At 41.0% G+C, this 72,089-nt stretch overlaps 9 non-coding genes across 9 annotated transcripts; all 9 read right to left on the minus strand.

Moving 5' to 3' along the window:
- Positions 1-2,972: 2,972 nt before the first annotated feature.
- TRNAA-AGC (transfer RNA alanine (anticodon AGC)) lies at positions 2,973-3,045 on the minus strand. Its single transcript has one exon. It is a non-coding gene; the product is annotated as a tRNA-Ala (tRNA).
- Positions 3,046-6,794: 3,749 nt separating this feature from the next.
- TRNAK-CUU (transfer RNA lysine (anticodon CUU)) lies at positions 6,795-6,867 on the minus strand. Its single transcript has one exon. It is a non-coding gene; the product is annotated as a tRNA-Lys (tRNA).
- Positions 6,868-8,280: 1,413 nt separating this feature from the next.
- On the minus strand, positions 8,281-8,353 carry TRNAA-AGC (transfer RNA alanine (anticodon AGC)). The gene has a single exon. It is a non-coding gene; the product is annotated as a tRNA-Ala (tRNA).
- A 10,544-nt stretch (positions 8,354-18,897) lies between these two features.
- On the minus strand, positions 18,898-18,970 carry TRNAA-AGC (transfer RNA alanine (anticodon AGC)). Its single transcript has one exon. It is a non-coding gene; the product is annotated as a tRNA-Ala (tRNA).
- Positions 18,971-25,859: 6,889 nt separating this feature from the next.
- On the minus strand, positions 25,860-25,932 carry TRNAA-AGC (transfer RNA alanine (anticodon AGC)). The gene has a single exon. It is a non-coding gene; the product is annotated as a tRNA-Ala (tRNA).
- A 2,051-nt stretch (positions 25,933-27,983) lies between these two features.
- TRNAA-AGC (transfer RNA alanine (anticodon AGC)) lies at positions 27,984-28,056 on the minus strand. Its single transcript has one exon. It is a non-coding gene; the product is annotated as a tRNA-Ala (tRNA).
- Positions 28,057-32,029: 3,973 nt separating this feature from the next.
- On the minus strand, positions 32,030-32,102 carry TRNAQ-CUG (transfer RNA glutamine (anticodon CUG)). The gene has a single exon. It is a non-coding gene; the product is annotated as a tRNA-Gln (tRNA).
- Positions 32,103-32,251: 149 nt separating this feature from the next.
- TRNAK-CUU (transfer RNA lysine (anticodon CUU)) lies at positions 32,252-32,324 on the minus strand. Its single transcript has one exon. It is a non-coding gene; the product is annotated as a tRNA-Lys (tRNA).
- A 35,544-nt stretch (positions 32,325-67,868) lies between these two features.
- TRNAR-CCU (transfer RNA arginine (anticodon CCU)) lies at positions 67,869-67,941 on the minus strand. The gene has a single exon. It is a non-coding gene; the product is annotated as a tRNA-Arg (tRNA).
- Positions 67,942-72,089: the final 4,148 nt, after the last annotated feature.

Below are 72,089 nucleotides of genomic sequence, written 5' to 3' on the forward strand. Positions count from 1 at the left end.
TTACAGTTCAGGTTGGCCTGTTTACTACTCGAATATGAGTGATATTGCGGTGTGTTCATCTAGACTCATACCCTACCTAATCTTGAAGTTAAATTTCCCACCAATGAGAAACCAAGGGAGATACCATTTTTGATACTTATTGCATGTCTAATGCAAGAATAATCACCAGATTATGAGAGTCCAGCAAAAATTACTAATTTTCGCCCAACGTGGGGCTCGAACCCACGACCCTGTGATTAAGAGTGTCATGCTCTACCAACTGAGCTAGCCGGGCTCCCACTTCAAGATGGTATGCAGACTAATCATTTTTTATGAAGGAAATCCATTCCTGGACAATTTTTGCGAGTTATTGCATGTCTTATGCAAGATGAAGCTCCATATTATGAGAGTCAATGCAATATTCAGGCAAAAATTACTCGTTTTCGCCCAATGTGGGGCTCGAACCCACGACCCTGAGATTTAGAGTCTCATGCTCTACCGACTGAGCTAGCTGGGCTCCCTCCTTAAGACAGTATGCAGACCAATCCCTTTTTGTGAAGAAAATCAAATCCTGGATATTCCTCTACTCTTGTTTTGCAAGGAAAGCCAGATTTATACATCCTTCAGAGGATAGAGTGTCAAACAAAACAAGAGAAAATGAAAATGGAAGTTGTGAGAACTTCATTTTGAGATTGCATAAGAATCCAAATTCCTCTCACGTGCTAAAGAATACATGAACCCTTTTGATTAAACCACTTCAGTTGTTATAATGAGACCATATTTGAAAGCCATCTGTGATTTTTCTGATCTTACTCTGCATTGACCTTGGCAATGACAAGTTAAAAATAAAATGTATGCAAATTTTATAATGGAGAATGCGGGCATCGATCCCGCTACCTCTCGCATGCTAAGCGAGGGATCTACCATTTGAGCTAATTCCCCTGTGTGTTTAATCAGCATAACATGAAAAAAGTAACCTCACTGCCTTCCACACTTTATTTGAAGTCCAATTGCCCATAACAGTGTTCAGTTCACTCCTAACTTATGCCTTACCTCCACTTATGGGATGTTTTACAGTTCAGGTTGGCCTGTTTACTCCTTGAATATGAGTGATATTGCGGTGTTTTCATCTAGACTCATACCCTACCTAATCTTGAAGTTAAATTTCCCACCAATGAGAAACCAAGGGAGATACCATTTTTGATACTTATTGCATGTCTAATGCAAGAAAAATCACCAGATTATGAGAGTAAATGCAATAATCCAGCAAAAATTACTCATTTTCGCCTAACGTGGGGCTCGAACCCACGGCCCTGAGATTAAGAGTCTCATGCTCTACCAACTGAGCTAGCCAGGCTCCCTCTTCAAGATGGTATGCAGACTAATCATTTTTTATGAAGGAAATCCATTCCTGGACAATTTTTGGGAGTTATTGCATGTCTAATGCAAGATTAATCTCCATAATATGAGAGTCAATGCAATATTCAGGCAAAACTTACTCTTTTTTGCGCAACGTGGGGCTCGAACCCACAACGCTGAGATTAAGAGTCTCATGCAGTACCGACTGAGCTAGCTGGGCTCCCTCCTTAAGACCGTATGCAGACCAATCACTTTTTGTGAAGAAAATCAAATCCTGGATATTCCTCTACTCTTGTTTTGCAAGGAAAGCCAGATTTATACATGCTTCAGAGGACAGAGTGTCAAAAAAAATAAGAGAAAATGAAAACGGAAGTTGTGAGAACTTCATTTTGAGATTGCATAAGAATTCAAATTCCTCTCACATGCTAAAGAATACCTGAACCCTTTTGATTAAACCACTTTAGTTGTTATAATGAGACCATATTTGAAAGCCATCTGTGATTTTTCTGTTCTTACTCTGCAATGACCTTGGCAATGACAAGTTAAAAATAAAATGTATGCAAATTTTATAATGGAGAATGCGGGCATCAACCCCACTACCTCTCGCTTGCTAAGCGAGCGCTCTACCATTTGAGCTAATTACCCTGTGTGTTTAATATGCATAACATTAAAAAAGTAACCTCACTGCCTTCCACACTTTATTTGAAGTCCAATTGCCCATAACAGTGTTCAGTTCACTCCTAACTTATGCCTTACCTCCACTTATGGGATGTTTTACAGTTCAGGTTGGCCTGTTTACTACTCGAATATGAGTGATATTGCGGTGTGTTCATCTAGACTCATACCCTACCTAATCTTGAAGTTAAATTTCCCACCAATGAGAAACCAAGGGAGATACCATTTTTGATACTTATTGCATGTCTAATGCAAGAAATATCACCAGATTATGAGAGTAAATGCAATAATCCAGCAAAAATTACTCATTTTCGCCCAACGTGGGGCTCGAACCCACGACCCTGTGATTAAGAATGTCATGCTCTACCAACTGAGCTAGCCGGGCTCCCACTTCAAGATGGTATGCAGACTAATCATTTTTTATGAAGGAAATCCATTCCTGGACAATTTTTGCGAGTTATTGCATGTCTAATGCAAGATGAATCTCCCTATTATGAGAGTCAATGCAATATTTAGGCAAAAATTACTCGTATTTGCCCAACGTGGGGCTCGAACCCACGTCCCTGAGATTAAGAGTCTTATGCTCTACCGACTGAGCTAGCCGGGCTCCCTCTTTAAGACAGTATGCAGACCAATCCCTTTTTGTGAAGAAAATCAAATCCTGGATATTCCTCTACTCTTGTTTTGCAAGGAAAGACAGATTTATACATCCTTCAGAGGACAGAGTGTCAAATAAAACAAGAGAAAATGAAAATGGAAGTTGTGAGAACTTCATTTTGAGATTGCATAAGAATTCAAATTCCTCTCACGTGCTAAAGAATACCTGAACCCTATTGATTAAACCACTTTAGTTGTTATAATGAGACCATATTTAAAAGCCATCTGTGATTTTTCTGTTCTTACTCTGCAATGACCTTGGCAATGACAAGTTAAAAATAAAATGTATGCAAATTTTATAATGGAGAATGCGGGCATCGATCCCGCAACCTCTTGCATGCTAAGCAAGCACTCTACCATTTGAGCTAATTCCCCTGTGTGCTTAATCTGCATAACATGAAAAAAGTAACCTCGCTGCCTTCCACCCTTTATTTGAAGTCCAATTGTCCATAACAGTGTTTAGTTCACTCCTAACTTATGCATTACCTCCTCTTATGGGATGTTTTACAGTTCAGGTTGGCCTGTTTACTCCTTGAATAAAGTGATATTGCGGTGTGTTCATCTAGACTCATACCCTACCTAATCTTGAAGTTAAATTTCCCACCAATGAGAAACCAAGGGAGATACCATTTTTGATACTTCTTGCATGTCTAATGCAAGAATAATCACCAGATTATGAGATTCAATGCAATAATCCAGCAAAAATTACTCATTTTCACCCAACGTGGGGCTCGAACCCACGACCCTGAGATTAAGAGTCTCATGCTCTACCAACTGAGCTAGCAAGGCTCCCTCTTCAAGATGGTATGCAGCCTAATCATTTTTTTATGAAGGAAATCCATTCCTGGACAATTTTTGGAAGTTATTGCATGTCTAATGCAAGATTAATCTCCATATTATGAGAGTCAATGCAATATTCAGGCAAAAATTACTCTTTTTCGCCAAACGTGGGGCTCGAACCCACGACCCTGAGATTAAGAGTCTCATGCTCTACCGACTGAGCTAGCCGGGCTCCCTCTTTAAGACAGTATGCAGACCAATCCTTTTTGTGAAGAAAATCAAATCCTGGATATTCCTCTACTCTTGTTTTGCAAGGAAAGCCAGATTTATACATCCTTCAGAGGACAGAGTGTCAAATAAAACAATAGAAAATGAAAATGGAAGTTGTGGGAACTTCATTTTGAGATTGCATAAGAATTCAAATTCCTCTCACGTGCTAAAAAATACCTGAACCCTTTTGATTAAACCACTTTAGTTGTTATAATGAGACCATATTTAAAAGCCATCTGTGATTTTTCTGTTCTTACTCTGCAATGACCTTGGCAATGACAAGTTAAAAATAAAATGTATGCAAATTTTATAATGGAGAATGCGGGCATCGATCCAGCTACCTCTCGCATGCTAAGCGATGGTTCTACCATTTGAGCTAATTCCCCTGTGTGTTTAACTTGCATAACATGAAAAAAGTAACCTCACTGCCTTCCACACTTTATTTGAAGTCCAATTGCCCATAACAGTGTTCAGTTCACTCCTAACATATGTCTTACCTCCTCTTATGGGATGTTTTACAGTTCAGGTTGGCCTGTTTACTCCTTGAATATGAGTGATATTGCGGTGTGTTCATCTAGACTCATACCCTACCTAATCTTGAAATTAAATTTCCCACCAATGAGAAACCAAGGGAGATACCATTTTTGATAGTTATTGCATGTCTAATGCAAGAATAATCACCAGATTATGAGAGTCAATGCAATAATCCAGCAAAAATTACTCATTTTCACCCAACGTGGGGCTCGAACCCACGACCCTGTGATTAAGAGTGTCATGCTCTACCGACTGAGCTAGCCGTGCTCCCACTTCAAGATGGTATGCAGACTAACCATTTTTTATGAAGGAAATACATTCCTGGACAATTTTTGCGAGTTATTGCATGTCTAATGCAAGATGAAGCTCCATATTATGAGAGTCAATGCAATATTCAGGCAAAAATTACTCGTTTTCGCCCAACGTGCGGCTCGAACCCACGACCCTGAGATTAAGAGTCTCATGCTCTACCGACTGAGCTAGCCGGGCTCCCTCCTTAAGACAGTATGCAGACCAATCCCTTTTTGTGAAGAAAATCAAATCCTGGATATTCCTCTACTCTTGTTTTGCAAGGAAAGCCAGATTTATACATCCTTCAGAGGACAGAGTGTCAAATGAAACAAGAGAAAATGAAAATGGAAGTTGTGAGAACTTCATTTTGAGATTGCATAAGAATTCAAATTCCTCTCACGTGCTAAAGAATACCTGAACCCTTATGATTAAACCACTTTAGTTGTTATAATGAGACCATATTTGAAAGCCATCTGTGATTTTTCTGTTCTTACTCTGCAATGACCTTGGCAATGACAAGTTAAAAATAAAATGTATGCAAATTTTATAATGGAGAATGCGGGCATCGATCCAGCTACCTTTCGCATGCTAAGCGAGCACTCTATCATTTGAGGAAATTCCCCTGTTTATTTAATCTGCATAACATAAGAAAAGTAACCTCACTGCCTTCCACACTTTATTTGAAGTCCAATTGCCCATAACAGTGTTCAGTTCACTCCTAATTTATGCCTTACCTCCATTTATGGGATGTTTTACAGTTCAGGTTGGCCTGTTTACTACTCGAATATGAGTGATATTGCAGTGTGTTCATCTAGACTCATACCCTACCTAATCTTGAAGTTAAATTTCCCACCAATGAGAAACTAAGGGAGATACCATTTTTGATAGTTATTGCATGTCTAATGCAAGAATAATCACCAGATTATGAGAGTCAATGCAATAATCCAGCAAACATTACTCATTTTCGCCCAACGTGGGGTTCGAACCCACGGCCCTGAGATTAAGAGTTTCATGCTCTACCGACTGAGCTAGCCGGTTTCTCTCTTCAAGATGGTATGCAGACTAATCATTTTTTATGAAGGAAATCCATTCCTGGACAATTTTTGGGAGTAATTGCATGTCTAATGCAAGATTAATCTCCATATTATGAGAGTCAATGCAATATTCAGGCAAAAGTTACACTTTTTCGCCCAACGTGGGGCTCAAACCCACAACCCAGAGATTAAGAGTTTCATGCTCTACCGACTGAGCTAGCCGGGTTCCCTCCTTAAGACAGTATGCAGACCAATCCCTTTTTGTGAAGAAAATCAAATCCTGGATATTCCTCTACTCTTGTTTTGCAAGGAAAGCCAGATTTATACATCCTTCAGAGGACAGAGTGTCAAATAAAATAAGAGAAAATGAAAATGGAAGTTGTGAGAACTTCATTTTGAGATTGCATAAGAATTCAAATTCCTCTCACGTGCTAAAGAATACCTGAACCCTTTTGATTAAACCACTTTAGTTGTTATAATGAGACCATATTTGAAAGCCATCTGTGATTTTTCTGTTCTTACTCTGCAATGACCTTGGCAATGACAAGTTAAAAATAAAATGTATGCAAATTTTATAATGGATAATGAGGGCATAGATCCCGCTACCTCTCGCATGCTAAGCGATCACTCTACCATTTGAGCTAATTCCCCTGTGTGTTTAACTTGCATAACATGAAAAAAGTAACCTCACTGCCTTCCACACTTTATTTGAAGTCCAATTGCCCATAACAGTGTTCAGTTCACTCCTAACGTATGCCTTACCTCCTCTTATGGGATGTTTTACAGTTCAGGTTGGCCTGTTTACTCCTTGAATATGAGTGATATTGCGGTGTGTTCATCTAGACTCATACCCTACCTAATCTTGAAGTTAAATTTCCCACCAATGAGAAACCAAGGGAGATACCATTTTTGATAGTTATTGCATGTCTAATGCAAGAATAATCACCATATTATGAGAGTCAATGCAATAATCCAGCAAAAATTACTCATTTTCACCCAACGTGGGGCTCGAACCCACGACCTTGTGATTAAGAGTGTCATGCTCTACCGACTGAGCTAGCCGGGCTCCCACTTCAAGATAATATGCAGACTAACCATTTTCTATGAAGGAAATCCATTCCTGGACAATTTTTGCGAGTTATTGCATGTCTAATGCAAGATGAAGCTCCATATTATGAGAGTCAATGCAATATTCAGGCAAAAATTAATCGTTTTTGCCCAACGTGGGGCTCGAACCCACGACCCTGAGATTAAGAGTCTCATGCTCTACCGACTGAGCTAGCCGGGCTCCCTTCTTAAGACAGTATGCAGACCAATCACTTTTTGTGAAGAAAACAAATCCTAGATATTCCTCTACTCTTGTTTTGCAAGGAAAGCCAGATTTATACATTCTTCAGAGGACAGAGTGTCAAATAAAATAAGAAAAAATAAGAACGGAAGTTGTGAGAACTTCATTTTGAGATTGCATAAGAATTCAAATTCCTCTCACGTGCTAAAGAATACCTGAACCCTTTTGATTAAACGACTTTAGTTGTTATAATGAGACCATATTTGAAAGCCATCTGTGATTTTTCTGTTCTTACTCTGCAATGACCTTGGCAATGACAAGTTAAAAATAAAATGTATGCAAATTTTATAATGGAGGATGCGGGCATCGATCCAACTACCTCTCGCTTGCTAAGCGAGCGCTCTACCATTTGAGCTAATTCCCCTGTGTGTTTAATCTGCATAACATTAAAAGTGTAACCTCACTGCCTTTCACACTTTATTTGAAGTCCAATTGCCCATAACAGTGTTCAGTTCACTCCTAACGTATGCCTTACCTCCACTCATGGGATGTTTTACAGTTCAGGTTGGCCTGTTTACTACTCGAATATGAGTGATATTGCGGTGTGTTCATCTAGACTCATACCCTACCTAATCTCGAAGTTAAATTTCCCACCAATGAGAAACCAAGGGAGATACCATTTTTGATAGGTATTGCATGTCTAATGCAAGAATAATCACCAGATTATGAGAGTCAATGCAATAATCCAGCAAAAATTACTCATTTCTGCCCAACGTGGGGCTCGAACCCACGGCCCTGAGATTAAGAGTCTCATGCTCTACCGACTGAGCTGGCCGGGCTCCCACTTCAAGATGGTATACAGACTAATCATTTTTTATGAAGGAAATCCATTCCTGGACAATTTTTGGGAGTTATTGCATGTCTAATGCAAGATGAATCTCCATATTATGAGAGTCAATGCAATATTTAGGCAAAAATTACTCGTTTTTGCCCAACGTGGGGCTCGAACCCATGTCCCTGAGATTAAGAGTCTCATGCTCTACCGGCTGAGCTAGCCGGGCTCCCTCTTTAAGACAGTATGCAGACCAATCCATTTTTGTGAAGAAAATCAAATTCTGGATATTCCTCTACTCTTGTTTTGCAAGGAAAGACAGATTTATACATCCTTCAGAGGACAGAGTGTCAAATAAAACAAGAGAAAATGAAAATGGAAGTTGTGAGAACTTCATTTTGAGATTGCATAAGAATTCAAATTCCTCTCACGTGCTAAAGAATACCTGAACCCTATTGATTAAACCACTTTAGTTGTTATAATGAGACCATATTTAAAAGCCATCTGTGATTTTTCTGTTCTTACTCTGCAATGACCTTGGCAATGACAAGTTAAAAATAAAATGTATGCACATTTTATAATGGAGAATGCGGGCATCGATCCCGCAACCTCTTGCATGCTAAGCAAGCACTCTACCATTTGAGCTAATTCCCCTGTGTGTTTAATCTGCATAACATGAAAAAAGTAACCTCGCTGCCTTCCACCCTTTATTTGAAGTCCAATTGTCCATAACAGTGTTTAGTTCACTCCTAACTTATGCATTACCTCCTCTTATGGGATGTTTTACAGTTCAGGTTGGCCTGTTTACTCCTTGAATATGAGTGATATTGCGGTGTGTTCATCTAGACTCATACCCTACCTAATCTTGAAGTTAAATTTCCCACCAATGAGAAACCAAGGGAGATACCATTTTTGATACTTATTGCATGTCTAATGCAAGAATAATCACCAGATTATGAGAGTCAATGCAATAATCCAGCAAAAATTACTCATTTTCACCCAACGTGGGGCTCGAACCCACAGCCCTGAATGTAAGAGTCTCATGCTCTACCAACTGAGCTAGCAAGGCTCCCTCTTCAAGATGGTATGCAGACTAATCATTTTTTTATGAAGGAAATCCATTCCTGGACAATTTTTGGAAGTTATTGCATGTCTAATGCAAGATTAATCTCCATATTATGAGAGTCAATGCAATATTCAGGCAAAAATTACTCTTTTTCGCCAAACGTGGGGCTCGAACCCACGACCCTGAGATTAAGAGTCTCATGCTCTACCGACTGAGCTAGCCGGGCTCCCTCTTTAAGACAGTATGCAGACCAATCCCTTTTTGTGAAGAAAATCAAATCCTGGATATTCCTCTACTCTTGTTTTGCAAGGAAAGCCAGGTTTATACATCCTTCAGAGGACAGAGTGTCAAATAAAACAAGGGAAAATGAAAATGGAAGTTGTGGGAACTTCATTTTGAGATTGCATAAGAATTCAAATTCCTCTCACGTGCTAAAAAATACCTGAACCCTTTTGATTAAACCACTTTAGTTGTTATAATGAGACCATATTTGAAAGCCATCTGTGATTTTTCTGTTCTTACTCTGCAATGACCTTGGCAATGACAAGTTAAAAATAAAATGTAGGCAAATTTTATAATGGAGAATGCGGGCATCGATCCTGCTACCTCTCACATGCTAAGCGAGCACTCTATCATTTGAGCAAATTCCCCTGTGTATTTAATCTGCATAACATGAGAAAAGTAACCTCACTGCCTTCCACACTTTTTTGAAGTCCAATTGCCCATATCAGTGTTCAGTTCACTCCTAACATATGTCTTACCTCCTCTTATGGGATGTTTTACAGTTCAGGTTGGCCTGTTTACTCCTTGAATATGAGTGATATTGCGGTGTGTTCATCTAGACTCATACCCTACCTAATCTTGAAGTTAAATTTCCCACCAATGAGAAACCAAGGGAGATACCATTTTTGATAGTTATTGCATGTCTAATGCAAGAATAATCACCAGATTATGAGAGTCAATGCAATAATCTAGCAAAAATTACTCATTTTCACCCAACGTGGGGCTCGAACCCACGACCCTGTGATTAAGAGTGTCATGCTCTACCGACTGAGCTAGCGGTGCTCCCACTTCAAGATGGTATGCAGACTAACCATTTTTTATGAAGGAAATACACTCCTGGACAATTTTTGCGAGTTATTGCATGTCTAATGCAAGATGAAGCTCCATATTATGAGAGTCAATGCAATATTCAGGCAAAAGTTACACTTTTTCGCCCAACGTGGGGCTCAAACCCACAACCCAGAGATTAAGAGTTTCATGCTCTACCGACTGAGCTAGCCGGGTTCCCTCCTTAAGACAGTATGCAGACCAATCCCTTTTTGTGAAGAAAATCAAATCCTGGATATTCCTCTACTCTTGTTTTGCAAGGAAAGCCAGATTTATACATCCTTCAGAGGACAGAGTGTCAAAAAACATAAGAGAAAATGAAAATGGAAGTTGTGAGAACTTCATTTTGAGATTGCATAAGAATTCAAATTCCTCTCACGTGCTAAAGAATACCTGAACCCTTTTGATTAAACCACTTTAGTTGTTATAATGAGACCATATTTGAAAGCCATCTGTGATTTTTCTGTTCTTACTCTGCAATGACCTTGGCAATGACAAGTTAAAAATAAAATGTATGCAAATTTTATAATGGATAATGAGGGTATAGATCCCGCTACCTCTCGCATGCTAAGCGATCACTCTACCATTTGAGCTAATTCCCCTGTGTGTTTAACTTGCATAACATGAAAAAAGTAACCTCACTGCCTTCCACACTTTATTTGAAGTCCAATTGCCCATAACAGTGTTCAGTTCACTCCTAACGTATGCCTTACCTCCTCTTATGGGATGTTTTACAGTTCAGGTTGGCCTGTTTACTCCTTGAATATGAGTGATATTGCGGTGTGTTCATCTAGACTCATACCCTACCTAATCTTGAAGTTAAATTTCCCACCAATGAGAAACCAAGGGAGATACCATTTTTGATAGTTATTGCATGTCTAATGCAAGAATAATCACCATATTATGAGAGTCAATGCAATAATCCAGCAAAAATTACTCATTTTCACCCAACGTGGGGCTCAAACCCACGACCTTGTGATTAAGAGTGTCATGCTCTACCGACTGAGCTAGCCGGGCTCCCACTTCAAGATAATATGCAGACTAACCATTTTCTATGAAGGAAATCCATTCCTGGACAATTTTTGCGAGTTATTGCATGTCTAATGCAAGATGAAGCTCCATATTATGAGAGTCAATGCAATATTCAGGCAAAAATTAATCGTTTTTGCCCAACGTGGGGCTCAAACCCACGACCCTGAGATTAAGAGTCTCATGCTCTACCGACTGAGCTAGCCGGGCTCCCTTCTTAAGACAGTATGCAGACCAATCACTTTTTGTAAAGAAATCAAATCCTAGATATTCCTCTACTCTTGTTTTGCAAGGAAAGCCAGATTTATACATTCTTCAGAGGACAGAGTGTCAAATAAAATAAGAAAAAATAAGAACGGAAGTTGTGAGAACTTCATTTTGAGATTGCATAAGAATTCAAATTCCTCTCACGTGCTAAAGAATACCTGAACCCTTTTGATTAAACGACTTTAGTTGTTATAATGAGACCATATTTGAAAGCCATCTGTGATTTTTCTGTTCTTACTCTGCAATGACCTTGGCAATGACAAGTTAAAAATAAAATGTATGCAAATTTTATAATGGAGAATGCGGGCATCGATCCAACTACCTCTCGCTTGCTAAGCGAGCGCTCTACCATTTAAGCTAATTCCCCTGTGTGTTTAATCTGCATAACATTAAAAGTGTAACCTCACTGCCTTTCACACTTTATTTGAAGTCCAATTGCCCATAACAGTGTTCAGTTCACTCCTAACGTATGCCTTACCTCCACTCATGGGATGTTTTACAGTTCAGGTTGGCCTGTTTACTACTCGAATATGAGTGATATTGCGGTGTGTTCATCTAGACTCATACCCTACCTAATCTTGAAGTTAAATTTCCCACCAATGAGAAACCAAGGGAGATACCATTTTTGATACTTATTGCATGTCTAATGCAAGAATAATCACCAGATTATGAGAGTCAATGCAATAATCCTGCAAAAATTACTCATTTTCACCCAACGTGGGGCTCAAACCCACGACCCTGAGATTAAGAGTCTCATGGTCTACCGACTGAGCTAGCCGGGCTCACACTTCAAGATGGTATACAGACTAATCATTTTTTATGAAGGAAATCCATTCCTGGACAATTTTTGCGAGTTATTGCATGTCTAATGCAATATTAATCTCCATATTATGAGAGTCAATGCAATATTCAGGCAAAAATTACTCGTTTTCTCCCAACGTGGGGCTCGAACCCACGACCCTGAGATTAAAAATCTCATGCTCTACCGACCGAGCTAGCCGGGCTCCCTCCTCAATACAGTATGCAGACCAATCACTTTTTGTGAAGAAAATCAAATCCTGGATATTCCTCTACTCTTGTTTTGCAAGGAAAGACAGATTTATACATCCTTCAGAGGACAGAGTGTCAAATAAAATAAAAGAAAATGAAAATTGCAGTTGTGAGAACTTCATTTTGAGATTGCATAAGAATTCAAATTCCTCTCACGTGCTAAAGAATACCTGAACCCTTTTGATTAAACCACTTTAGTTGTTATAATGAGACCATATTTGAAAGCCATCTGTGATTTTTCTGTTCTTACTCTGCAATGACATTGGCAATGACAAGTTAAAAATAAAATGTATGCAAATTTTATAATGGAGAATGCGGGCATCGATCCCGCTACCTCTCGCACGCTAAGCGAGCACTCTACCATTTGAGCTAATTCCCCTGTGTGTATAATCTGCATAACATGAAAAAAGTAACCTCACTGCCTTCCACACTTTATTTGAAGTCTAATTGCCCATAACAGTGTTCAGTTCACTTCTAACTAATGCCTTACCTCCACTTATGGGATGTTTTATAGTTCAGGTTGGCCTGTTTACTACTCGAATATGAGTGATATTGCGGTGTGTTCATCTAGACTCATACCCTACCTAATCTCGAAGTTAAATTTCCCACCAATGAGAAACCAAGGGAGATACCATTTTTGATAGTTATTGCATGTCTAATGCAAGAATAATCACCAGATTATGAGAGTCAATGCAATAATCCAGCAAAAATTACTCATTTCTGCCCAACGTGGAGCTCGAACCCACGGCCCTGAGATTAAGAGTCTCATGCTCTACCGACTGAGCTGGCCGGGCTCCCACTTCAAGATGGTATACAGACTAATCATTTTTTATGAAGGAAATCCATTCCTGGACAATTTTTGGGAGTTATTGCATGTCTAATGCAAGATGAAGCTCCATATTATGAGAGTCAATGCAATATTCAGGCAAAAATTACTCGTTTTCGCCCAACGTGCGGCTCGAACCCACGACCCTGAGATTAAGAGTCTCATGCTCTACCGACTGAGCTAGCCGGGCTCCCTCCTTAAGACAGTATGCAGACCAATCCCTTTTTGTGAAGAAAATCAAATCCTGGATATTCCTCTACTCTTGTTTTGCAAGGAAAGCCAGATTTATACATCCTTCAAAGGACAGAGTGTCAAATAAAATAAGAGAAAATGAAAACGGAAGTTGTGAGAACTTCATTTTGAGATTGCATAAGAATTCAAATTCCTCTCACGTGCTAAAGAATACCTGAACCCTTTTGATTAAACCACTTTAGTTGTTATAATGAGACCATATTTGAAAGCCATCTGTGATTTTTCTGTTCTTACTCTGCAATGACCTTGGCAATGACAAGTTAAAAATAAAATGTATGCAAATTTTATAATGGAGAATGCGGGCATCGATCCAGCTACCTCTCGCATGCTAAGCGAGCACTCTATCATTTGAGCTAATTCCCCTGTGTGTTTAACTTGCATAACATGAAAAAAGTAACCTCACTGCCTTCCACACTTTATTTAAAGTCCAATTGCCCATAACAGTGTTCAGTTCACTCCTAACGTATGCCTTACCTCCACTCATGGGATGTTTTACAGTTCAGGTTGGCCTGTTTACTACTCGAATATGAGTGATATTGCGGTGTGTTCATCTAGACTCATACCCTACCTAATCTTGAAGTTAAATTTCCCACCAATGAGAAACCAAGGGAGATACCATTTTTGATACTTATTGCATGTCTAATGCAAGAATAATCACCAGATTATGAGAGTCAATGCAATAATCCTGCAAAAATTACTCATTTTCACCCAACGTGGGGCCCAAACCCACGACCCTGAGATTAAGAGTCTCATGCTCTACCGACTGAGCTAGCCGGGCTCACACTTCAAGATGGTATACAGACTAATCATTTTTTATGAAGGAAATCCATTCCTGGACAATTTTTGCGAGTTATTGCATGTCTAATGCAATATTAATCTCCATATTATGAGAGTCAATGCAATATTCAGGCAAAAATTACTCGTTTTCGCCCAACGTGCGGCTCGAACCCACGACCCTGAGATTAAGAGTCTCATGCTCTACCGACTGAGCTAGCCGGGCTCCCTCCTTAAGACAGTATGCAGACCAATCCCTTTTTGTGAATAAAATCAAATCCTGGATATTCCTCTACTCTTGTTTTGCAAGGAAAGACAGATTTATACATCCTTCAGAGGACAGAGTGTCAAATAAAACAAGGGAAAATGAAAATGGAAGTTGTGGGAACTTCATTTTGAGATTGCATAAGAATTCAAATTCCTCTCACATGCTAAAAAATACCTGAACCCTTTTGATTAAACCACTTTAGTTGTTATAATGAGACCATATTTGAAAGCCATCTGTGATTTTTCTGTTCTTACTCTGCAATGACCTTGGCAATGACAAGTTAAAAATAAAATGTAGGCAAATTTTATAATGGAGAATGCGGGCATCGATCCTGCTACCTCTCACATGCTAAGCGAGCACTCTATCATTTGAGCAAATTCCCCTGTGTATTTAATCTGCATAACATGAGAAAAGTAACCTCACTGCCTTCCACACTTTTTTGAAGTCCAATTGCCCATATCAGTGTTCAGTTCACTCCTAACATATGTCTTACCTCCTCTTATGGGATGTTTTACAGTTCAGGTTGGCCTGTTTACTCCTTGAATATGAGTGATATTGCGGTGTGTTCATCTAGACTCATACCCTACCTAATCTTGAAGTTAAATTTCCCACCAATGAGAAACCAAGGGAGATACCATTTTTGATAGTTATTGCATGTCTAATGCAAGAATAATCACCAGATTATGAGAGTCAATGCAATAATCTAGCAAAAATTACTAATTTTCACCCAACGTGGGGCTCGAACCCACGACCCTGTGATCAAGAGTGTCATGCTCTACCGACTGAGCTAGCCGTGCTCCCACTTCAAGATGGTATGCAGACTAACCATTTTTTATGAAGGAAATACATTCCTGGACAATTTTTGCGAGTTATTGCATGTCTAATGCAAGATGAAGCTCCATATTATGAGAGTCAATGCAATATTCAGGCAAAAGTTACACTTTTTCGCCCAACGTGGGGCTCAAACCCACAACCCAGAGATTAAGAGTTTCATGCTCTACCGACTGAGCTAGCCGGGTTCCCTCCTTAAGACAGTATGCAGACCAATCCCTTTTTGTGAAGAAAATCAAATTCTGGATATTCCTCTACTCTTGTTTTGCAAGGAAAGACAGATTTATACATCCTTCAGAGGACAGAGTGTCAAATAAAACAAGAGAAAATGAAAATTGAAGTTGTGAGAACTTCATTTTGAGATTGCATAAGAATTCAAATTCCTCTCACGTGCTAAAAAATACCTGAACCCTTTTGATTAAACCACTTTAGTTGTTATAATGAGACCATATTTGAAAGCCATCTGTGATTTTTCTGTTCTTACTCTGCAATGACCTTGGCAATGACAAGTTAAAAATAAAATGTAGGCAAATTTTATAATGGAGAATGCGGGCATCGATCCTGCTACCTCTCACATGCTAAGCGAGCACTCTATCATTTGAGCAAATTCCCCTGTGTATTTAATCTGCATAACATGAGAAAAGTAACCTCACTGCCTTCCACACTTTTTTGAAGTCCAATTGCCCATATCAGTGTTCAGTTCACTCCTAACATATGTCTTACCTCCTCTTATGGGATGTTTTACAGTTCAGGTTGGCCTGTTTACTCCTTGAATATGAGTGATATTGCGGTGTGTTCATCTAGACTCATACCCTACCTAATCTTGAAGTTAAATTTCCCACCAATGAGAAACCAAGGGAGATAACATTTTTGATAGTTATTGCATGTCTAATGCAAGAATAATCACCAGATTATGAGAGTCAATGCAATAATCCAGCAAAAATTACTCATTTTCACCCAACGTGGGGCTCGAACCCACGACCCTGTGATTAAGAGTGTCATGCTCTACCGACTGAGCTAGCCGTGCTCCCACTTCAAGATGGTATGCAGACTAACCATTTTTTATGAAGGAAATACATTCCTGGACAATTTTTGCGAGTTATTGCATGTCTAATGCAAGATGAAGCTCCATATTATGAGAGTCAATGCAATATTCAGGCAAAAATTACTCGTTTTCGCCCAACGTGCGGCTCGAACCCACGACCCTGAGATTAAGAGTCTCATGCTCTACCGACTGAGCTAGCCGGGCTCCCTCCTTAAGACAGTATGCAGACCAATCCCTTTTTGTGAAGAAAATCAAATCCTGGATATTCCTCTACTCTTGTTTTGCAAGGAAAGCCAGATTTATACATCCTTCAGAGGACAGAGTGTCAAATAAAACAAGAGAAAATGAAAATGGAAGTTGTGAGAACTTCATTTTGAGATTGCATAAGAATTCAAATTCCTCTCACGTGCTAAAGAATACCTGAACCCTTTTGATTAAACCACTTTAGTTGTTATAATGAGACCATATTTGAAAGCCATCTGTGATTTTTCTGTTCTTACTCTGCAATGACCTTGGCAATGACAAGTTAAAAATAAAATGTATGCAAATTTTATAATGGAGAATGCGGGCATCGATCCAGATACCTCTCGCATGCTAAGCGAGCACTCTATCATTTGAGCTAATTCCCCTGTGTGTTTAACTTGCATAACATGAAAAAAGTAACCTCACTGCCTTCCACACTTTATTTGAAGTCCAATTGCCCATAACAGTGTTCAGTTCACTCCTAACGTATGCCTTACCTCCACTCATGGGATGTTTTACAGTTCAGGTTGGCCTGTTTACTACTCGAATATGAGTGATATTGCGGTGTGTTCATCTAGACTCATACCCTACCTAATCTTGAAGTTAAATTTCCCACCAATGAGAAACCAAGGGAGATACCATTTTTGATACTTATTGCATGTCTAATGCAAGAATAATCACCAGATTATGAGAGTCAATGCAATAATCCTGCAAAAATTACTCATTTTCACCCAACGTGGGGCCCAAACCCACGACCCTGAGATTAAGAGTCTCATGCTCTACCGACTGAGCTAGCCGGGCTCACACTTCAAGATGGTATACAGACTAATCATTTTTTATGAAGGAAATCCATTCCTGGACAATTTTTGCGAGTTATTGCATGTCTAATGCAATATTAATCTCCATATTATGAGAGTCAATGCAATATTCAGGCAAAAATTACTCGTTTTCTCCCAACGTGGGGCTCGAACCCACGACCCTGAGATTAAGAATCTCATGCTCTACCGACTGAGCTAGCCGGGCTCCCTCCTCAATACAGTATGCAGACCAATCACTTTTTGTGAAGAAAATCAAATCCTGGATATTCCTCTACTCTTGTTTTGCAAGGAAAGACAGATTTATACATCCTTCAGAGGACAGAGTGTCAAATAAAATAAAAGAAAATGAAAATTGCAGTTGTGAGAACTTCATTTTGAGATTGCATAAGAATTCAAATTCCTCTCACGTGCTAAAGAATACCTGAACCCTTTTGATTAAACCACTTTAGTTGTTATAATGAGACCATATTTGAAAGCCATCTGTGATTTTTCTGTTCTTACTCTGCAATGACATTGGCAATGACAAGTTAAAAATAAAATGTATGCAAATTTTATAATGGAGAATGCGGGCATTGATCCCGGTACCTCTTGCATGCTAAGCGAGCACTCTACCATTTGAGCTAATTCCCCTGTGTGTATAATCTGCATAACATGAAAAAAGTAACCTCACTGCCTTCCACACTTTATTTGAAGTCTAATTGCCCATAACAGTGTTCAGTTCACTTCTAACTAATGCCTTACCTCCACTTATGGGATGTTTTATAGTTCAGGTTGGCCTGTTTACTACTCGAATATGAGTGATATTGCGGTGTGTTCATCTAGACTCATACCCTACCTAATCTCGAAGTTAAATTTCCCACCAATGAGAAACCAAGGGAGATACCATTTTTGATAGTTATTGCATGTCTAATGCAAGAATAATCACCAGATTATGAGAGTCAATGCAATAATCCAGCAAAAATTACTCATTTCTGCCCAACGTGGGGCTCAAACCCACGGCCCTGAGATTAAGAGTCTCATGCTCTACCGACTGAGCTGGCCGGGCTCCCACTTCAAGATGGTATACAGACTAATCATTTTTTATGAAGGAAATCCATTCCTGGACAATTTTTGGGAGTTATTGCATGTCTAATGCAAGATGAATCTCCATATTATGAGAGTCAATGCAATATTTAGGCAAAAATTACTCGTTTTAGCCCAACGTGGGGCTCGAACCCACGTCCCTGAGATTAAGAGTCTCATGCTCTACCGGCTGAGCTAGCCGGGCTCCCTCTTTAAGACAGTATGCAGACCAATCCCTTTTTGTGAAGAAAATCAAATTCTGGATATTCCTCTACTCTTGTTTTGCAAGGAAAGACAGATTTATACATCCTTCAGAGGACAGAGTGTCAAATAAAACAAGAGAAAATGAAAATGGAAGTTGTGAGAACTTCATTTTGAGATTGCATAAGAATTCAAATTCCTCTCACGTGCTAAAGAATACCTGAACCCTATTGATTAAACCACTTTAGTTGTTATAATGAGACCATATTTAAAAGCCATCTGTGATTTTTCTGTTCTTACTCTGCAATGACCTTGGCAATGACAAGTTAAAAATAAAATGTATGCACATTTTATAATGGAGAATGCGGGCATCGATCCCGCAACCTCTTGCATGCTAAGCAAGCACTCTACCATTTGAGCTAATTCCCCTGTGTGTTTAATCTGCATAACATGAAAAAAGTAACCTCGCTGCCTTCCACCCTTTATTTGAAGTCCAATTGTCCATACCAGTGTTTAGTTCACTCCTAACCTATGCATTACCTCCTCTTATGGGATGTTTTACAGTTCAGGTTGGCCTGTTTACTCCTTGAATATGAGTGATATTGCGGTGTGTTCATCTAGACTCATACCCTACCTAATCTTGAAGTTAAATTTCCCACCAATGAGAAACCAAGGGAGATACCATTTTTGATACTTATTGCATGTCTAATGCAAGAATAATCACCAGATTATGAGAGTCAATGCAATAATCCAGCAAAAATTACTCATTTTCACCCAACGTGGGGCTCGAACCCACAGCCCTGAATGTAAGAGTCTCATGCTCTACCAACTGAGCTAGCAAGGCTCCCTCTTCAAGATGGTATGCAGACTAATCATTTTTTTATGAAGGAAATCCATTCCTGGACAATTTTTGGAAGTTATTGCATGTCTAATGCAAGATTAATCTCCATATTATGAGAGTCAATGCAATATTCAGGCAAAAATTACTCTTTTTCGCCAAACGTGGGGCTCGAACCCACGACCCTGAGATTAAGAGTCTCATGCTCTACCGACTGAGCTAGCCGGGCTCCCTCTTTAAGACAGTATGCAGACCAATCCCTTTTTGTGAAGAAAATCAAATCCTGGATATTCCTCTACTCTTGTTTTGCAAGGAAAGCCAGGATTATACATCCTTCAGAGGACAGAGTGTCAAATAAAACAAGGGAAAATGAAAATGGAAGTTGTGGGAGCTTCATTTTGAGATTGCATAAGAATTCAAATTCCTCTCACGTGCTAAAAAATACCTGAACCCTTTTGATTAAACCACTTTAGTTGTTATAATGAGACCATATTTGAAAGCCATCTGTGATTTTTCTGTTCTTACTCTGCAATGACCTTGGCAATGACAAGTTAAAAATAAAATGTAGGCAAATTTTATAATGGAGAATGCTGGCATCGATCCTGCTACCTCTCACATGCTAAGCGAGCACTCTATCATTTGAGCACATTCCCCTGTGTATTTAATCTGCATAACATGAGAAAAGTAACCTCACTGCCTTCCACACTTTTTTGAAGTCCAATTGCCCATATCAGTGTTCAGTTCACTCCTAACATATGTCTTACCTCCTCTTATGGGATGTTTTACAGTTCAGGTTGGCCTGTTTACTCCTTGAATATGAGTGATATTGCGGTGTGTTCATCTAGACTCATACCCTACCTAATCTTGAAGTTAAATTTCCCACCAATGAGAAACCAAGGGAGATACCATTTTTGATAGTTATTGCATGTCTAATGCAAGAATAATCACCAGATTATGAGAGTCAATGCAATAATCCAGCAAAAATTACTCATTTTCACCCAACGTGGGGCTCGAACCCACGACCCTGTGATTAAGAGTGTCATGCTCTACCGACTGAGCTAGCCGTGCTCCCACTTCAAGATGGTATGCAGACTAACCATTTTTTATGAAGGAAATACATTCCTGGACAATTTTTGCGAGTTATTGCATGTCTAATGCAAGATGAAGCTCCATATTATGAGAGTCAATGCAATATTCAGGCAAAAATTACTCGTTTTCGCCCAACGTGCGGCTCGAACCCACGACCCTGAGATTAAGAGTCTCATGCTCTACCGACTGAGCTAGCCGGGCTCCCTCCTTAAGACAGTATGCAGACCAATCCCTTTTTGTGAAGAAAATCAAATCCTGGATATTCCTCTACTCTTGTTTTGCAAGGAAAGCCAGATTTATACATCCTTCAGAGGACAGAGTGTCAAATAAAACAAGAGAAAATGAAAATGGAAGTTGTGAGAACTTCATTTTGAGATTGCATAAGAATTCAAATTCCTCTCACGTGCTAAAGAATACCTGAACCCTTTTGATTAAACCACTTTAGTTGTTATAATGAGACCATATTTGAAAGCCATCTGTGATTTTTCTGTTCTTACTCTGCAATGACCTTGGCAATGACAAGTTAAAAATAAAATGTATGCAAATTTTATAATGGAGAATGCGGGCATCGATCCAGCTACCTCTCGCATGCTAAGCGAGCGCTCTACCATTTGAGCTAATTCCCCTGTGTGTTTAACTTGCATAACATGAAAAAAGTAACCTCACTGCCTTCCACACTTTATTTGAAGTCCAATTGCCCATAACAGTGTTCAGTTCACTCCTAACGTATGCCTTACCTCCACTCATGGGATGTTTTACAGTTCAGGTTGGCCTGTTTACTACTCGAATATGAGTGATATTGCGGTGTGTTCATCTAGACTCATACCCTACCTAATCTTGAAGTTAAATTTCCCACCAATGAGAAACCAAGGGAGATACCATTTTTGATACTTATTGCATGTCTAATGCAAGAATAATCACCAGATTATGAGAGTCAATGCAATAATCCTGCAAAAATTACTCATTTTCACCCAACGTGGGGCCCAAACCCACGACCCTGAGATTAAGAGTCTCATGCTCTACCGACTGAGCTAGCCGGGCTCACACTTCAAGATGGTATACAGACTAATCATTTTTTATGAAGGAAATCCATTCCTGGACAATTTTTGCGAGTTATTGCATGTCTAATGCAATATTAATCTCCATATTATGAGAGTCAATGCAATATTCAGGCAAAAATTACTCGTTTTCTCCCAATGTGGGGCTCGAACCCACGACCCTGAGATTAAGAATCTCATGCTCTACCGACTGAGCTAGCCGGGCTCCCTCCTCAATACAGTATGCAGACCAATCACTTTTTGTGAAGAAAATCAAATCCTGGATATTCCTCTACTCTTGTTTTGCAAGGAAAGACAGATTTATACATCCTTCAGAGGACAGAGTGTCAAATAAAATAAAAGAAAATGAAAATTGCAGTTGTGAGAACTTCATTTTGAGATTGCATAAGAATTCAAATTCCTCTCACGTGCTAAAGAATACCTGAACCCTTTTGATTAAACCACTTTAGTTGTTATAATGAGACCATATTTGAAAGCCATCTGTGATTTTTCTGTTCTTACTCTGCAATGACATTGGCAATGACAAGTTAAAAATAAAATGTATGCAAATTTTATAATGGAGAATGCGGGCATTGATCCCGGTCAATGTTCCCTCTAATTTTTTCCCTCTGTGGGCGGCAGTGTAGGGTCTATGTGCGCTGCAAGGAAGACTATGTGCGCCAGGAACCAGACCGGACGTAGGGGAGCAGCGCCAAATATCACTCTAAACCTTTGCTTAAAAAAGGGAAAAAACTGCATTTCCGCACATACAGCGCCACGTTAAGGGTCTTAAGGCAGGTTTGCAAGTTGGATACATACACCATGACATGAATTGGTTACACAGGCAAGTACACTTCGGGTTTAGAAAAGCACAAGACTCCCAACAACAGTGGTACCATCATAAGATTTTACTGCTGTAGGTATAATGTTACTTGTTGTATTATATATCTCGATGCAGAAACAGAATAAAAGCTATACAAAAGGGGATGATGGACGGAGCATTTGAGCAAATCAAACATGACCCCTAGTCAACTGATCTGGGTTTAATCCATCACCACTCTTTAGTTTACTCCGCTACCCCAGTTCAGACATGGCCATATGCAAATCAGTCTGACCCTGTGCCTCAAGGGAACAGTCCAGCCCGAACTGCCAAGCCATGTCTTTCCTGGACCAGAAACAAGCATCCTGGGACCGGTTTCGGGTTCATAACCCTTATCAACCAGGCTATCTTGAATCCAGTGGCAAAGTGAGCAAGGGACCATCAAAATCCCCATCCCCAACCGAGAGAGGAACGAGAAATTCACACATCTCTGATGAAAAGCACTATTGCACAATCAATGGGGTGAAAAATGCAACACCACAAGACCTCGGAGCTCATGTATTTCTTGTGTCAGGCAAAGAAGGCAACATTTCATAGCCCTGGTCCTCACGAACACATGTACTGTGTACTTGCTGGAGCGAGACTCCTGCACCGCAAATAAAGCACAGTCCGAGTGAGCCATCAAGGAAAAAGCAGGCGTCTCTGATAAGATGCAAGAAAACTAGCACAATGTATTTCAGTTATGCCAAGCAGTAGGTAGAAATTACGGTGCATAACAGGGGTGACCTTCACAGTTAAGTCAGGTAGCAGATCCTGCCCCCCAAAAACAACATACAGTATGTGACAGGTTAGACACAAGTGCAGTGATTCAGAGGTATGTAAGACAGCATTAAACTGTAACACTGGGAGCAGAGTCACAGTTGTATGAGGCATCTTTTACAGTGGCATTTGGTTGCATGAACGGTATGTGATAGGTCAACCACATGTACAGTGCATCGCAGTGACTTTAGACTGGAGGACCTTGAACAGTAAGCGTGTGGCACTGTTTTATCAGTCATAAGGTACAGTGGCTGTCCATTGTATGAGTCAGCTTGCACAGTGTACGGCACAGCTATGTAGATCTACATGCACAGTATCTGTTGTCATTATGTCAGACCACATACACGGTATGAGCTTACAATATACAAGTCAGAAGCAGTATGCATTAAAGGTATGCCTGGATTTTTACCAAAAACACCACGCATCTCATTTGTGTCCGGATCTAGAATTATAGCATGAGCAAAATAAGTAACCAAATATTCACAGTGATAGATGAGCTGAATATGTTACATCCACGTATACGAAAAATAATACGTTGTACTATACCAATGTTTTTCTAACAGTTGGTGAGAACACAGTTGCTAGTCTGAAATATGCCCGACTACAGATTGTTCTGAGCAATAGTTACGTCAAGGCTACTGAAGAAAAGACCCTAACACATAATGTAATACATTATTACACTGGCAACTCAAAATGGTGTATTTGATAAAACCTCTCAAGATAACTATCATCCTCAAACCTTTATCCTCAGGTTCTACCACCTTCTAAACCCAATGCATTTTCTCGTTTCACTCATGTCTCTCTCCCCGCAACCCTAACTTTCTCCAGTCTCTACAATCTTTGTCCCCAGCCCCTGATCTCTAGTGTCACTTGCCCGAGCTCTAACTCTCGCTTGGCATAACCCCACGTTCAGCTTTGTCACCATTCTCCGCTTCTTTCATGCTGCCCGGCATCCCTCTTTCCTTTCATGCCTAGTAACTCTTCTGCCTTGCACACTAATCGCCTCTTCCCCGCCCATGCACTCCGCATATATTTCTCTTTAGCTCTTACCATTACCATTACTTCTCCCAGAGTCTCTTCTATTCCTGGTCATGCTCTCTTTCCTCTGCTCACTCCTACCTAAATGCTGCCTCTTACCTTTCTTTGCCACTGCAATTCCACACCTTCTTCATCTCTCCACTCACCCAATCAGCCAGCCATTCATTTTCACTTTTTAATGCTGTGGGGGTAGAGCACTTTTCCTTGCTTTCACCCTTACAACCCTCGGCACTTTTTCACGCTTTCACCCTCGGCTTCGATACACCCGTTCCGGTTCTGTGTCCCCTGCTTGCTTTGTCTGACTTTCACAAATGAAAGGCAGCAAGTCTACAAGCACGACGTGGTTGTAGACATGCTGCCTTTCATTTGTCAATAGGGCACAACACTGAACAGCAGGGCAGATTTTGTGCCTTTGTTAAACTAATCATGTTAATCGCAGCGCTTGACGGGCGCCGCGATTAACATGATTACTTTCAAAAGGGGACACAATTTTACCGTTTTCGCGCCGCACGCATTTTAAAAGCGGCGGCGCGAAGGTCCTCAGTTGCCAGTGCGCGCTTTGTAATTTACAATGCGCGCTCCAGGCGATAGATGTGTGCGCCCGCGCATCCGCGCAGCTTGGAGGGAACAGTGATCCCGGTACCTCTTGCATGCTAAGCGAGCACTCTACCATTTGAGCTAATTCCCCTGTGTGTATAATCTGCATAACATGAAAAAAGTAACCTCACTGCCTTCCACACTTTATTTGAAGTCTAATTGCCCATAACAGTGTTCAGTTCACTTCTAACTAATGCCTTACCTCCACTTATGGGATGTTTTATAGTTCAGGTTGGCCTGTTTACTACTCGAATATGAGTGATATTGCGGTGTGTTCATCTAGACTCATACCCTACCTAATCTCGAAGTTAAATTTCCCACCAATGAGAAACCAAGGGAGATACCATTTTTGATAGTTATTGCATGTCTAATGCAAGAATAATCACCAGATTATGAGAGTCAATGCAATAATCCAGCAAAAATTACTCATTTCTGCCCAACGTGGGGCTCGAACCCACGGCCCTGAGATTAAGAGTCTCATGCTCTACCGACTGAGCTGGCCGGGCTCCCACTTCAAGATGGTATACAGACTAATCATTTTTTATGAAGGAAATCCATTCCTGGACACTTTTTGGGAGTTATTGCATGTCTAATGCAAGATGAATCTCCATATTATGAGAGTCAATGCAATATTTAGGCAAAAATTACTCGTTTTTGCCCAATGTGGGGCTCGAACCCACGTCCCTGAGATTAAGAGTCTCATGCTCTACCGGCTGAGCTAGCCGGGCTCCCTCTTTAAGACAGTATGCAGACCAATCCCTTTTTGTGAAGAAAATCAAATTCTGGATATTCCTCTACTCTTGTTTTGCAAGGAAAGACAGATTTATACATCCTTCAGAGGACAGAGTGTCAAATAAAACAAGAGAAAATGAAAATGGAAGTTGTGAGAACTTCATTTTGAGATTGCATAAGAATTCAAATTCCTCTCACGTGCTAAAGAATACCTGAACCCTATTGATTAAACCACTTTAGTTGTTATAATGAGACCATATTTAAAAGCCATCTGTGATTTTTCTGTTCTTACTCTGCAATGACCTTGGCAATGACAAGTTAAAAATAAAATGTATGCACATTTTATAATGGAGAATGCGGGCATCGATCCCGCAACCTCTTGCATGCTAAGCAAGCACTCTACCATTTGAGCTAATTCCCCTGTGTGTTTAATCTGCCTAACATGAAAAAAGTAACCTCGCTGCCTTCCACCCTTTATTTGAAGTCCAATTGTCCATAACAGTGTTTAGTTCACTCCTAACTTATGCATTACCTCCTCTTATGGGATGTTTTACAGTTCAGGTTGGCCTGTTTACTCCTTGAATATGAGTGATATTGCGGTGTGTTCATCTAGACTCATACCCTACCTAATCTTGAAGTTAAATTTCCCACCAATGAGAAACCAAGGGAGATACCATTTTTGATACTTATTGCATGTCTAATGCAAGAATAATCACCAGATTATGAGAGTCAATGCAATAATCCAGCAAAAATTACTCATTTTCACCCAACGTGGGGCTCGAACCCACAGCCCTGAATGTAAGAGTCTCATGCTCTACCAACTGAGCTAGCAAGGCTCCCTCTTCAAGATGGTATGCAGACTAATCATTTTTTTATGAAGGAAATCCATTCCTGGACAATTTTTGGAAGTTATTGCATGTCTAATGCAAGATTAATCTCCATATTATGAGAGTCAATGCAATATTCAGGCAAAAATTACTCTTTTTCGCCAAACGTTGGGCTCGAACCCACGACCCTGAGATTAAGAGTCTCATGCTCTACCGACTGAGCTAGCCGGGCTCCCTCTTTAAGACAGTATGCAGACCAATCCCTTTTTGTGAAGAAAATCAAATCCTGGATATTCCTCTACTCTTGTTTTGCAAGGAAAGCCAGGTTTATACATCCTTCAGAGGACAGAGTGTCAAATAAAACAAGGGAAAATGAAAATGGAAGTTGTGGGAACTTCATTTTGAGATTGCATAAGAATTCAAATTCCTCTCACGTGCTTAAAAATACCTGAACCCTTTTGATTAAACCACTTTAGTTGTTATAATGAGACCATATTTGAAAGCCATCTGTGATTTTTCTGTTCTTACTCTGCAATGACCTTGGCAATGACAAGTTAAAAATAAAATGTAGGCAAATTTTATAATGGAGAATGCGGGCATCGATCCTGCTACCTCTCACATGCTAAGCGAGCACTCTATCATTTGAGCAAATTCCCCTGTGTATTTAATCTGCATAACATGAGAAAAGTAACCTCACTGCCTTCCACACTTTTTTGAAGTCCAATTGCCCATATCAGTGTTCAGTTCACTCCTAACATATGTCTTACCTCCTCTTATGGGATGTTTTACAGTTCAGGTTGGCCTGTTTACTCCTTGAATATGAGTGATATTGCGATGTGTTCATCTAGACTCATACCCTACCTAATCATGAAGTTAAATTTCCCACCAATGAGAAACCAAGGGAGATACCATTTTTGATAGTTATTGCATGTCTAATGCAAGAATAATCACCATATTATGAGAGTCAATGCAATAATCCAGCAAAAATTACTCATTTTCACCCAACGTGGGGCTCGAACCCACGACCTTGTGATTAAGAGTGTCATGCTCTACCGACTGAGCTAGCCGGGCTCCCACTTCAAGACAATATGCAGACTAACCATTTTCTATGAAGGAAATCCATTCCTGGACAATTTTTGCGAGGTATTGCATGTCTAATGCAAGATGAAGCTCCATATTATGAGAGTCAATGCAATATTCAGGCAAAAATTAATCGTTTTTGCCCAACATGGGGCTCGAACCCACGACCCTGAGATTAAGAGTCTCATGCTCTACCGACTGAGCTAGCCGGGCTCCCTCTTTAAGACAGTATGCAGACCAATCCCTTTTTGTGAAGAAAATCAAATCCTGGATATTCCTCTACTCTTGTTTTGCAAGGAAAGACAGATTTATACATCCTTCAGAGGACAGAGTGTCAAATAAAACAAGAGAAAATGAAAATGGAAGTTGTGAGAACTTCATTTTGAGATTGCATAAGAATTCAAAATCCTCTCACGTGCTAAAGAATACCTGAACCCTATTGATTAAACCACTTTAGTTGTTATAATGAGACCATATTTAAAAGCCATCTGTGATTTTTCTGTTCTTACTCTGCAATGACCTTGACAATGACAAGTTAAAAATAAAATGTCTGCAAATTTTATAATGGAGAATGCGGGCATCGATCCCGCAACCTCTTGCATGCTAAGCAAGCACTCTACCATTTGAGCTAATTCCCCTGTGTGTTTAATCTGCATAACATGAAAAAAGTAACCTCGCTGCCTTCCACCCTTTATTTGAAGTCCAATTGTCCATAACAGTGTTTAGTTCACTCCTAACTTATGCATTACCTCCTTTTATGGGATGTTTTACAGTTCAGGTTGGCCTGTTTACTACTCGAATATGAGTGATATTGTGGTGTGTTCATCTAGACTCATACCCTACCTAATCTTGAAGTTAAATTTCCCACCAATGAGAAACCAAGGGAGATACCATTTTTGATACTTATTGCATGTCTAATGCAAGAATAATCACCAGATTATGAGAGTCAATGCAATAATCCAGCAAAAATTACTCATTTTCACCCAACGTGGGGCTCGAACCCACGACCCTGAGATTAAGAGTCTCATGCTCTACCAACAGAGCTAGCAAGGCTCCCTCTTCAAGATGGTATGCAGACTAATCATTATTTTATGAAGGAAATCCATTCCTTGACAATTTTTGGAAGTTATTGCATGTCTAATGCAAGATTAATCTCCATATTATGAGAGTCAATGCAATATTCAGGCAAAAATTACTCTTTTTCGCCAAACGTGGGGCTCGAACCCACGACCCTGGAATTAAGAGTCTCATGCTCTACCGACTGATCTAGCCGGGCTCCCTCTTTAAGACAGTATGCAGACCAATCCCTTTTTGTGAAGAAAATCAAATCCTGGATATTCCTCTACTCTTGTTTTGCAAGGAAAGCCAGATTTATACATCCTTCAGAGGACAGAGTGTCAAATAAAACAAGAGAAAATGAAAATGGAAGTTGTGAGAACTTCATTTTGACATGGCATAAGAATTCAAATTCCTCTCACGTGCGAAAGAATACCTGAACCCTATTGATTAAACCACTTTAGTTGTTATAATGAGACCATATTTGAAAGCCATCTGTGATTTTTCTGTTCTTACTCTGCAATGACCTTGGCAATGACAAGTTAAAAAGTAAAATGTATGCAAATTTTATAATGGAGAATGCGGGCATCGATCCCGGTACCTCTCGCATGCTAAGCGAGCACTCTATCATTTGAGCAAATTCACCTGTGTTTTTAATCTGCATAACATGAGAAAAGTAACCTCACTGCCTTCCACTCTTTTTTGAAGTCCAATTGCCCATAACAGTGTTCAGTTCACTCCTAACATATGTCTTACCTCCTCTTATGGGATGTTTTACAGTTCAGGTTGGCCTGTTTACTCCTTGAATATGAGTGATATTGCGGTGTGTTCATCTAGACTCATACCCTACCTAATCTTGAAGTTAAATTTCCCACCAATGAGAAACCAAGGGAGATACCATTTTTGATAGTTATTGCATGTCTAATGCAAGAATAATCACCAGATTATGAGAGTCAATGCAATAATCCAGCAAAAATTACTCATTTTCACCCAACGTGGGGCTCGAACCCACGACCCTGTGATTAAGAGTGTCATGCTCTACCGACTGAGCTAGCCGTGCTCCCACTTCAAGATGGTATGCAGACTAACCATTTTTTATGAAGGAAATACATTCCTGGACAATTTTTGCGAGTTATTGCATGTCTAATGCAAGATGAAGCTCCATATTATGAGAGTCAATGCAATATTCAGGCAAAAATTACTCATTTTCGCCCAACGTGGGGCTCGAACCCACGACCCTGAGATTAAGAGTCTCATGCTCTACCGACTGAGCTAGCCGGGCTCCCACTTCAAGATGGTATGCAGACTAATCATTTTTTATGAAGGAAATCCATTCCTGGACAATTTTTGGGAGTTATTGCATGTCTAATGCAAGAATAATCACCAGATTATGAGAGTCAATGCAATAATCCAGCAAAAATTACTCATTTTCACCCAACATGGGGCTCGAACCCACGGCCCTGAGATTAAGAGTTTCATGCTCTACCGACTGAGCTAGCCGGTTTCTCTCTTCAAGATGGTATGCAGACTAATCATTTTTTATGAAGGAAATCCATTCCTGGACAATTTTTGGGAGTAATTGCATGTCTAATGCAAGATTAATCTCCATATTATGAGAGTCAATGCAATATTCAGGCAAAAGTTACACTTTTTCGCCCAACGTGGGGCTCAAACCCACAACCCTGAGATTAAGAGTTTCATGCTCTACCGACTGAGCTAGCCGGGTTCCCTCCTTAAGACAGTATGCAGACCAATCCCTTTTTGTGAAGAAAATCAAATCCTGGATATTCCTCTACTCTTGTTTTGCAAGGAAAGCCAGATTTATACATCCTTCAGAGGACAGAGTGTCAAATAAAATAAGAGAAAATGAAAATGGAAGTTGTGAGAACTTCATTTTGAGATTGCATAAGAATTCAAATTCCTCTCACGTGCTAAAGAATACCTGAACCCTTTTGATTAAACCACTTTAGTTGTTATAATGAGACCATATTTAAAAGCCATCTGTGATTTTTCTGTTCTTACTCTGCAATGACCTTGGCAATGACAAGTTAAAAATAAAATGTATGCAAATTTTATAATGGAGAATGCGGGCATCGATCCCGCTACCTCTCGCATGCTAAGCGAGCACTCTATCATTTGAGCAAATTCACCTGTGTTTTTAATCTGCATAACATGAAAAAAGTAACCTCACTGCCTTCCACACTTCATTTGAAGTCCAATTGCCCATAACAGTGTTCAGTTCACTCCTAATTTATGCCTTACCTCCACTTATGGGATGTTTTACAGTTCAGGTTGGCCTGTTTACTCCTTGAATATGAGTGATATTGCGGTGTATTCATCTAGACTCATACCCTACCTAATCTTGAAGTTAAATTTCCCACCAATGAGAAACCAAGGGAGATACCATTTTTGATACTTATTGCATGTCTAATGCAAGAATAATCACCAGATTATGAGAGTCAATGCAATAATCCAGCAAAAATTACTCATTTTCACCCAACATGGGGCTCGAACCCACGACCCTGAGATTAAGAGTCTCATGCTCTACCGACTGAGCTAGCCGGGCTCCCCCTTCAAGACGGTATACAGACTAATCATTTTTTATGAAGGAAATCCATTCCTGGACAATTTTTGCGAGTTATTGCATGTCTAATGCAATATTAATCTCCATATTATGAGAGTCAATGCAATATTCAGGCAAAAATTACTCGTTTTCGCCCAACGTGGGGCTCAAACCCACAACCCTGAGATTAAGAGTCTCATGCTCTACCGACTGAGCTAGCCGGGCTCCCTCCTCAATACAGTATGCAGACCAATCACTTTTTGTGAAGAAAATCAAATCCTGTATATTCCTCTACTCTTGTTTTGCAAGGAAAGACAGATTTATACATCCTTCAGAGGACAGAGTGTCAAATAAAATAAAAGAAAATGAAAATTGCAGTTGTGAGAACTTCATTTTGAGATTGCATAAGAATTCAAATTCCTCTCACGTGCTAAAGAATACCTGAACCCTTTTGATTAAACCACTTTAGTTGTTATAATGAGACCATATTTGAAAGCCATCTGTGATTTTTCTGTTCTTACTCTGCAATGACCTTGGCAATGACAAGTTAAAAATAAAATGTATGCAAATTCTATAATGGAGAATGCGGGCATTGATCCCGGTAGCTCTCGCATGCTAAGCGAGCACTCTACCATTTGAGCTAATTCCCCTGTATGTATAATCTGCATAACATGAAAAAAGTAACCTCACTGCCTTCCACACTTTATTTGAAGTACAATTGCCCATAACAGTGTTCAGTTCACTTCTAACTAATGCCTTACCTCCACTTATGGGATGTTTTATAGTTCAGGTTGGGCTGTTTACTACTCGAATATGAGTGATATTGCGGTGTGTTCATCTAGACTCATACCCTACCTAATCTTGAAGTTAAATTTCCCACCAATGAGAAACCAAGGGAGGTACCATTTTTGATAGTTATTGCATGTCTAATGCAAGAATAATCACCAGATTATGAGAGTCAATGCAATAATCCAGCAAAAATTACTCATTTCTGCCCAACGTGGGGCTCAAACCCACGGCCCTGAGATTCAGAGTCTCATGCTCTACCGACTGAGCTGGCCGGGCTCCCACTTCAAGATGGTATACAGACTAATCATTTTTTATGAAGGAAATCCATTCCTGGACAATTTTTGGGAGTTATTGCATGTCTAATGCAAGATGAATCTCCATATTATGAGAGTCAATGCAATATTTAGGCAAAAATTACTCGTTTTTGCCCAACGTGGGGCTCGAACCCACGACCCTGAGATTAAGAGTCTCATGCTCTACCGACTGAGCTAGCCGGGCTCCCTCTTTAAGACAGTATGCAGACCAATCCCTTTTTGTGAAGAAAATCAAATCCTGGATATTCCTCTACTCTTGTTTTGCAAGGAAAGACAGATTTATACATCCTTCAGAGGACAGAGTGTCAAATAAAACAAGAGAAAATGAAAATGGAAGTTGTGAGAACTTCATTTTGAGATTGCATAAGAATTCAAATTCCTCTCACGTGCTAAAGAATACCTGAACCCTATTGATTAAACCACTTTAGTTGTTATAATGAGACCATATTTAAAAGCCATCTGTGATTTTTCTGTTCTTACTCTGCAATGACCTTGGCATTGACAAGTTAAAAATAAAATGTATGCAAATTTTATAATGGAGAATGCGGGCATCGATCCCGCAACCTCTCGCATGCTAAGCAAGCACTCTACCATTTGAGCTAATTCCCCTGTGTGTTTAATCTGCATAACATGAAAAAAGTAACCTCGCTGCCTTCCACACTTTATTTGAAGTCCAATTGTCCATAACAGTGTTTAGTTCACTCCTAATTTATGCATTACCTCCTCTTATGGGATGTTTTACAGTTCAGGTTGGCCTGTTTACTCCTTGAATATGAGTGATATTGCGGTGTGTTCATCTAGACTCATACCCTACCTAATCTTGAAGTTAAATTTCCCACCAATGAGAAACCAAGGGAGATACCATTTTTGATACTTATTGCATGTCTAATGCAAGAATAATCACCAGATTATGAGAGTCAATGCAATAATCCAGCAAAAATTACTCATTTTCACCCAACGTGGGGCTCGAACCCACGGCCCTGAATTTAAGAGTCTCATGCTCTACCAACTGAGCTAGCAAGGCTCCCTCTTCAAGATGGTGTGCAGACTAATCATTTTTTTATGAAGGAAATCCATTCCTGGACAATTTTTGGAAGTTATTGCATGTCTAATGCAAGATTAATCTCCATATTATGAGAGTCAATGCAATATTCAGGCAAAAATTACTCGTTTTCGCCAAACGTGGGGCTCGAACCAACTACCCTGAGATTAAGAGTCTCATGCTCTACCGACTGAGCTAGCCGGGCTCCCTCCTTAATACAGTATGCAGACCAATCACTTTTTGTGAATAAAATCAAATCCTGGATATTCCTCTACTCTTGTTTTGTAAGGAAAGCAAGATTTATACATCCTTCAGATTACAGAGTGTCAAATAAAATAAAAGAAAATGAAAATGGGAGTTGTGAGAACTTCATTTTGAGATTGCATAAGAATTCAAATTCTTCTCACGTGCTAAAGAATACCTGAACCCTTTTGATTAAACCACTTTAGTTGTTATAATGAGACCATAATTGAAAGCCATCTGTGATTTTTCTGTTCTCAATCTGCAATGACCTTGGCAATGACAAGTTAAAAATAAAATGTATGCAAATTTTATACTGGAGAATGCGGGCATCGATCCCGCTACCTCTTGCATGCTAAGCGAGCACTCTACCATTTGAGCTAATTCCCCTGTGTGTTTAATCTGCATAACATGAAAAAAGTAACCTCACTGCCTTCCACACTTTATTTAAAGTCCAATTGCCCATAACAGTGTTCAGTTCACTCCTAATTTATGCCTTACCTCCACTTATGGGATGTTTTACAGTTCAGGTTGGTCTGTTTACTACTCGAATATGAGTGATATCGCAGTGTGTTCATCTAGACTCATACCCTACCTAATCTTGAAGTTAAATTTCCCACCAATGACAAACCAAAGGAGATACCATTTTTGATAGTTATTGCATGTCTAATGCAAGAATAATCACCAGATTATGAGAGTCAATGCAATAATCCAGCAAAAATTACTCATTTTCGCCCAACGTGGGGCTCGAACCCACGGCCCTGAGATTTAGAGTCTCATGCTCTACCGACTGAGCTAGCTGGTTTCTCTCTTCAAGATGGTATGCAGACTAATCATTTTTTATGAAGGAAATCCATTCCTGGACAATTTTTGGGAGTTATTGCATGTCTAATGCAAGATTAATCTCCATATTATGAGAGCCAATGCAATATTCAGGCACAAATTACACTTTTTCGCCCAACGTGGGTCTCAAACCCACGACCCTGAGATTAAGAGTCTCATACTCTACCGAATGAGCTAGCCGGGCTCCCTCCTTAAAACAGTATGCAGACCAATCAGTTTTTGTGAAGAAAATCAAATCCTGGATATTCCTCTACTCTTGTTTTGCAAGGAAAGCCAGATTTATACATCCTTCAGGGGACAGAGTGTCAAATAAAATAAGAGAAAATGAAAATGGAAGTTGTGAGAACTTCTTTTTGAGATTGCAAAAGAATTCAAATTCCTCTCACGTGCTAAAGAATACCTGAACCCTTTTGATTAAACCACTTTAGTTGTTATAATGAGACCATATTTGAAAGCCATCTGTGATTTTTCTGTTCTTACTCTGCAATGACCTTGGCAATAACAAGTTAAAAATAAAATGTATGCAAATTTTATAATGGAGAATGCAGGCATCGATCCCGGTACCTTTCGCATGCTAAGCGAGCGCTCTACCATTTGAGCTAATTCCCCTGTGTGTTTAATCTGCATAACATTAAAAAAGTAACCTCACTGCCTTCCACACTTTATTTGAAGTCCAATTGCCCATAACAATGTTCAGTTCACTCCTAATTTATGCCTTACCTCCACTTATGGGATGTTTTACAGTTCAGGTTGACCTGTTTACTACTCGAATAGGGGTGATATTGCGGTGTGTTCATCTAGACTAATACCCTACCTAATCTTGAAGTTAAATTTCCCACCAATGAGAAACTAAGGGAGATACCATTTTTGATAGTTATTGCATGTCTAATGCAAGAATAATCACCAGATTAATCTCCATATTATGAGAGTCAATGCAATATTCTGGCAAAAATTACTCTTTTTCGCCCAACATGGGGCTCGAACCCATGACCCTGAGATTAAGAGTCTCATGCTCTACCGACTGAGCTAGCCGGGCTCCCACTTCAAGATGGTATGCAGACTAATAATTTTTTATGAAGGAAATCCATTCCTGGACAATTTTTGGAGGTTTTTGGCATGTCTAATGCAAGATTAATCTCCATATTAGGGAAGTCAATGCAATATTCAGGCAAAAATTACTCATTTTCGCCCAACGTGGGGCTCGAACCCACGACCCTGAGATTAAGAGTCTAATGCTCTACCGACTGAGCTAGACGGGCTCCCTCCTTACGACAGTTTGCAGACCAATCACTTTTTGTGAAGAAAATCAAATCCTGGATATTCCTCTACTCTTGTTTTGCAAGGAAAGCCAGATTTATACATCCTTCAGGGGACAGAGTGTCAAATAAAATAAGAGAAAATGAAAATGGAAGTTGTGAGAACTTCATTTTGAGATTGCATAAGAATTCAAATTCCTCTCACGTGCTAAAGAATACCTGAACCCTTTTGATTAAACCACTTTAGCTGTTATAATGAGACCATATTTGAAAGCCATCTGTGATTTTTCTGTTCTTACTCTGCAATGACCTTGGCAATGACAAGTTAAAAATAAAATGTATGCAAATTTTATAATGGAGAATGCAGGCATCGATCCCGGTACCTTTCGCATGCTAAGCGAGCGCTCTACCATTTGAGCTAATTCCCCTGTGTGTTTAACCTGCATAACATTAAAAAAGTAACCTTACTGCCTTCCACACTTTATTTGAAGTCCACTTGCCCATAACAGTCTTCAGTTCACTCCTAATTTATGCCTTACCTCCACTTATGGGATGTTTTACAGTTCAGGTTGGCCTGTTTACTACTCGAATATGAGTGATATTGCAGTGTGTTCATCTAGACTCATACCCTACCTAATCTTGAAGCTAAATTTCCCACCAAGGGAGATACCATTTTTGATACTTATTGCATGCCTAATGCAAGAATAATCACCAGATTATGAGAGTCAATGCAATAATCCAGCAAAATGTACTCATTTTCACCCAACGTGGGGCTCGAGCCCACGACTCTGAGATTAAGAGTGTCATGCTCTACCGACTGAGCTAGCCGGGCTCCCACTTCAAGATGGTATGCAGACTAATCATTTTTTATGAAGGAAATCCATTACTGGACAATTTTTGGGAGTTATTGCATGTCTAATGCAAGATTAATCTCCATATTACGAGAGTTAATGCAATATTCAGGCAAAAATTACTCGTTTTCGCCCAACATGGGGCTCGAACCCACGACCCTGAGATTAAGAGTCTTATGCTCTACCGACTGAGCTAGCCAGGCTCCCTCCTTAAGACAGTATGCAGACCAATCACTTTTTGTGAAGAAAATCAAATCCTGGATATTCCTCTACTCTTGTTTTGCAAGGAAAGACAGATTTATACATCCTTCAGAGGACAGAGTGTCAAAAAAAATAAGAGAAAATAAAAATGGAAGTTGTGAGAACTACATTTTGAGATTGCGTAAGAATTAAAATTCCTCTCAAGTGCTAAAGAATACCTGAACCCTTTTGATTAAACCACTTTAGTTGTTATAATGAGACCATATTTGAAAGCCATCTGTGATTTTTCTGTTCTTACTCTGCAATGACCTTGGCAATGACAAGTTAAACATAAAATGTATGCAAATTTTATAATGGAGAATGCGGGCATCGATCCCGTAACCTCTCGCATGCTAAGCGAGGGTTCTACCATTTGAGCTAATTCCCCTGTGTGTTTAATCTGCATAACATTAAAAAAGTAACCTCACTGCCTTCCACACTTTATTTGAAGTCCAATTGCCCATACCAGTGTTCAGTTCACTCCTAATTTATGCCTTACCTCCACTTATGGGATGTTTTACAGTTCAGGTTGGCCTGTTTACTACTCGATTATGAGTGATATTGCAGTGTGTTCATCTAGACTCATACCCTACCTAATCTTGAAGTTAAATTTCCCACCAATGAGAAACCAAGGGAGATACCATTTTTGATAGTTATTGCATGTCTAATGCAAGAATAATCACCAGATTATGAGAGTCAATGCAATAATCCAGCAAAAATTACTCATTTTTGCCCAACGTGGGGTTCGAACTCACGGCCCTGAGATTAAGAGTCTCATGCTCTACCGACTGAGCTAGCCGGTTTCTCTCTTCAAGATGGTATACAGACTAATCATTTTTTATTATTATTATTATTATTATTTATAAATTTATAAAGCGCCTGGTGACCCGTAGGCATCCCCGCGCTATAGAGTTGTAAGAACCCGGAGGAGGAAGGGCCGGAGAACTATTTGGGGAATAAAAAGGTTTTTAGTTTTTTTCGAAATAGGGCGTGACAGGGTTCCAGACGCAGATTGCGGGGGAGTGCGTTCCAACCTGCAGAGGCTTTGACCGAGAAGCGACGTCCACCGGTCCGAGCCTTCTTAAATTTTGGGACGATGGCCAGATGTTCATCGTCAGAACGCAGTGTTCTTGGGCTTTGTATGGGGCGACTAGGTCTTTCAGGGCGGCTGGGCCGGCACCATTGATGAGTTTATGGCTGGTGCACATGGCTTTAAACTCCACTCGCTGGCGAACCGGAAGCCAGTGCAGAGCCTTGAAGGCCGGTTTGGCAGAGGCTCTGGGAGGAAGGTTCATGATGAGCCTTGCCGCAGCATTTTGTGCACGTTGGAGTTTGGCCAAGGTGAAATCCGGGGCGCCGAGGTAGACGGCGTTGCTGTAGTCAATCCGGGCTAATATGAGCCCTTGAACCAGGAGTTTCCTGGAAAGAGGGGGAAGGAGGGGGAGAATTTTGCGGATTGACCGCAGAAGGCCAAAACATGTTCCAGCGGTCTTGGTTGCCTGGGTCTTCATGGTGAGGGTCGGTTCCAGCCAGACACCTAGCGTTTTGATTTCTGTCTTTGGTGTGGGTATCTCACCAAAGGCGTCCGGCCAAACCGAGGGAGGGATGGAGGACCATTTGTTGCCCAGAAGCATAACCTCGGTTTTTGCACCGTTTAGCTTCAGGGAGGATTCGCACATCCAGGTGTAAATGTCCTGGAGACAGTTCAGCAGGTTGTCTGGGTGTTTATCTAGCTGGGAGAGAGAGACGACAAGTTGGGTGTCGTCAGCGTAGTTTACTATTTTTATCCCGTAGGGGGTCACGACATCTTCCAGGGGGGCCATATAGACATTAAACAGGGTGGGACTAAGCGAAGACCCCTGGGGAACTCCACAGGTGAGTGGTAGGGGGTCTGAGCGAGAGTTGCCGTCCCACACCGGAAATGAACGGCCAGATAGAAAGGAGTCAATCCAAGCATGTGCAGTTCCCACAATTCCTGCCCTGGCCAGGCGATGTAAAAGGACGCGGTGATCAACCGTATCAAAGGCGGCACTGAGGTCCAGGAGGATCACTGCCACTGATCCTCCTGAATCCAGAATGCACCTTGACTCCTCGATGACAGAGAGGAGGGCTGTATCTGTGCCCTGGCCGGGCCGAAAGCCAGTTTGGGATGGACGCAGGATTTTGTTGGTCTCAAGGAATTGGGAGAGTTGCGAATTAACAAGTTTCTCCGCCAACTTGCTGATACAGGGAAGGAGTGATATAGGTCTGTAGTTGGTCATGTCGCCCGGGTTCAGGTGGGGCTTTTTAAGCAAGGCCTTGACGACCGCGTTTTTCCAGTTGGGAGGCACTGCGCCTTGGAGGAGGGAGATGTTAATGAGATCCCTGATGGTAGGGGATATGCTGGGAGACACAGATTTTAAAAGTCTGGTCGGGGCCGGATCAAGGGGTGAGCCACTTTTCATTTTGGCTAACGTGGAGATGACCTCACTGAGGGAGACTGCTCTAAAGGAGGACAGCCGTGGGCTGTGAGTGCAGACCTCAGTATCATCATAATTATGGGAGGTGATGGTAGGGAGAGAGTCCAGTATCCGCGAAATTTTTGAGTCGAAAAAGGAGGCAAGGTCGTTGCTTCTGTCCGGAGGGGCGTGGGAATCAGCGGGTGCCAAGGGAATATTGAGGAGTTCCTTGACAATCAAGTAGGATTCTTTCGCCGAATTAGTGGCATTTTGTATTATTTTGTATTCTTTATGAAGGAAATCCATTCCTGGACAATTTTTGGGAGTTATTGCATGTCTAATGCAAGATTAATCTCCATATTATGAGAGTCAATGCAATATTCAGGCAAAAATTACACTTTTTCGCCGAACGTGGGGCTCAAACCCACGACCCTGAGATTAAGAGTCTCATGCTCTACCGACTGAGCTAGCCGGGCTCCCTCCTTAAAACAGTATGCAGACCAATCCCTTTTTGTGAAGAAAATAAAATCCTGGATATTCCTCTACTCTTGCTTTGCAAGGAAAGCCAGATTGATACATCCTTCAGAGGACAGAGTGTCAAATAAAATAAGAGAAAATGAAAATGGAAGTTGTGAGAACTTCTTTTTGAGATTGCATAAGAATTCAAATTCCTCTCACGTGCTAAAGAATACCTGAACCCTTTTGATTAAACCACTTTAGTTGTTATAATGAGACCATATTTGAAAGACATCTGTGATTTTTCCTGTTCTTACTCTGCAATGACCTTGACAATGACAAGTTAAAAATAAAATGCATGCAAATTTTGTAATGGAGAATGCGGGCATCAATCCCGCTACCTCTCACATGCTAAGCATTCGCTCTACCACTTGAGCCAATTCCCCTGTGTGTTTAATCTGCGTAACATGAAAAAAGTAACCTTACTGCCTTCCACACTTTATTTGAAGTCCAATTGCCCATAACAGTGTTCAGTTAACTCCTAATTTATGCCTTACCTCCACTTATGGAATGTTTTACAGTTCAGGTTGGTCTGTTTACTACTCGAATATGAGTGATATTGCGGTGCGTTCATCTAGACTCATACCCTACCTAATCTTGAAGTTAAATTTCCCACCAATGAGAAACCAAGGGAGATACCATTTTTGATACTTATTGCATGTCTAATGCAAGAATAATCACCAGATTATGAGAGTCAATGCAATAATCCAGCAAAATTTACTCATTTTCACCCAACGTGGGGCTCGAACCCACGACTCTGAGATTAAGAGTGTCATGCTCTACCGACTAAGCTAGCTGAGCTCCCGCTTCAAAATGGTATGCAGACTAATCATTTTTTATGAAGGAAATCCATTCCTGGACAATTTGTGGGAGTTATTGCATGTCTAATGCAAGATTAATCTCCATATTACGAGAGTTAATGCAATATTCAGGCAAAAATTACTTTTTTTCGCCCAACATGGGGCTCGAACCCACGACCCTGAGATTAAGAGTCTCATGCTCTACCGACTGAGCTAGCCGGGCTCCCTCCTTAAGACAGTATGCAGACCAATCACTTTTTGTGAAGAAAATCAAATCCTGGATATTCCTCTACTCTTGTTTTGCAAGGAAAGACAGATTTATACATCCTTCAGAGGACAGAGTGTCAAATAAAATAAGAGAAAATGAAAATGGAAGTTGTGAGAACGACATTTTGAGATTGCGTAAGAATTAAAATTCCTCTCACGTGCTAAAGACTACCTGAACCCTTTTGATTAAACCACTTTAGTTGTTATAATGAGACCATATTTGAAAGCCATCTGTGATTTTTCTGTTCTTACTCTGCAATGACCTTGGCAATGACAAGTTAAACATAAAATGTATGCAAATTTTATAATGGAGAATGCGGGCATCGATCCCGCTACCTCTCGCATGCTAAGCGAGGGTTCTACCATTTGAGCTAATTCCCCTGTGTGTTTAATCTGCATAACATTAAAAAAGTAACCTCACTGCCTTCCACACTTTATTTGAAGTCCAATTGCTCATAACAGTGTTCAGTTCACTCCTAACTTATGCCTTACCTCCACTTATGGGATGTTTTACAGTTCAGGTTGGCCTGTTTACTACTCGAATATGAGTGATATTGCAGTGTGTTCATCTAGACTCATACCCTACCTAATCTTGAAGTTAAATTTCCCACCAATGAGAAACCAAGGGAGATACCATTTTTGATACTTATTGCATGTCTAATGCAAGAATAATCACCAGATTATGAGAGTCAATGCAATAATCCAGCAAAAATTGCTCATTTTCACGCAACGTGGGGCTCGAACCCACGACCCTGAGATTAAGAGTCTCATGCCTTACCGACTGAGCTAGCCGGACTCCCACTGCAAGATGGTATGCAGACTAATCATTTTTTATGAAGGATTTCCATTCCTGGACAATATTTGGGAGTTATTGCATGTCTAATGCAAGATTAATCTCCCTATTATGAGAGTCAATGCAATAATCCTGCAAAAATTGCTGATTTTCGCCCAACGTGGGGCTCGAAACCCACGACTCTGAGATTAAGAGTGTCATGCTCTACCGACTGAGCTAGCTGAGCTCCCACTTCAAGATGGTATGCAGACTAATCATTTTTTATGAAGGAAATCCATTCCTGGACAATTTTTGGGAGTTATTGCATGTCTAATGCAAGATTAATCTCCATATTACGAGAGTTAATGCAATATTCAGGTAAAAATTACGTGTTTTCGCCCAACGTGGGGCTCAAACCCACGACCCTGAGATTAAGAGTCTCATGCTCTACCGACTGAGCTAGCCGGGCTCCCTCCTTAAGACAGTATGCAGACCAATCCCTTTTTGTGAAGCAAATCAAATCCTGGATATTCCTCTACTCTTGCTTTGCAAGGAAAGCCAGATTGATATATCCTTCAGAGGACAGAGTGTCAAATAAAATAAGAGAAAATGAAAATGGAAGTTGTGAGAACTTCTTTTTGAGATTGCATAAGAATTCAAATTCCTCTCACGTGCTAAAGAATACCTGAACCCTTTTGATTAAACCACTTTAGTTGTTATAATGAGACCATATTTGAAAGCCATCTGTGATTTTTCTGTTCTTACTCTGCAATGACCTTGGCAATGACAAGTTAAACATAAAATGTATGCAAATTTTATAATGGAGAATGCGGGCATCGATGCCGCTACCTCTCGCATGCTAAGCAAGCGCTCTACCACTTGAGCCAATTCCCCTGTGTGTTTAATCTGCGTAACATGAAAAAAGTAACCTTACTGCCTTCCACACTTTATTTGAAGTCCAATTGCCCATAACAGTGTTCAGTTAACTCCTAATTTATGCCTTACCTCCACTTATGGAATGTTTTACAGTTCAGGTTGGTCTGTTTACTACTCGAATATGAGTGATATTGCGGTGCGTTCATCTAGACTCATACCCTACCTAATCTTGAAGTTAAATTTCCCACCAATGAGAAACCAAGGGAGATACCATTTTTGATACTTATTGCATGTCTAATGCAAGAATAATCACCAGATTATGAGAGTGAATGCAATAATCCAGCAAAATTACTCATTTTTACCCAACGTGGGGCTCGAACCCACGACTCTGAGATTAAGAGTGTCATGCTCTACCGACTGAGCTAGCTGAGCTCCCACTTCAAAATGGTATGCAGACTAATCATGTTTTATGAAGGAAATCCATTCCTGGACAATTTTTGGGAGTTATTGCATGTCTAATGCAAGATTAATCTCCATATTACGAGAGTTAATGCAATATTCAGGCAAAAATTACTCGTGTTCGCCCAACATGGGGCTCAAACCCACAACCCTGAGATTAAGAGTCTCATGCTCTACCGACTGAGCTAGCCGGGCTCCCTCCTTAATACAGTATGCAGACCAATCCCTTTTTGTGAAGAAAATCAAATCCTGGATATTCCTCTACTCTTGCTTTGCAAGGAAAGCCAGATTGATACATCCTTCAGAGGACAGAGTGTCAAATAAAATAAGAGAAAATGAAAATGGAAGTTGTGAGAACTTCTTTCTGAGATTGCATAAGAATTCAAATTCCTCTCACGTGCTAAAGAATACCTGAACCCTTTTGATTAAACCACTTTAGTTGTTATAAGGAGACCATATTTGAAAGCCATCTGTGATTTTTCTGTTCTTACTCTGCAATGACCTTGACAATGACAAGTTAAAAATAAAATGTATGCAAATTTGATAATGGAGAATGCGGGCATCAATCCCGCTACCTCTCGCATGCTAAGCAAGCGCTCTACCACTTGAGCCAATTCCCCTGTGTGTTTAATCTGCGTAACATGAAAAAAGTAACCTTACTGCCTTCCACACTTTATTTGAAGTCCAATTGCCCATAACAGTGTTCAGTTCACTCCTAACTTATGCCTTACCTCCACTTATGGGATGTATTACAGTTCAGGTTGGTCTGTTTACTACTCGAATATGAGTGATATTGCGGTGCGTTCATCTAGACTCATACCCTACCTAATCTTGAAGTTAAATTTCCTACCAATGAGAAAGCAAGGGAGATACCATTTTTGATACTTATTGCATGTCTAATGCAAGAATAATCACCAGATTATGAGAGTCAATGTAATAATCCAGCAAAAATTACTCATTTTCACCCAACGTGGGGCTCGAACCCAAGACCAAGAGTCTCATGCTCTACCGACTGAGCTAGCCGGGCTCCCACTTCAAGATGGTATGCAGACTAATCGTTTTTTATGAAGGAAAGCCATTCCTGGACAATTTTTGGGAGTTATTGCATGTCTAATGCAAGATTAATCTCCATAATATGAGAGTCAATGCAATATTCAGGCAAAAAAAGTACTCATTTTTGCCCAACGTGGGGCTCGAAACCCACGACTCTGAGATTAAGAGTGTCATGCTCTACCGACTGAGCTAGCTGAGCTCCCACTTCAAGATGGTATGCAGACTAATCATTTTTTATGAAGGAAATCCATTCCTGGACAATTTTTGGGAGTTATTGCATGTCTAATGCAAGATTAATCTCCATATTACGAGAGTTAATGCAATATTCAGGCAAAAATTACTTGTTTTCGCCCAACATGGGGCTCGAACCCACAACCCTGAGATTAAGAGTCTCATGCGCTACCGACTGAGCTAGCCGGGCTCCCTCCTTAGGACAGTATGCAGACCAATTTTTGTGAAGAAAATCAAATCCTGGATATTCCTCTACTCTTGTTTTGCAAGGAAAGACAGATTTATACATCCTTCAGAGGACAGAGTGTCAAATAAAATAAGAGAAAATGAAAATGGAAGTTGTGAGAACTACATTTTGAGATTGCGTAAGAATTAAAATTCCTCTCACGTGCTAAAGAATACCTGAACCCTTTTGATTAAACCACTTTAGTTGTTATAATGAGACCATATTTGAAAGCCATCTGTGATTTTTCTGTTCTTACTCTGCAATGACCTTGGCAATGACAAGTTAAACATAAAATGTATGCAAATTTTATAATGGAGAATGCGGGCATCGATCCCGCTACCTCTCGCATGCTAAGCGAGGGTTCTACCATTTGAGCTAATTCCCCTGTGTGTTTAATCTGCATAACATTAAAAAAGTAACCTCACTGCCTTCCACACTTTATTTGAAGTCCAATTGCTCATAACAGTGTTCAGTTCACTCCTAATTTATGCCTTACCTCCACTTATGGGATGTTTTACAGTTCAGGTTGGCCTGTTTACTACTCGAATATGAGTGATATTGCAGTGTGTTCATCTAGGGCCCGATGTAGGTAAAATTGATTTACCGATTTTAAATTACCGAATTTTACCGATTCGGTAATTTAAAATCGGTAAATCAATGGGTCCGATATGTAGGTATTCCAGATGTGCTGGAATACCGAATCGGATGAATTCGGTATTTACCGATTCGGTAAATACCGAATCGGTAATGCCCATTCATTCCTATGGGCTTTGAAGCCCATAGGAATGAATGGACATTACCGATTCGGTATTTACCGAATCGGTAAATACCGAATTTCTCAAGGGTGCAGGGGGTGTCACTTTGACACCCTCTGGCACCCCCAAAACAGGCACGGGTGCCATGTGGCAGGCATACCTGCCCTAAGGGCAGGTCTGCCTGTCACATGGCATAGGTGTGCATGCACACATGTGCATGCACACCGGAATCGTTATTTTACCATCAAATAGGATTTGATGGTAAAATACCGATTCGTTAAGGCTCCTGGGACTCTGAAGAGTCCCACCTACATATGGGTGGCTCCGAATCGGTAAAACTACCGAATCGGTATTTTACCGATTCGGTAACTTTACCGAATCGGTAAAGTTACCGATTCTGTATTTTACAGAATCGGTAACTTTACCGAATCGGTAAAGTTACCGATTCTGTATTTTACAGAATCGGTAACTTTACCGAATCGGTAAAGTTACCGATTCGGTAAAATAGTGCACCTACATGTCAAATCATGTATACCGATCGGTAACGGCCGAAAATCCCGATTTTCGGCCGTTACCGGCCGACCTACATCGGGCCCCTAGACTCATACCCTACCTAATCTTGAAGTTAAATTTCCCACCAATGAGAAACCAAGGGAGATACCATTTTTGATACTTATTGCATGTCTAATGCAAGAATAATCACCAGATTATGAGAGTCAATGCAATAATCCAGCAAAAATTACTCATTTTCACGCAACGTGGGGCTCGAACCCACAACCCTGAGATTAAGAGTCTCATGCCTTACCGACTGAGCTAGCCGGACTCCCACTGCAAGATGGTATGCAGACTAATCATTTTTTATGAAGGATTTCCATTCCTGGACAATATTTGGGAGTTATTGCATGTCTATTGCAAGATTAATCTCCCTATTATGAGAGTCAATGCAATAATCCTGCAAAAATTGCTGATTTTCACCCAACGTGGGGCTCAAACCCACGACCCTGAGATTAAGAGTCTCATGCTCTACCGACTGAGCTAGCCGGGCTCCCACTTCAAGATGGTATGCAGACTAATCATTTTTTATGAAGGAAATCCATTCCTAGACAATTTTTGGGAGTTTTTGCATGTCTAATGCAAGATTAATCTCCCTATTATGAGAGTCAATGCAATAATCCTGCAAAAATTGCTCTTTTTCACCCAACGTGGGGCTCAAACCCACGACCCTGAGATTAAGAGTCTCATGCTTTACCGACTGAGCTAGTCGGCTCCCACTTCAAGATGGTATGCAGACTAATCGTTTTTTATGAAGGAAATCCATTCCTGGATAATTTTTGGGAGTTATTGCATGTCTAATGCAAGATTAATCTCCATAATATGAGAGTCAATGCAATATTCAGGCAAAAATTACTCATTTTCGCCCAACGTGGGGCTCGAACCCACGACCCTGAGATTAAGAGTTTCATGCTCTACCGACTGAGCTAGCCGGGCTCCCTCCTTAAGACAGTATGCAGACCAATCACTTTTTGTGAAGAAAATCAAATCCTGGATATTCCTCTACTCTTGTTTTGCAAGGAAAGCCGGATTTATACATCCTTCAGAGGACAGAGTGTCAAAAAAAATAAGAGAAAATGAAAATGGAAGTTGTGAGAACTTCATTTTGAGATTGCATAAGAATTCAAATTCCTCTCACATGCTAAATAATACCTGAACCCTTTTGATTAAACCACTTTAGTTGTTATAATGAGACCATATTTGAAAACCATCTGTGAGTTTTTCTGTTCTTACTCTGCAATGACCTTGGCAATGACAAGTTAAAAAGTAAAATGTATGCCAATTTTATAATGGAGAATGCGGGCACCGATCCCGCTACCTATCGCATGCTAAGCGAGCGCTCTACCATTTGAGCTAATTCCGCTGTGTGTTTAATCTGCATGACATGAAAAAAGTAACCTTACTGCCTTCCACACTTTATTTGAAGTCCAATTGCCCATAACAGTGTTCAGTTCACTCCTAATTTATGCCTTACCTCCACTTATGGGATGTTTTACAGTTCAGGTTGGCCTGTTTACTACTCGAATATGAGTGATATTGCGGTGTGTTCATCTAGACTCATACCCTACCTAATCTTGAAGTTAAATTTCCCACCAATGAGAAACCAAGGGAGATACCATTTTTGATACTTATTGCATTTCTAATGCAAGAATAATCACCAGATTATGAGAGTCAATGCAATAATCCTGCAAAAATTACTCATTTTTACCCAACGTGGGGCTCGTACACACGACCCTGAGATTAAGAGTCTCATGCTCTACCGACTGAGCTAGCCGGGCCCCCACTTCAAGATAGTATGCAGACTAATCATTTTTTATGAAGGATTTCCATTCCTGGACAATTTTTGGGAGTTATTGCATGTCTAATGCAAGATTCATCTCCAAATTATGAGAGTCAATGCAATATTCAGGCAAAAGTTTCTCATGTTCACCCAACGTGGGGCTCAAACCCACAACCCTGAGATTAAGACTCTCATGCTCTACCGACTGAGTTAGCCGGGCTCCCTCCTTAAGACAGTATGCAGACCAATCACTTTTTGTGAAAAAAATCAAATCCTGGATATTCCTCTACTCTTGTTTTGCAAGGAAAGCCAGATTTATACATCCTTCATAGGACAGAGAGTCAAATAAAATAAGAGAAAATGAAAATGGAAGTTGTGAGAACTTCATTTTGAGATTGCATGAGAATTCAAATTCCTCTCATAAGCTAAAGAATACCTGAAGCCTTTTGATTAAACCACTTTAGTTGTTATAATGAGACCATATCTGAAAGCCATCTGCGATTTTTCTGTTCTTACTCTGCAATGACTTTGGCAATGACAAGTTAAACATAAAATGTATGCAAATGTTATAATGGAGAATGCGGGCATCGATCCCGCTACCTCTCGCATGCTAAGCGAGAGCTCTACCATTTGAGCTAATTCCCCTTTGTGTTTAATCTGCATAACATCAAAAAAGTAACCTCACTGCCTTCCACACTTTATTTGAAGTCCAATTGCCCATAACAGTGTTCAGTTCACTCCTAACTTATGCCTTACCTCCACTTATTGGATGTTTTACAGTTCAGGTTGGCCTGTTTACTACTCGAATATGAGTGATATTGCGGTGTGTTCATCTAGACTCATACCCTACCTAATCTTGAAGTTAAATTTCCCACCAATGAGAAACCAAGGGAGATACCATTTTTGATACTTAATGCATGTCTAATGCAAGAATAATCACCAGATTATGAGAGTCAATGCAATAGTCCTGCAAAAATTGCTCATTTTCACCCAACATGGGGCTCAAACCCACGACCCTGAGATTAAGAGTCTCATGCTCTACCGACTGAGCTAGCCGGGCTCCCACTTCAAGATGGTATGCAGACTAATGATTTTTTATGAAGGAAATCCATTCCTGGACAATTTTTGGGAGTATTTGCATGTCTAATGCAAGATTAATCTCCCTATTATGAGAGTAGATGCAATATTCAGGCAAAAATTACACTTTTTCGCCCAACGTGGGGCTCAAACCCACGACCCTGAGATTAAGAGTCTCATGCTCTACCGACTGAGCTAGCCGGGCTCCCTCTTTAAGACACTATGCAGACCAATCCCTTTTTGTGAAGAAAATCAAATCCTGGATATTCCTCTACTCTTGCTTTGCAAGGAGAGCCAGATTGATACATCCTTCAGAGACAGAGTGTCAAATAAAATAAGAGAAAATGAAAATTGAAGTTGTGAGAACTTCTTTTTGAGATTGCATAAGAATTCAAATTCCTCTCACGTGCTAAAGAATACCTGAATCCTTTTGATTAAACCACTTTAGTTGTTATAATGAGACCATATTTGAAAGCCATCTGTGATTTTTTCTGTTCTTACTCTGCAATGACCTTGACAATGACAAGTTAAAAATAAAATGTATGCAAATTTTATAATGGAGAATGCAGGCATCAATCCCGCTACCTCTCACATGCTAAGCAAGCGCTCTACCACTTGAGCCAATTCCCCTGTGTGTTTAATCTGCGTAACATGAAAAAAGTAACCTTACTGCCTTCCACACTTTATTTGAAGTCCAATTGCCCATAACAGTGTTCAGTTTACTCCTAACTTATGCCTTACCTCCACTTATGGAATGTTTTACAGTTCAGGTTGGTCTGTTTACTACTCAAATATGAGTGATATTGCGGTGCGTTCATCTAGACTCATACCCTACCTAATCTTGAAGTTAAATTTCCTACCAATGAGAAAGCAAGGGAGATACCATTTTTGATACTTATTGCATGTCTAATGCAAGAATAATCACCAGATTATGAGAGTCAATGCAATAATCCAGCAAAATTTACTCATTTTCACCCAACGTGGGTCTCGAACCCAAGACCCTGAGATTAAGAGTCTCATGCTCTACCGACTGAGCTAGCCGGGCTCCCACTTCAAGATGGTATGCAGACTAATCGTTTTTTATGAAGGAAAGCCATTCCTGGACAATTTTTGGGAGTTATTGCATGTCTAATGCAAGATTAATCTCCATAATATGAGAGTCAATGCAATATTCAGGCAAAAATTACTCATTTTCGCCCAAGGTGGGGCTCGAAACCCACGACTCTGAGATTAAGAGTGTCATGCTCTACCGACTGAGCTAGCTGAGCTCCCACTTCAAGATGGTATGCAGACTAATCATTTTTTATGAAGGAAATCCATTCCTGGACAATTTTTGGGAGTTATTGCATGTCTAATGCAAGATTAATCTCCATATTATGAGAGTCAATGCAATATTCAGGTAAAAATTACACTTTTTCGCCCAACGTGGGGCTCAAACCCACGACCCTGAGATTAAGAGTCTCATGCTCTACCGACTGAGCTAGCCGGGCTCCCTCCTTAAGACCGTATGCAGACCAATCCCTTTTTGTGAAGAAAATCAAATCCTGGATATTCCTCTACTCTTGTTTTGCAAGGAAAGCCTGATTTATACATCCTTCAGAGGACAGAGTGTCAAAAAAAAATAAGAGAAAATGAAAACGGAAGTTGTGAGAACTTCTTTTTGAGATTGCATAAGAATTCAAATTCCTCTCACGTGCTAAAGAATACCTGAACCCTTTTGATTAAACCACTTTAGTTGTTATAATGAGACCATATTTGAAAGCCATCTGTGATTTTTCTGTTCTTACTCTGCAATGACCTTGACAATGACAAGTTAAAAATAAAATGTATGCAAATTTTATAATGGAGAATGCGGGCATCGATGCCGCTACCTCTCGCATGCTAAGCGAGCGCTCTACCATTTGAGCTAATTCCCCTGTGAGTTTAATCTGCGTAACATGAAAAAAGTAACCTTACTGCCTTCCACACTTTATTTGAAGTCCAATTGCCCATAACAGTGTTCAGTTCACTCCTAACTTATGCCTTACCTCCACTTATGGGATGTTTTACAGTTCAGGTTGGTCTGTTTACTACTCCAATATGAGTGATATTGCGGTGCGTTCATCTAGACTCATACCCTACCTAATCTTGAAGTTAAATTTCCCACCAATGAGAAACCAAGGGAGATACCATTTTTGATACTTATTGCATGTCTAATGCAAGAATAATCACCAGATTATGAGAGTCAATGCAATAATCCAGCAAAAATTACTCATTTTCACCCAACGTGGGGCTCGAACCAACGACCCTGAGATTAAGAGTCTCATGCTCTACCGACTGAGCTAGCCAGGCCCCCACTTCAAGATAGTATGCAGACTAATCATTTTTTATGAAGGAAATCCATTCCTGGACAATTTTTGTGAGTTATTGCATGTCTAATGCAAGATTCATCTCCATATTATGAGAGTCAATGCAATATTCAGGCAAAAGTTACTCATGTTCACCCAACGTGGGGCTCAAACCCACAACCCTGAGATTAAGAGTCTCATGCTCTACCGTCTCAGTTAGCCGGGCTCCCTCCTTAAGACAGTATGCAGACCAATCACTTTTTGTGAAAAAAATTAAATCCTGGATATTCCTCTACTCTTGTTTTGCAAGGAAAGCCAGATTTATACATCCTTCATAGGACAGAGAGTCAAATAAAATAAGAGAAAATGAAAATGGAAGTTGTGAGAACTTCATTTTGAGATTGCATGAGAATTCAAATTCCTCTCATGTGCTAAAGAATACCTGAACCCTTTTGATTAAACCTCTTTAGTTGTTATAATGAGACCATATCTGAAAGCCATCTGCAATTTTTCTGTTCTTACTCTGCAATGACCTTGGCAATGACAAGTTAATAATAAAATGTATGCAAATGTTATAATGGAGAATGCGGGCATCGATCCCGCTACCTCTCGCATGCTAAGCGAGAGCTCTACCATTTGAGCTAATTCCCCTTTGTGTTTAATCTGCATAACATCAAAAAAGTAACCTCACTGCCTTCCACACTTTATTTGAAGTCCAATTGCCCATAACAGTGTTCAGTTCACTCCTAATTTATGCCTTACCTCCACTTATGGGATGTTTTACATTTCAGGTTGGCCTGTCTACTACTCGAATATGAGTGATATTGCGGTGTGTTCATCTAGACTCATACCCTACCTAATCTTGAAGTTAAATTTCCCACCAATGAGAAACCAAGGGAGATACCATTTTTGATACTTATTGCATGTCTAATGCAAGAATAATCACCTGATTATGAGAGTCAATGCAATAATCCTGCAAAAATTGCTCATTTTCACCCAACGTGGGGCTCAAACCCACGACCCTGAGATTAAGAGTCTCATGCTCTACCGACTGAGTTAGCCGGGCTCCCTCCTTAAGACAGTATGCAGACCAATCACTTTTTGTGAAGAAAATCAAATCCTGGATATTCCTCTACTCCTGTTTTGCAAGGAAAGCCAGATTTATACATCCTTCAGAGGACAGAGTGTCAAATAAAATAAGAGAAAATGAAAATGGAAGTTGTGAGAACTACATTTTGAGATTGCGTAAGAATTCAAATTCCTCTCACGTGCTAAAGAATACCTGAACCCTTTTGATTAAACCACTTTAGTTGTTATAATGAGTCCATATCTGAAAGCCATCTGCGATTTTTCTGTTCTTACTCTGCAATGACCTTGGCAATGACAAGTTAAAAATAAAATGTATGCAAATGTTATAATGGAGAATGCGGGCATCGATCCCGCTACCTCTCGCATGCTAAGCGAGAGCTCTACCATTTGAGCTGATTCCCCTGTGTGTTCAATCTGCATAACATCAAAAAAGTAACCTCACTGCCTTCCACACTTTATTTGAAGTCCAATTGCCCATAACAGTGTTCAGTTCACTCCTAACTTATGCCTTACCTCCACTTATGGGATGTTTTACAGTTCACGTTGGCCTGTTTACTACTCGAATATGAGTGATATTGCGGTGTATTCATCTAGACTCATAACCTACCTAATCTTGAAGTTAAATTTCCCACCAATGAGAAACCAAGGGAGATACCATTTTTGATACTTATTGCATGTCTAATGCAAGAATAATCACCAGATTATGAGAGTCAATGCAATAATCCTGCAAAAATTGCTCATTTTCACCCAACGTGGGGCTCAAACCCACAACCCTGAGATTAAGAGTCTCATGCTCTACCGACTGAGCTAGCCGGGCTCCCACTTCAAGATGGTATGCAGACTAATCATTTTTTATGAAGGAAATCCATTCCTGGACAATTTTTGGGAGTTATTACATGTCTAATGCAAGATTAATCTCCCTATTATGAGAGTCGATGCAATATTCAGGCAAAAATTACTCGTTTTCGCCCAACGTGGGGCTTGAACCCACGGTCCTGAGATTAAGAGACTCATGCTCTACCGACTGAGCTAGCCGGGCTCCCACGTCAAGATGGTATGCAGACTAATCATTTTTTATGAAGTAAATCCATTCCTGGACAATTTTTGGTAGGTATTGCATGTCTAATGCAAGATTAATCTCCATATTATGAGAGTCAATGCAATATTCAGGCAAAAGTTACTCGTGTTCGCCCAACGTGGGGCTCAAACCCACAACCCTGAGATTAAGAGTCTCATGCTCTACCGACTGAGTTAGCCGGGCTCCCTCCTTAAGACAGTATGCAGACCAATCACTTTTTGTGAAGAAAATCAAATCCTGGATATTCCTCTACTCTTGTTTTGCAAGGAAAGCTAGATTTATACATCCTTCAGAGGATAGAGTGTCAAATAAAACAAGAGAAAATGAAAATGGAAGTTGTGAGAACTTCATTTTGAGATTGCATAAGAATTCAAATTCCTCTCATGTGCTAAAGAATACCTGAACCCTTTTGATTAAACCACTTTAGTTGTTATAATGAGACCATATCTGAAAGCCATCTGCGATTTTTCTGTTCTTACTCTGCAATGACCTTGGCAATGACAAGTTAAAAATAAAATGTATGCAAATGTTATAATGGAGAATGCGGGCATCGATCCCGCTACCTCTCGCATGCTAAGCGAGAGCTCTACCATTTGAGCTAATTCCCCTGTGTGTTAAATCTGCATAACATGAAAAAAGTAACCCTACTCCCTTCCACACTTTATTTGAAGTCCAATTGCCCATAACAGTGTTAAATTCACTCCTAACTTATGCCTTACCTCCACTTATGGGATGTTTTACAGTTCAGGTTGGCCTGTTTACTACTCGAATATGAGTGATATTGCAGTGTGTTCATCTAGACTCATACCCTACCTAATCTTGAAGTTAAATTTCCCACCAATGAGAAACCAAGGGAGATACCATTTTTGATACTTATTGCATGTCTAATGCAAGAATAATCACCAGATTATGAGAGTCAATGCAATAATCCTGCAAAAATTGCTCATTTTCACCCAACGTGGGGCTCAAACCCTCGACTCTGAGATTAAGAGTCTCATGCTTTACCGACTGAGCTAGTCGGGCTCCCACTTCAAGATGGTATGCAGACTAATCATTTTTTATGAAGGAAATCCATTCCTGGACAATTTTTGGGAGTTATTGCATGTCTAATGCAAGATTAATCTCCATATTACGAGAGTTAATGCAATATTCAGGCAAAAATTACTCGTTTTCACCCAACATGGGGCTCGAACCGACAACCCTGAGATTAAGAGGCTCATGCTCTACCGACTGAGCTAGCCGGGCTCCCTCCTTAAGATAGTATGCAGACCAATCACTTTTTGTGAAGAAAATCAAATCCTGGATATTCCTCTACTCTTGTTTTGCAAGGAAAGACAGATTTATACATCCTTCATAGGACAGAGTGTCAAATAAAATAAGAGAAAATGAAAATGGAAGTTGTGAAAACTTCTTTTTGAGATTGCATAAGAATTCAAATTCCTCTCACGTGCTAAAGAATACCTGAACCCTTTTGTTTAAACCACTTTAGTTGTTATAATGAGACCATATTTGAAAGCCATCTGTGATTTTTCTGTTCTTACTCTGCAATGACCTTGGCAATGACAAGTTAAAAATAAAATGTATGCCAATTTTATAATGGAGAATGCGGGCATCGATCTCGCTACCTCTTGCATGCTAAGCGAGCGCTCTACCATTTTAGCTAATTCCCCTGTGTGTTTCTGCATAACATTAAAAAAGTAACCTCACTGCCTTCCACACTTTATTTGAAGTCCAATTGCCCATAACAGTGTTCAGTTCACTCTTAACTTATGCCTTACCTCCACTTATGGAATGTTTTACAGTTCAGGTTGGCCTGTTTACTACTCGATTAGGAGTGATATTGCGGTGTGTTCATCTAGACTCATTCCCTACCTAATCTTGAAGTTGAATTTCCCACCAATGAGAAACCAAGGGAGATACCATTTTTGATAGTTATTGCATGTCTAATGCAAGAATAATCACCAGATTATGAGAGTCAATGCAATAATCCTGCAAAAATTACTCATTTTCACCCAACGTGGGGCTCGAACCCACGACCCTGAGATTAAGAGTCTCATGCTCTACCGACTGAGCTAGCCGGGGTCCCACTTCAAGATGGTATACAGACTAACCATTTTTTATGAAGGAAATACATTCCTGGACAATTTTTGCGAGTTATTGCATGTCTAATGCAAGATGAAGCTCCATATTATGAGAGTCAATGCAATATTCAGTCAAAAATTACTCGTTTTTGCACAACGTGAGGCTCGAACCCACGACCCTGAGATTAAGAGTCTCATGCTCTACCGACTGAGCTTGCCGGGGTCCCTCCTTAAGACAGTATGCAGACCAATCCCTTTTTGTGGAGAAAATCAAATCCTGGATATTCCTCTACTCTTGTTTTGCAAGAAAAGCCAGATTTATACATCCTTCAGAGGACAGAGTGTCAAATAAAACAAGAGAAAATGAAAATGGAAGTTGTGAGAACTTCATTTTGAGATTGCATAAGAATTCAAATTCCTCTCACGTGCTAAAGAATACCTGAACCCTTTTGATTAAACCACTTTAGTTGTTATAATGAGACCATATTTGAAAGCCATCTGTGATTTTTCTGTTCTTACTCTGCAATAACCTTGGCAATGACAAGTTAAACATAAAATGTATGCAAATTTTATAATGGAGAATGCGGGCATCGATCTCTCTACCTCTCGCATGCTAAGCGAGGGTTCTACCATTTGAGCTAATTCCCCTGTGTGTTTAATCTGCATAACATTAAAAAAGTAACCTCACTGCCTTCCACACTTTATTTGAAGTCCAATTGCACATAACAGTGTTCAGTTCACTCCTAACTTATGCCTTACCTCCACTTATGGGATGTTTTACAGTTCAGGTTGGCCTGTTTACTACTCAAATATGAGTGATATTGCAGTGTGTTCATCTAGACTCATACCCTACCTAATCTTGAAGTTAAATTTCCCACCAATGAGAAACCAAGGGAGATACCATTTTTGATAGTTATTGCATGTCTAATGCAAGAATAATCACCAGATTATGAGAGTCAATGCAATAATCCAGCAAAAACTACACTTTTTCGCCCAACATGGGGCTCAAACCCACGACCCTGAGATTAAGAGTCTCATGCTCTACCGACTGAGCTGGCCGGGCTCCCTCCTTAAGACAGTATGCAGACCAATCCCTTTTTGTGAAGAAAACAAAATCCTGGATATTCCTCTACTCTTGCTTTGCAAGGAAAGCCAGATTTATACATCCTTTAGGGGACAGAGTGTCAAATAAAATAAGAGAAAATGAAAATGGAAGTTGTGAGAACTTCTTTTTGAGATTGCATAAGAATTCAAATTCCTCTCACGTGCTAAAGAATACCTGAACCCTTTTGATTAAACCACTTTAGATGTTATAATGAGACCATATTTGAAAGCCATCTGTGATTTTTCTGTTCTTACTCTGCAATGACCTTGACAATGACAAGTTAAAAATAAAATGTATGCAAATTTTATAATGGAGAATGCAGGCATCAATCCCACTACCTCTCACATGCTAAGCAAGCGCTCTACCACTTGAGCCAATTCCCCTGTGTGTTTAATCTGCGTAACATGAAAAAAGTAACCTTACTGCCTTCCACACTTTATTTGAAGTCCAATTGCCCATAACAGTGTTCAGTTCACTCCTAACTTATGCCTTACCTCCACTTATGGGATGTTTTACAGTTCAGGTTGGTCTGTTTACTACTCGAATATGAGTGATATTGCGGTGCGTTCATCTAGACTCATACCCTACCTAATCTTGAAGTTAAATTTCCAACCAATGAGAAACCAAGGGAGATACCATTTTTGATACTTATTGCATGTCTAATGCAGAAATAATCACCAGATTATGAGAGTCAATGCAATAATCCAGCAAAACCTACTCATTTTCACCCAACGTGGGGCTCGAACCCACGACCCTGAGATTAAGAGTCTCATGCTCTACCGACTGAGCTAGCCGGGTTCCCACTTCATGATGGTATGCAGACTAATAATTTTTTATGAAGGAAATCCATTCCTGGACAATTTTTGGGAGTTATTGCATGTCTTCAGTTCACTCCTAACTTATGCCTTACCTCCACTTATGGGATGTTTTACAGTTCATATTGGCCTGTTTACTACTCGAATATGAGTGATATTGCAGTGTGTTCATCTAGACTCATACCCTACCTAATCTTGAAGTTAAATTTCCCACCAATGAGAAACCAAGGGAGATACCATTTTTGATACTTATTGCATGTCTAATGCAGAAATAATCACCAGATTATGAGAGTCAATGCAATAATCCAGCAAAAACTACTCATTTTCACCAAACGTGGGGCTCGAACCCACGACCCTGAGATTAAGAGTCTCATGCTATACCGACTGAGCAAGCCGGGCTCCCACTTCAAGATGGTATGCAGACTAATCGTTTTTTATGAAGGAAATCCATTCCTGGACAATTTTTGGGAGTTATTGCATGTCTAATGTAAGATTAATCTCCATATTATGAGAGTCAATGCAATATTCAGGCAAAAATTTCTCATTTTCACTCAAACCCACGACCCTGAGATTAAGAGTCTCATGCTCTACTGACTGAGCTAGCCGGGCTCCCTCCTTAAGACAGTATGCAGACCAATCCCTTTTTGTGAAGAAAATCAAATCCTGGATATTCCTCTACTCTTGTTTTGCAAGGAAAGCCAGATTTATACATCCTTCAGAGGACAGAGTGTCAAATAAAATAAGAGAAAATGAAAATGGAAGTTGTGAGAACTACATTTTGAGATTCCATAAGAATTCTAATTCCTCTCACGTGCTAAAGAATACCTGGAAAGGGGCGACCACTCGGTCCCCCCGAACGTATGGTGGAGTACCCCGATCCCCCCGGGAGGCCATCTTGGGCGGGAGGCGAGTCTCGGCTGGTATGCCCGAAGCGGCGTAGCCGGGGCGCGCCTTTTCCCGCCCTGGAGTGGGTTGTCCTAGACGCTGACGCCGCCGGCCACGCCCACGGAGGCAGGCGGAGGCGGGTTTACGCCCGCCCGAAGACGGATAAAAGGAGCAACAAGCCAAGAAAGCATCCTCTTGTTCCTGTGCTCTGAAGCTGCACCTCCCCGCTGCACGTGAGCTCGAGACGGAACGAAGAGCCAATTTTGAGCGTTGTAATTTTGTTCTTGTTTTACAGATATCTTCGTTGGAGAATGCCGGGCAAGAAGGTGTGAAAGCGGGTCGGTACCGATCAGATGCTCCGCATGCTCGTGAAGGAGGTAGCCGAGTTGAAGAAACAGATGGCGGTAAAGAACGGGGAGGGAGGCCCGAAGCGAATCGTCGGACCAGCATTGCCGGGAGTTGTCCCTAGCGGGAGAGGCAAGAGGTCCAAGAGGGGGGCACCTGGGGGGGAGGCCCCGGTTCCCGATACACCGATAGAGGAGCCAATTCCGGTTCCGAAGGAGGGGCATCCGATCCCCGTGGTAGTCGCCCCCGTGAACGGGGAAGGTATGCCTCCCGAGTTGGCTGCACAACTGGCAGCGTGGTTGGGAAAAGATAGTGAGGGCACCACGGCGGACGACGCCAGGGCAGTAATGAGACAATTGCGGGAATCTAGAGAGGCTGCGAAGGCACCATCTTCTGTTCCCCCACAGGTTCCGGTGGCTGAGATTGCAGCAGGCGCGAGTTCGGCAGCAAGTACAGCACCTAGTTCAGGTAAGCGGCTACTGCCGATTGCGGGGGAGGGGTCTGTACCCTCACGAAGGGAGAAAGTGGCCCAGCATGTTCCACTCGAAATTAAGGAAAAGATTTGGGCTGATAAGTATGTGAACATGTTTTCTTTGCTTACTGATCATTACGAGATCGAGCATGTGAAGGGCCAAAAAGAGCTTATGCATCCGAGTGTTTGGCGCGCAAAAATGGCCGCCTTTAAGGTCAACGAGAACATAGGTACTTGGGGCAGAGCGTTTGGCATTTTCACCTCCATTATGGGTGAGCGAAGGCCTGAGTTGTTGACGGAATTACCTATTTATCAGACACGTATCATGGAATATTCTCTAGCGTACGAGGGCAATCAGTGGTTTTGTTATGACAATATTTTTAGGAAGGCTAAGGAGCACGACCCAGCCCTAACATGGGATTGTTATGACTCCATTTCTTGGCAAAAAATGGAGAATTCAGGCATGTTAAAGGTACCATTGTCGGGGGTATCGGGGGTGAGTCTTCCCGCCAAACCTCTGGGACACCCTTTCGGACGGGTGCAGGTAACGAGCATCACTCGAAGTCGAGTGGCAACGCAGGTAAAAAGGGGATTTGTTGGAATTTTAACAGGGGAAAATGTACAAGGCCTCAGGGGTCATGCAAGTTTAGACACGAATGTGGGGGGTGTGGACAGTCCTCTCATCCCGAGACCATGTGCAGAGCCAAAACGGGTGATAACGGTGGTAGGGGAAGCGCCAAACAGGTCTGAAATAGTCCGAGGGGCGCCTTTACCTACCCCGGTTGATACCATGGCAATGATTCCTTGGCTCAATGAATACCCGGATCATGTCTCCGCTGGGGTGTTGCGAGACGGGTTTTCGTATGGTTTCCGCATTCCGGTGGGGGATTTTCAGGGTAAAACAAGTTGTAAGAACCAACTGTCGGTCCTGCAGCATACGGCGGTGGTACAGATAAAGATTGGGAAAGAGGTGACTCGAGGGCGGGTTGCCGGTCCATTCGAGTTACCACCGGTTGCTAACTTTGTTTGTTCCCCCTTAGGGGTGGTCCCCAAGAAGGACCCGGGTGAGTTTAGGCTAATACATAATTTGTCAGCCCCACGAGGTCTTTCCGTGAATGATGCGATAGACCCGGAAGTGTGTTCGGTGTGGTACGCATCTTTCGATGAGGCCGTCGCCATGTTGAATCGCCTGGGGCCCGGAGCGCTGATGGCCAAATCGGACATCGAGTCAGCGTTCCGGTTGCTCCCGGTACACCCAGACGATCAGCGTCTCCTTGGTTTCATGTTTCAGGGTCGCTATTACATGGATAAATGTATGCCAATGGGTTGCTCCATATCTTGTGCTTATTTTGAAAAGTTCAGTTGTTTTTTGCAATGGGTATTCACAAGAAAGACGGGTTTTCAGCATGTGATGCATTATCTCGATGACTTTCTGTTCCTGGGGGCAGCCGGGGATCCGGAATGTGGACAGGCTTTAAAAGAGTTCTGTGTCTTAATGAATCACTTTGGCGTGCCATTGGCACCAGGTAAGACTGTGGGTCCCTCGACTTCACTCGAGTTTCTGGGGATCGAGCTCGACTCGGAGGAAGGTTGTTTTCGGTTGCCCAAAGAGAAGGTGTTGAAATTCAGGGCATCCCTTGAAACATGTATTCGAGAGACTAAGGTAAACCTGCATCAATTGCAACAAATGGTGGGCCAGTTGAATTTTGCCCTTAGAGTAATCCCAATGGCCCGCCCCTTTTCCCGCTCGATTGCACAAGCCATGGTCGGCCTTAAGGAGGGACATCCCCGCACGAGGCTCTCGGCAGAGATTCGCCAGGACATGCGCATTTGGTTGGCATTCCTGGCAGATTTCAATGGTCGAGTTGTCTGGAACAAGCCGGCGGTGTCCTCCGAGGAGCTGGGGCTGTGGACAGATTCGGCGGGGAGTGTAGGTTTTGGCGCCATATTCGGTACGCAATGGTCGGCTCAGAAATGGCCGTCATGGTGGCACGAGTGCGGGCTGACAAGTAACATTGCTTTCCTCGAGCTGTTCCCTATTTTGGTGGCCCTGAAAACATGGCCTGAGGGGTTCCGAGATCACTCTGTGGTGTTCTGGTCTGATAACATGACCGTGGTTGAGTGTATCAATAATCAGGCAGCACGTTGTAAATGGATTCTAAGACTGCTTAAAGAAATTGTATTGTTGTGTATGCAGTTGAATGTGCTCTTTAGGGCGCGACATGTCCCAGGGGTGCTGAACCAAGCGGCTGATGCGCTTTCTCGTTTCCGTATGCAGGCCTTCTGGGGTTTTCTGCCCACAGCGGACCCGGTGGCGGCACCCTTTCCCGAAGCTCTCTGGTCTCTCGGTGCCCCGAACTACAAAACCTCGTGGGAGAGAGTTTAGCACCCAGGACAAGGAAGGCATATGAAGGGGAATGTCTGACTAAATATCGAAATCAAAAATATCGACATACAAAAATATCGGGACAAAAATATCGAAGTCAAAAATATCGGAATCCTATCCCTAACAAGGTAAGTACAAAAATATCGAAAAAATAATATCGTAGTACAAAAATATCGAAATTAAAAATATCGTTTTTTTAAATGTATTAATAATAATGTTAAAATAATTATAAAATACATATAATGTTACAAATATTAAATAAAAATATTAAAACATAATTAACAAATTAAAACTAATACATATACATTTAAAATAAATTAAAAACGTAATAATTTAATGTAATTTTATATTTTGTGATTTCATTTAATTGATTTAATTTAAATTTATTTAATTTTTACCCTGTACGACTGTACCCCAAAAACCCAAAACTGACCCAGAACCCTAAAAATACCCCTTTACCCAAATACTGAAAACTGACACTGAACCCTAAAAATACCCCTTTACCCATGAACTGAAAACTGACCCAGAACCCTAAAAATACCCCTTTACCCATGAACTGAAAACTGACCCTGAACCCTAAAAATACCCCTTTACCCATGAACTGAAAACTGACCCTGAGCCCTAAAAATACCCCTTTACCCAAAAACTGAAAACTGACCCTGAACCCTAAAAATACCCCTTTACCCATGAACTGAAAACTGACCCTGAACCCTAAAAATACCCCTTTACCCATGAACTGAAAACTGACCCTGAACCCTAAAAATACCCCTGTACCCATGAACTGAAAACTGACCCTGAACCCTAAAAATACCCCTGTACCCAAAATTAATTAATATTATTTAATTACCAATTAATTATTAATTAACAATAACAATAAAGTAAATATATTTGCACATTTGCTGTAATTAATTTAATTTAATAATTAATATTATTTTGCACAATTAATTAATTAAGAATAACAATAAATTATATATATAAAAATTACTTTAATTAATTTAATTAAATAATTAATAATAATTAATTACCAACAAATTAATAATTATAAATATGAAACAAAATTATAATAATTAATTAACTAATTAATAGAAATTTATTACCAATTAATTATTTAAAATATGTACAAACATATATCAATTAATTAATTATTATTAAATTACTTCCCACCCTATTCCCCTATAAACCCATAACCCGCTACCGAACATATTTATCAATTAATAAATTAATTAAAAATTATTTAAAATTAATTCTCAATTAATTAATTAATAATTCCTACTAATTAATAATTAATTTAACATAATTAAATTACTTCCCACCCTATTCCCCTATAAACCCACAACCCGCTACAGTAGTAAAAGACAATATTTAATAAAATAACATTAAAAATAAATAATAAAACATAATAAATACAATATAATATACACTAAATGTATTTAAAAATTGATATTAGTAACATCAAAGTTATTAATTTCGATATTATTAACATCGATATTTACAACTTCGATATTACTTATATCATACCAATATCGATATTTAGACTGTCGATATTACTTACCTTCGATATTTTTGTATATCGATATTTAAACTTCGATATTTTTGCATATCGATATTTAAAAATCGATATTTTGTCTGTGTACCTATGAAGGGGCGTTTCGTTCCTATTGGTCCTTTTTGGGTTCTGCTAGGGGGGAGCTTTGGGGCCAGGAAGAGTTTGTCGTAAAATTTTTGCTGTCCTTACATCAGGCAGGCAAATCAGTAGCTACGGCCCAGAGGCATCGGGCCGCCATTTCCTTTATGGCGAAGGCTCATGGGATCCAGGACCCGACAGCGTCTTTCGTGGTGCAGAAAGCGCTACGTGGGTGGCAACGCCTTGAGGGTCGCAGAGTAGATGAGAGACACCCAATAGGTCTGGATAGGTTGGCCCTGTTATTCTCCGTACTCCCTGCGACGTGTTCATCCCAGTATGAAACAGTGTTATTCCGAGCCGCTTTTGCGTTAGCATTCCATGGGGCTATGCGGGTAAGCGAACTGGTGGCAAAGAACAAGCAGGATACGGTGGGGGGACTGTGCCGAGAGCACATTCAGGTTAAGATGGAGAGGATGACTGTCTCGTTTGTCAGGTCCAAGGCCAATCAGGGTGCGATTGGGGACTGCATAGTCATACATAGGATTCCCGGATCTCCCATGTGCCCTGTTGTTTGCGTAGAGGAATATTTAGCGCAGAGGGTGGCATCATGGGGGGGGGGCCTTGTTGAGACACTCTGACGCCACCCCACTGACGAGGTTTCAGTTCCAGCGGGTGCTTTCAATGTCAATTTCGGCCGCGGGTTTGAACCCCGGCGAGTTTGGGACCCATTCCTTTCGGATAGGGGCTGCTACTGAAGCTACAGCCAGGGGTCTGAGTGTGGAAAAAGTGAAACGTTTGGGGCGTTGGTCCTCGAATTGTTACAAGAGGTATGTACGGTTGCACATGTTGTGAAGCGGTAATCATGTACTCACGCTTCTTGTTTTTGTTTGGTTTACAGTTTCGCAAGCTTACGAGGCGGGGCGGACTGAGCAGTCGACCCGACACTTGGGAACCACCGGTCAGACATCACCGGCTGCGGAAAAAGTGGTGTGGGTCGTGGGCCACTCATACGTGAGGCGTGCCGCGGACGTATTCGAAGCAGGTGACATGATTCACATGGCTGGGGAATACGGGTACAGGGTGACCTTCTATGGAAGGGGCGGGCTCTGTATTGACCAGTTTCAATCCTTTTTCGAGGGTTTGTTAGGGCGGACAAGGTCACCGCCGTCTATAATCATAGTCCATCTTGGGGGTAATGATTTGGTGACCACTGGTAGACGACTGCTTCTCGAGGCAATGCTTTACACTGTAAGTTGGTTGGCGAGAAGAGTTCCAGGGTGCACAATTGCATGGTCCCATATGATTCCACGAAAAGTGTGGCGGGGCGATTTCGGTTTCTGCTCTGAATCACTCAGTGAAGAAAGTAAATAACAAGTTGGGTAGATTGTTTCGTTCAAGGGCACTGCATTCTATTCCGCATGGTTGTATCAAGGGGGACAGTATGTATTTGGGAGATGGGGTCCATTTGTCCCGGGTGGGGAATGAGTTACTCATAGGAGACCTCATAGCTTGGCTAAAGAGTTTAAAACATGACCTTTAGGCAGGAGTTGTTGTGGGGGGTCCGGATAGCCGGTCAACTATCCGGCCTGTGGCGGTAAGGTCATGATCAGTGAGCAGTAATTGGAAGATCCCTATGGGGGGGCGTCACCCATTACGGATGGGAGCGCCCGGACGGGGAGGCGGTCCCTTCTAAGGATGGGCCGCCGAAAGAAAAGGAAAGGCGGTCAAGGCCCCTTCCTTGATAGGAGGGGCTACGGGCCCCTCCTGGGGAATTTCCCGGGGCCAGGACACCTGCGACGGCAGATGTGGTAAGTTGTGTGGGGTGGGGAGGGGGTTTACGCTACCTTCTAGACACCTCACACGAGTCCTCGGACGACCTTTAAATGGCGTCGAGTTCATTGGGGCCCCCGTCAAGTCAAGGGAAATTGGTAGATGCATTTGAGGTACAGCCTCTGTGCGGTCGCCCCTCCCAAGTGGGGGGGGTAATTCTGGTTTAGGGATCTGACACCGGTTACGACCTTGCCGTTGGCCCTTAACGTTAGGATGTACAATTTCAAGTTAAATGTTTTGTAGGATGTTAGTTCGGCTAGGAGAACCTTTGTATTAGAAATATGTTAAGGTTAGCCAAACATCGTAATGTCGAAATGAAATTGTACATAATATGAAACTGTTATTTTAATGTTTTGATTTTGTTTCATATTTTAATAAATACGGCCGGGAGGGTCACTCCCTCCCGCCTTCCAAAAGTTCAGAACCGTTTCTGTTTCCCATCCTTGGGGATTGCGTCGAGAGGGGGTGGCGGGTATCTCAGCCATATGGAAAGGGGCGACCACTCGGTCCCCCCGAACGTATGGTGGAGTACCCCGATCCCCCCGGGAGGCCATCTTGGGCGGGAGGCGAGTCTCGGCTGGTATGCCCAAAGCGGCGTAGCCGGGGCGCGCCTTTTCCCGCCCTGGAGTGGGTTGTCCTAGACGCTGACGCCGCCGGCCACGCCCCCGGAGGCAGGCGGAGGCGGGTTTACGCACGCCCGAAGACGGATAAAAGGAGCAACAAGCCAAGAAAGCATCCTCTTGTTCCTGTGCTCTGAAGCTGCACCTCCCCGCTGCACGTGAGCTCGAGACGGAACGAAGAGCCAATTTTGACCCACCCACCAGCCCCTGAAGACAGCAAGTGGTTTTATAAATAAAGTTTTGATGTGGTAACTCTATTTCTTACAGGTTGTGATGATTGACGTGTCATTTGTATATGCAATAAAGAGAATGATCATTTAGAGTATGTTTTTCGAATAAAGTTTTGCACTAGTGTTGATCAGTAATCATACGTGAAGTAGTTATGGTTGTCTTTTTACTTTAGTAATTTAGTTAATTGTCGTATTTATTTTGGACGGGCGGTAAGGTCATGATCGGTGAGCAGTAATTGGAAGATCCCTATGGGGGGGCGTCACCCATTACGGATGGGAGCGCCCGGGGGAGGTGGCCATTGGCCCCTCAACGGGGAGGCGGTCCCTTCTAAGGATGGGCCGCCGAAAGAAAAGGAAAGGCGGTCAAGGCCCCTTCCTTGATAGAAGGGGCTACGGGCCCCTCCTGGGGAATTTCCCGGGGCCAGGACACCTGCGACGGCAGATGTGGTAAGTTGTGTGGGGTGGGGAGGGGGTTTACGCTACCTTCTAGACACCTCACACGAGTCCTCGGACGACCTTTAAATGGCGTCGAGTTCATTGGGGCCCCCGTCAAGTCAAGGGAAATTGGTAGATGCATTTGAGGTACAGCCTCTGTGCGGTCGCCCCTCCCAAGTGGGGGGGGGTAATTCTGGTTTAGGGATCTGACACCGGTTACGACCTTGCCGTTGGCCCTTAACGTTAGGATGTACAATTTCAAGTTAAATGTTTTGTAGGATGTTAGTTCGGCTAGGAGAACCTTTGTATTATAAATATGTTAAGGTTAGCCAAACATCGTAATGTCGAAATGAAATTGTACATAATATGAAACTGTTATTTTAATGTTTTGATTTTGTTTCATATTTTAATAAATACGGCCGGGAGGGTCACTCCCTCCCGCCTTCCAAAAGTTCAGAACCGTTTCTGTTTCCCATCCTTGGGGATTGCGTCGAGAGGGGGTGGCGGGTATCTAAGCCATATGAACCCTTTTGATTAAACCACTTTAGTTGTTATAATGAGACCATATTTGAAAGCCATCTGTGATTTTTCTGTTCTTACTCTGCAATGACCTTGGCAATGACAAGTTAAAAATAAAATGTATGCAAATTTTATAATGAAGAATGCACGCATCGATCCCGCTACCTCTCACATGCGAAGCGAGCGCTCTACCATTTGAGCTAATTCCCCTGTGTGTTTAATCTGCTTAACATTAAAAAAGTAACCTTACTGCCTTCCACACTTTATTTGAAGTCCAATTGCCCATAACACTGTTCAGTTCACTCCTAACTTATGCCTTACCTCCACTTATGGGATGTTTTACAGTTCAGGTTGGCCTGTTTACTACTCAAATATCAGTGATATTGCGGTGTGTTCATCTAGACTCATACCCTACCTAATCTTGAAGTTAAATTTCCCACCAATGAGAAACCAAGGGAGATACCATTTTTAATACTTATTGCATGTCTAATGCAAGAATAATCACCAGATTATGAGAGTCAATGCAATAATCCTGCAAAAATAACTCATTATCACCCAACGTGGGGCTCGAACCCTCGACCCTGAGATTAAGAGTCTCATGCTCTACCGACTGACCTAGCCGGGCTCCCACTTCAAGATGGTATGCAGACTAATCATTTTTTATGAAGGAAATCCATTCCTGGACAATTTTTGGGAGTTATTGCATGTCTAATGCAAGATTAATCTCCATATTATGAGAGTCAATGCAATATTCAGGCAAAAATTACTCGTTTTTGCCCAACGTGGGGCTTTAACCCACGGTCCTGAGATTAAGAGTCTCGAGCTCTACTGACTGAGCTAGCCGGGCTCACTCTTTAAGACAGTATGCAGACCAATCACTTTTTGTGAAGAAAATCAAATCCTGGATATTCCTCTACTCTTGTTTTGCAAGGAAAGCCAGATTTATACATCCTTCAGAGGACAGAGTGTCAATTAAAATAAGAGAAAATGAAAATGGAAGTTGTGAGAACTACATTTTGAGATTGCATAAGAATTCTAATCCCTCTCACGTGCTAAAGAATACCTGAACCCTTTTGATTAAACCACTTTAGTTGTTATAATGAGACCATATTTGAAAGCCATCTGTGATTTTTCTGTTCTTACTTTGCAATGACCTTGGCAATGATAAGTTAAAAATGAAATGTATGCAAATTTTATAATGGAGAATGCGGGCATCGATCCCTCTACCTCTCACATGCGAACTGAGTGCTCTACCAATGGAGCTAGTTCCCCTGTGTGATTAATCTGCATAACATTAAAAAAGTAACCTTACTGCCTTCCACACTTTATTTGAAGTCCAATTGCCCATAACAGTGTCCAGTTCACTCCTAACTTATGCCTTACCTCCACTTACGGGATGTTTTACAGTTCAGGTTGGCCTGTTTACTACTCGAATATGAGTGATATTGCGGTGTGTTCATCTAGACTCATACCCTACCTAATCTTGAAGCTAAATTTCCCACCAATGAGAAACCAAGGGAGATACCATTTTGATACTTATTGCATGTCTAATGCAAGAATAATCACCAGATTATGAGAGTCAATGCAATAATCCAGCAAAAATTACTCATTTTCACCCAACGTGGGGCTCGAACCCACGACCCTGAGATTAGGAGTCTCATGCTCTACCGACTGAGCTAGCCGGGCTCCCACTCCAAGATGGTATGCAGACTAATCATTTTTTATAAAGGAAATCCATTCCTGGACAATTTTTGGGAGTTATTGCATGTCTAATGCAAGATTAATCTCCCTATTATGAGAGTCGATGCAATATTCAGGCAAAAATTACTCGTTTTTGCCCAACGTGGGGCTTTAACCCACGGTCCTGAGATTAAGAGTCTCGTGCTCTACTGACTGAGCTAGCCGGGCTCACTCTTTAAGACAGTATGCAGACCAATCACTTTTTGTGAAGAAAATCAAATCCTGGATATTCCTCTACTCTTGTTTTGCAAGGAAAGCCAGATTTATACATCCTTCAGAGGACAGAGTGTCAATTAAAATAAGAGAAAATGAAAATGGAAGTTGTGAGAACTACATTTTGAGATTGCATAAGAATTCTAATCCCTCTCACGTGCTAAAGAATACCTGAACCCTTTTGATTAAAACACTTTAGTTGTTATAATGAGACCATATTTGAAAGCCATCTGTGATTTTTCTGTTCTTACTTTGCAATGACCTTGGCAATGATAAGTTAAAAATGAAATGTATGCAAATTTTATAATGGAGAATGCGGGCATCGATCCCTCTACCTCTCACATGCGAAGCGAGTGCTCTACCATTTGAGCTAGTTACCCTGTGTGATTAATCTGCATAACATTAAAAAAGTAACCTTACTGCCTTCCACACTTTATTTGAAGTCCAATTGCCCATAACAGTGTTCAGTTCACTCCTAACTTATGCCTTACCTCCACTTATGGGATGTTTTACAGTTCAGGTTGGCCTGTTTACTACTCGAATATGAGTGATATTGCGGTGTGTTCATCTAGACTCATACCCTACCTAATCTTGAAGCTAAATTTCCCACCAATGAGAAACCAAGGGAGATACCATTTTGATACTTATTGCATGTCTAATGCAAGAATAATCACCAGATTATGAGAGTCAATGCAATAATCCAGCAAAAATTACTCATTTTCACCCAACGTGGGGCTCGAACCCACAACCCTGAGATTAAGAGTCTCATGCTCTACCGACTGAGCTAGCCGGGCTCTCACTTCAAGAGGGTATACAGACTAATCATTTTTTATGAAGGAAATCCATTCCTGGACAATTTTTGCGAGTTATTGCATGTCTAATGCAAGATGAATCTCCATATTATGAGAGTCAATAAAATATTCAGGCAAAAATTACTTGTTTTTGCCCAATGTGAGGCTCGAACCCACGACCCTGAGATTAAGAGTCTCATGCTCTACCGACTGAGCTAGCCGGGCTCCCTCCTTAAGACAGTATGCAGACCAATCACTTTTTGTGAAGAAAATCAAATCCTGGATATTCCTCTACTCTTGTTTTGCAAGGAAAGCCAGATTTATACATCCTTCATAGGACAGAGAGTCAAATAAAATAAGAGAAAATGAAAATGGAAGTTGTGAGAACTTCATTTTGAGATTGCATAAGAATTCAAATTCCTCTCATGTGCTAAAGAATACCTGAACCCTTTTGATTAAACCACTTTAGTTTTTATAATGAGACCATATCTGAAAGCCATCTGCGATTTTTCTGTTCTTACTCTGCAATGACCTTGGCAATGACAAGTTAAAAATAAAATGTATGCAGATGTTATAATGGAGAATGCAGGCATCGATCCCGCTACCTCTCGCATGCTAAGCGAGAGCTCTACCATTTGAGCTAATTCCCCTGTGTGTCTAAACTGGATAACATCAAAAAAGTAACCTCACTGCCTTACACACTTTATTTGAAGTCCAGTTGCCCATAACAGTGTTCAGTTCACTCCTAACTTATGCCTTACCTCCACTTACGGGATGTTTTACAGTTCAGGTGGGCCTGTTTACTACTCGAATATGAGTGATATTGCGGTGTGTTCATCTAGACTCATACCCTACCTAATCTTGAAGTTAAATTTCCCACCAATGAAAAACCAAGGGAGATACATTTTTGATACTTATTGCATGTCTAATGCAAGAATAATCACCAGATTATGAGAGTCAATGCAATAATCCTGCAAAAATTGCTTTTTTCACCCAACGTGGGGCTCAAACCCACGACCCTGAGATTAAGAGTCTCATGCTCTACCGACTGAGCTAGCCGGGCTCCCACTTCAAGATGGTATGCAGACTAATCATTTTTTATGAAGGAAATCCATTCCTGGACAATTTTTGGGAGTTATTTCATGTCTAATGCAAGATTAATCTCCCTATTATGAGAGTCGATGCAATATTCAGGCAAAAATTACTCGTTGTCGCCCAACGTGGGGGTCCAACCCACGACCCTGAGATTAAGAGTCTCATGCTCTACCGACTGAGCTAGCAAGGCTCCATCCTTAAGACAGTATGCGGACCAATCTCTTTTTGTGAAGAAAATCAAATCCTGGATATTCCTCTACTCTTGTTTTGCAAGGAAAGACAGATTTATACATCCTTCAGAGGACAGAGTGTCAAATAAAATAAGAGAAAATGAAAATGGAAGTTGTGAGAACTTCATTTTGAGATTGCATAAGAATTCAAATTCCTCTCACGTGCTAAAGAATAACTGAACCCTTTTGATTAAACCACTTTAGTTGTTATAATGAGACCATATTTGAAAGCCATCTGTGATTTTTCTGTTCTTACTCTGCAATGACCTTGGCAATGACAAGTTAAAAATAAAATGTATGCAAATGTTATAATGGAGAATGCGGGCATCGATCCCGCTACCTCTCGCATGCTAAGCGAGCGCTCTACCATTTGAGCTAATTCCCCTGTGTTTTTAATCTGCATAACATTAAAAAAGTAACCTTACTGCCTTCCACACTTCATTTGAAGTCCAATTGCCCATAACAGTGTTCAGTTCACTCCTAATTTATGCCTTACCTCCACTTATGGGATGTTTTACAGTTCAGGTTGGCCTGTTTACTACTCGAATATGAGTGATATTGCGGTGTGTTCATCTAGACTCATACCTAGGCTTTCCTGTTTTCAGTTTCTATTTTTGGTCAATTCTGGTGGGGTTTTTTCAGTGTTTTCCAGTGATTTCAAGACCTTAAAAAAACAGTGGTTATCAGTGGTTACCCATTTTTGCGACATTAAAAACAACAGAAACAGTGTTTTTCCGGTGTTTATGGAACATTGCGCTTTTATTTTTGCTTGCTTTCTACACTGATAATGCATGACATATAGAAAGTGTACATACAGTGTATATAAGGATACAAACACATTTCTGCAAATCAAACTTATTGTAATACCCCATACAATGCTTCTTCAGTGAGTCTTTGGTCATGCGCACTCGCTCTTTCCTTCCCATGTAAACTTTTATCTGTCAAATGACCCTCTTAAAATTGATGGCTGCACAGTTGTTTTAGAGACACAGGCCTGTGCTGTAAATCATATTACCGGGGCTGCAGTAGGCTGTGCCTGGATCATGACTGAGCTCAGATCAGCGAACATGGAAAGTGGAGGGGTTCATACGCAGCAGAGGCAAGGGGAGGTCCTCATTTAGCACTATAATTCTGCCCTACTCTAGCGACAGCTATTGTGCATGTTTTACCAAATGCTTTTCTGACCCATTCCAGCTAGAGACTGCTTCCCCAATGTAGGGCCCGAGGGTACGCCTAGTGTCAAAGTGCAGTGCAGAGTGACATTATATGATCTCTCCATGACTGGGTTGGTACGATCGCAATCTAGTACCACCTGACTTAAAATCCTTGTTCCTCTGGGCTGGGACAGGAGTGCAGTCAGCATAAAAACATGCTCTCTACACAACATGCTCTGCCAGAGAGGGGTTCAGGGTGACCTGCGCGTTATTCTATGCGTACTGTATCTGTAAGTCGGGACATAAAAAGCTCACATGTGCCAGTGCCTCCTCCACCGTCACATGGAGGGGAGCAGTTCAGCCTGTCCACACGGGCTCACCCGGGCACACTCCGTGCCACTTTCTACTCAGAGGGCGCTCTCTGTTGTGCCAGCTCTTGCAGCTCGTGAAGGCGCATCTTCCTTCTCCAGTGTTTACACTGAGACGTCTCCACCCCACAGCTTGTCCCATTGTGTCTCCCTGCAGGCCTGGCTTGCAAGCAGTCGGATATTCATCACGTCTTCTCCCAGTGAGATTCGATCAGTATTTATTAGTTAACCCTTTCATGCACA

Source organism: Lissotriton vulgaris, chromosome 1_1, assembly GCF_964263255.1.
Source record: "Lissotriton vulgaris chromosome 1_1, aLisVul1.2, whole genome shotgun sequence".
Taxonomy (NCBI): Eukaryota; Metazoa; Chordata; class Amphibia; order Caudata; family Salamandridae; genus Lissotriton; species Lissotriton vulgaris.